Source organism: Melanotaenia boesemani, chromosome 6 (assembly GCF_017639745.1).
Source record: "Melanotaenia boesemani isolate fMelBoe1 chromosome 6, fMelBoe1.pri, whole genome shotgun sequence".
Taxonomy (NCBI): Eukaryota; Metazoa; Chordata; class Actinopteri; order Atheriniformes; family Melanotaeniidae; genus Melanotaenia; species Melanotaenia boesemani.
Genome location: NC_055687.1, coordinates 21,940,908 through 22,012,996, shown reverse-complemented (window position 1 = coordinate 22,012,996; position 72,089 = coordinate 21,940,908). Strand labels below are relative to the sequence as shown.

Below are 72,089 nucleotides of genomic sequence, written 5' to 3'. Positions count from 1 at the left end.
CCTTAAGGAGGGTGCTTATGTCCCCTGCAGTCGTCTGGCGGATTGGGACGAAGCTGGGGTGCGAGGACCGGTTGGATCCAGGTACCAGAGGAGGAGGGTGAAGAGGAGTGTGATGAGAAGGATGGTGCACTTCGTGTTGCCACGTGGAGGGTAGACTACCTCACACGGGGCTGACCTCAGGGATTATTCTGCCCTGTGGTTGAGAGGTCAGCTGGTGGAGCTGGGGTTGGTGTATCTTGGAACCTCCTACAGTGGGATGCATGGATCCACGTGGACCTTTCAGCGGCTTCACCACTGTGTGAGTGACCAACAGGACCTGGAAGGGACCCAGCCTCCTTATGGACCGCATGTGCTTCCTCCTTGCCTCTCTGACCAGGAACCAGGGAACGGAAAGGACCCGATGCTGGGCCGGCAGGCCTTCCATAACCACAGTCTACCTGTGAGAGCTTCTGAAGGGGTCAGTTATTTGGAGTGACTGCGTTAGTTTCTCCTTTTGCAGGTCTCCATTAGCATAGCAAACAAAGATAAACCAACAAGGTTATTTATGGGTCCTTATTTGCTGTAAAAAGGATCTCTTCTAAGTTGAAAATCTTCTTCTACTTTCCTCAGTCCTTCATCACTTCCTGTAGTCATGTTTGCTCTAAACCATGACAATATCATAATCCGTGTCCTAAATTTCCACAAGTGTAACACCTTTCTCCCTCTTTAGTCTTTCTCTTGCTATTTTGCCATCCACCCCGTCCTCTCTGTCCTCCTTTTGTGTGGTCTTAATTATCATAGTCCAGTCTATTGTACGAGTCCATTTAATTGTTATACTTTGTAGGTTTGTCACCCTAAGGTTAAGTGCATAATTTCCTGGGGTACAACAGCACTTTTGTTCATTTTTACTTACATGTATCATGCTGCACAAAAATTATTTGAATAATTTGTGAAACCATATGCAGTGAATTTATTTGATATTTTATCCATCATCCCCCTTGTTGACACATGGCAAGGCCCATGGCTCAGTACTGCTGACATTTGTGACCATTGTAAAAAGAAATTTAAGTAGTGCTATAGGATGTATTTGGCAACTAACTTCGTGAAAAGGAGGAGGTTCAGATGAAGAAGGCTGTAAACCTGGGCTGCCGTGGGAACCTGCTGGGGGAGGATAGAGCACTGCGTTCAGATCAAGGTCATCCTCCTGTTCCTTCATCATGAACTCCATTTCTCCCTTATTCTCTGTCTGTTGCCTTTACTTTAATGTCTAATACTTTAATCAACAGGTGCATAATGGAATACTTAATTTATCAACAAAAGGACATATTTTCCCTATGTATTGAAATATCTGACATTATCCCAGGAAAGAGTAAAATTATTCATAAAACATTAAAAATCTTGTACGCTTGAAGCCTGAAGTTGCCTGTTCTGGCATCCCCCTGTGAAAGCAATCCTCATCAACACAAGCACATGAGTACACGGTGATAATTTTCTCCACCTGTAAAAGTTTATCCCAAAATGTCATAAGGGTCAAAGTCATGTCACTCGTTCTGCGCAGAAAGGCCAAATCAGAGCACGTCAATTTTCCTGCATTCATGAGGATCCTTAAAGTTTATTCTAAAATTGTTTGGAAAACATTAATTGTTTTGGAGATTTTATTATCAAAGATCACACACTAAGTGAGAATCAAACAAAGTATTTTTATTAAGAGCTGATCAGCAATGGGAGTCACACAGTCAAACAGCTTTGGCTGAGCGAGTCCGCAGAGACACATACGGGTTTGGTTAATATAGACTCGCATGGCATGATATCATTCAAGGTCGTTGAAGCAGATTCTCACTACACTGTCTTCAAACCCTGCACAGCCTGGTACAAGGTTTTCTAAAGAATGTTATCAGTGGTGTGAGAGGAAAAGGAGAGCTCACTAAATGTTATCTGGGTACATGTCGTTCTCCTATTCAGTAAAACAAAAGTCAAGGTTTTAATAATACAAAGTGTAGACTACAGAATACAAGGGTTATGTGTATAAAATTTTCCATTACACTACATATGTTTTCCGTCTTATACTATTCTTTATGTAATTATATTCTGTGTGGTTTTCAGCAGTACAAAATTAAACATTTTTGACCATTTTTACCATCTTAAGCATATGTGCATTTCATTTCACTCATCCAACATGATTCAGCACAGCGCATTCACACGAGCTGTTATTGCACAAGAGCATTTTTCTAGTTTTTGTTTGTATGCTTTCTTTTGCCAATATTTTTGTGGCCTACCTGTTCTGATCAGGGAATCAACAGAAAATACTGGAATCAATTACTCCAAAAAATCAAAGAGCAATACTCCAGGTCATGTTTGCAAATGAGAACTGGTTCTCAAACATTTTTTACCTGCTTAAATAAAGGTTAAATAAAAAAATAAATAAAATAACTCCACCCTGAACATACACATGCCCAAAATATGATCAATGAATGAGGAACACATGCTCAACTTGGCCTGGTCTGCCAGTGAAATTTTGATGGGTTATGATTCATCTACGTGTTATGGGATGTGTCTAACTGTTGTGTGTGTGGTTCAGCCAGCTGAGTGTGCGTATGAGCGTGAGTGAACGTGCACACGGAGGGAAATGTCCTTCGGGAGTGAAGAGAGTGGAGAAATGGTGTAAAAAGTAGTGCTGGGCAACGATTAAAAATTTTAATCGTGATTAATGGCATTGTTACGCGAAAAATGTCTCTTTAATTTAAAAGAAGGCATAATGCTATATAAAAAGATGCAGGAAATTTTGGTTTACAAACACTACATCAGGGGTCTCCAACCTGCGACTCTGGAGCTTTCTGAACCTTCCACAATGCCTCTAAGTACGTGGCTAAAATATTTTTTTAAATCAATCTTTCTTGTCATTAGGTTGAAAACCAGGGACTTTTTTTTCTTTTACTTTACATCATTTTCCACAAATATCGACATCCCTTAGAAGAAAGTCTGTCTATCCTCTTTTTATCAAGGTTTTTTTTTTCATTTTAAAATCTAAAAATGGAAATAAAAATGTCGTTCTTCAAAAATAACAAATATCCTATGGTGGCTTCATTAAAAATATATATTAAGTTGCCTTTTTGAAAAGGTCTCGTAACATTTGCAGCTCTAAAGGAGTTTTATTTAGCTGGCTGAGGGAACAGGTTTAGCAGCAGTTTTCTCTTTAAACAGTAACAGTTAAAATATTTCTTCATATATATTTATAAAATCAAATATTTATGAGAAAGAAGGATGAAATGTTCAGAATTTACTAACTAAAAGGTAAAAAGTCAGCAGGATGAATTTAAAGCTGTGAAGCTGCTTCCTTCTAAACACAGAAGGAACAATATGTGATGAATATCAGCATCAGGTGAACAGACAGAAAGCAGGATTAGAATCTCACAGCTTCTAGATGGTGATGAGAAATGTTCACAATATGCACAATAACTTCCATCCATGCACCTTCAGTGCTTCATTATCCAGATTTCTGGCCTATAATTTCTCTAACCTTTCATCATTAGCTTGACTGTTTAGCTTCACCTCTGCACCTGCAGCTTCTGCTACCAGGAGTTAAGGGGTTAACATCTTGTTTTCGGATGTAGCGTCAGATCTGAACTGTAAACATGTGTGGTATCCACAGAAAGTCCCGAATCTCAGCTAACAGCTCAGCAAAATCATTTCTATCACCAGCAAACACAGTTAAGACAACAATAATTAAAAGACCAGGTACACAAAGTCTGAAAAATATGTAAACACAGATGATGTCTCCCCATGAACACGAACAAACGACTCCTCTACTGAAAGCTCACATCTCACAGATTCCACAGCTGGAAGTTTAATTTCGCTAAGACCAAGATTCACAGAACCAGAGGCAGAAGAAGATCCGATTTATGCTTTATGTTTGTAAAAGTCAGAAAGCATGTCTTAACGTCGGTTCTTCTTCTTCTTTCTTAAGTTCCAGACAGAAAAGTCTCTTCATTTTAATAAACCCGCTCTCTCCTGATTACATCAGACACACCGCTGCAGCAGGGGAGGAAGACATGGACGCCATGTTTCTGTGGTCCAAGCTAGTGGCAAAAAAAAAAAAAAAAAGAATAAAATAAAACCCTTAATGCGCGATTTTAAAAAATTAACGGTGTTAATTAATCGTTACGTTAACATGCGATTAACGCATTAACGTGCCCAGTCCTAGTTAAAAGTATGAACGAGGTCTTGTAATAAAGCCGTTTCTTAGCACAACCGCTGCCTTCCTTTCTTGTGTTTTACTCCGTTAACAAGTGTAGAGAGGAGCGTAGGGAGTTAACCCCAAAGCGAATGCCACTTCGGCCCTGGAGAAGACGGATCTCCCCTGTGTCTTCCAACCCCGGTCAGAAGAAGAAAACGGGAAAGGTTAACATATGAATAAATAAACTACTTGTCTGTGTGCACGCTGCACATCTGGTGGTGGGCGTGGCCAAGGTGCAGCAGCATTGTTGACTGACAGATTGCGCTTATAATAGGCAGAAATGTTGTGCATTTTTAATGTCGGACAATCAGCCCTTGAACATTTTCGTCTCATTTCGTCAACGAAATCTCACAAACGTCTCATCATGTTTTCGTCATCAGAGAGCCATCTTTAGCTTGTCACCATCTCGTTATCGTCTTAAAAAAAAGTTCACAATGAAATGAAATCGTCATCATTGACGAAAACATCACTGGTTGCAAAGAATGGTAATTCCTTCATTTTAGACTATTTATGATAAGAAAACCATACAACAGTGGTAGTTGGTCTGATGATGTCACAGTGTAAACAGAAAACTGCATCCCAAGCAAAACTAAATAATTATTATTCATATTTTAATATCTAAATGCCAAAACACACAGAAACAGTCCTCTGAGAGCTATAGCCATGAGGAAGTCAGCCATTTTGGTTCAAAAACAACATTTTTAGAATTTGCAAATGTTACATTTTAATGAAGTTCTCTCTGATTAACATGGATAAAATTTGACACACGTGTAACCTATTGAGCCCTACAAAACAACAACAAACAAAAAAAGCCTTTTGTAGGCATAGGCTAAATCAAACAGGAAGTTTGCAATTTTTAATTAAAGTAAGATTTTCAGTACAATTTTTGCCATTTCTTGCAAAAATACTCTCAGCCCATCATGTCGGTGCAAAGAATGTTATTTCTGAAATACGGCCTGTTTAGCCGTGAATGATTTACTAAAAGCTAAAAAAAAAAAAAAATAAATAAAAAAGACACCACAGAGCTCTTGTAGGAACAGCAGAGTCCAGTGTCTGCTTCACTGCTGCTGGGTGAAGCTGCCTCCTGACCTCAGTTGGGAGGCTGGAGCAGGAAAGAATCGGCCAATATAAAAAACAAAAATCTGATTATTTATTTTCCTATATCACCCAGCTCCAGGGTTAGGGGTAGTGGGTGGGGGATGAGAAGGGTTAATTGGTGGGCATTGTGGTCTCCAGGATGTTTAACCAGAAGGCATAGGGGCAGGCTTTTTTTTTTTTTTAAAAATTAATCATCTCATTAGAGAACTGTTGTAGAAAAATTACCAAGAGTCTGGAATGAGTATAAGTATATAAGGTTTATTTACAGGAGAAGTATTGAATAAAGAATTACTTGCAAGTAATGAGAGTGGTTGTCCCGACTCGCATGGAGTCGGGAGAGACTCTGAAGATTCATCAGAGAGAAACTGTTTTATTCAGCTGGTCCCCAGCTGAAGGTCAAACAGCAAAATAATAAATGAGGAAAAGAAAACTGAGTGGTGCCACTTTCTTCCAGTTTTCAGACAAAGCTCACCATATGCAGCAAAATTTCTTTCACAATTCCCCTCTTTTGATTAAAGGAAAACCTTGTTTTACTATTAATCACACAAAAAGCAAAGAAATTTACCATAACACCTTCACACAACAGAATGCCACTGTTATAATCACATCAAGGGTACTGTTATTTTTCTGTCTGGCCCAAACACTGACACAATCAATCACAAACTTAACACAGATATGCAGCATGTGCATGACTGGCTGCAAGATAATCATTTAACACTTAATGTTAAGAAAACAGAATGCATGTACTTTTACTCATCTAGGAGACAGTTATCCATATCCAATCCAATCACCTTCTGCAACCACAAGCTCTCAGTTGTTTCCACATACAAGTATTTGGGAGTCTCTCTTGACTCACATCTCACTTACTGTGAGCATGTTCAAACCCTAACCAGAAAGTTAAATCAAAAGTTATATGTTTATAGTAAAATTAGACCACATTTGACTCACTCTGTCTCTAAAACATATCTCCATGCAATCATTATGTCTACTCTGTCGTATTGTCTGCCTGTTTGGTCACTTACAACAAATGAAATCCTTGAACCAGTAGCACGACTCTATAACAGAGCTCACAAGATCCATAACAGGCTTCCAGGCTGGACTCACCATTGCTCTGCACTATCGTTGTCTAATGCTTTGACATTTCAGAAATATACAATTAGCCATGGGATTAAATTGTATTATCAAATCTTGAATGGACACATCTCAGCAGCACTTACTGTGTTGGTACCAAAACTCAGCTCAAGGTCCGACCGCTCGACTAGATCTGTTACAAATGGACTTTTGCCTTTACCGGCCTTTAGGAACTGCTATGGTCAGAGAGCTTTCTTTTATGTGCTCACTAAAGCCTGGAACGAGATCCCACTGCACATCAGGACGATAACATCACAAAGACTATTTAAAAGAATATTTGCTCGCCATCTAATGGACAGGTACCGCTGCGACCACTGAGGTGGCTCCATAGCCTCCCCTAAAGCTGCTTCTCTTGGTTTGTGTTTGTATGATTGTACTGTCTTGTCTTGGAATTTGTGATGTGTGTTTGGTTTGTATGTTCTGCAGAGCAGGAACCTGCTGAAAAACAGTTTTTAAACTGAGTCAGGCCCGATTGTTTTAATCTTTTCCTGTTTAATAAATAAAAATGAAAATGAAATGAAAATGAAGGGTCAAAATGCACCCAGATTAAAAAAACAAAACAAAACAAAACTCATAATCAACACAAGTGGGAAATGAAGGAAGGATAAGAGCTGCTGATCCTACATGAGCATAGACACCCTTAGGTTGTAGTAAAAGCAAAAGTTTAGAAAATATACACTGATACACCATAACATTACACTGAGGTTCAGAAATCATTATCATTACTGTTAAAACCAGTAAACCAATATCATCATAAGTACAAGTCACCACCTGTATGAGATCCCGTAAATAATAACAGCTGAAATGTAGTTAGAAGCATCAGGAATCCAAATACAACACTCAGCACCTATTACCTGACAGGCGCCGCCCAGGTCAGCCAGGAGGAATCCAGAGCCATCCCATTCTCCAGGGACGACACATAGAGCCTTAAGCTCAGGGGTCAGGGACTCAAAACCAGATGAAACTGGTACAAAGGGATTCTCAAGTTCAATAGCCAACTGATCTATGTGAAAAGCATTACGACCAGTACCATAACAGTGATTATACCACCTAGAAACTTAGACCATGGAGCAGAACTCTCCCTCTTATGGAGGCCAGAGTGACGCCTGCAGGAATAGAGCAATAGTTAAATTATAGGACACCTGCATAAGGAATAAGGAAGGCTAAGTAACAAATACCACACCAGTTACCTGAAGGGAAGAGACAGGCAAGAACGGTGACCACAAACCTACACAACACCTGTGGGACAGCCAGAACCCCGAGAAGGTGTGTGTGAAACAGCATATTCATACCATGCATCATACAAGCATAGCAGGACTACATCAGACATGTGACATGGAAATCTGTTGTCACAATAAAAACACAATTTGCAGGAAATAATATTACAGCATGAGGAAGTCCTAAGATAAAACGCTGATGCTCCATCCAGAAGATGGGAACATTCTGGAGGGAAGTCGGAAGGAAAACAAGCTGAAGTGAATGAGATATCAAGGAGTGTTGGAAAATGTCTCCTTATAATGCTCAGATCCAGGAAGTGTGTGCTGTTGTAAGCCACAACAGTGAATGCAGAAAGGACACTCAGCACAGCATCTGCTGGCCGAGGTCGCAGCAGGGGGGGAACTCAGGTGTAGCAAATGGGATCAGGGAACAGACAGAACAGCTGGAATTTGTGAATTTGAGAGCGGTTTGCTCAGCCAGCACACATGTTTGCTCATCATGATGATCAATCAGAACAAGAAAAGAAATGAAGCAGATGAGTATGGCTCCACAACATCTGCATTCAATCTCCTGTAGTCATCTGAAGGCCATGGTTGTTGCTAGTCACCACTCAGGGAAAAGGGGACAGGACAACCCATGTTGATTCATTCTGGTGGATCAGATGAGTCGAGATCTACCCCAGAGATGGAGATGGAGGGGGGCAGTGAAGATTGAAGATTTCCCACTGGTGCTGGGACATGGTTGCAGTGGCTGGCCAGGAAGACCACCCACAGGGGCACCTGGTAAGGACCTGTGAACCTCTGAACCGTTCAATGCTCCCTCTAGGGTCGTCACCTACACCTATGTGTGTGAAACCCATCCTCAGCTGGTTTTGGGATAGCTGCTGTCACCACCTGTAAAGCCTCAGAAAGCACAAGGAAATGGTTTCGGAATAAACCAACACTGAATCCTCACCAATGACGATTCCAGGTAGGGCCGGCTCAATTCCAAGACCAGGAGGCCTGCTAGAGAGAACCTGCAATGGACTGAGGTTCAACCTTGTCCAGTTACACATCCTCATGCAGGTCAGGAGGAGGTAGAGAGTCGTCTCTACCCGAGCAACCCGAGACATGCCCAAAACCAGCTTACCGTCTGGTTTTTAGAATGGTGTCTGTGTCGCCAGAGCAACCAGCTTTATGTGAGAAAGATGAGGACAAACAAACATTCTAAAATACATAATTGACGTTCACTCAAACCACAGGATAGTGTCATAGATGCACATACCAACATAAACATATCAGATATTTATTATAAAATCTGCTTGTTCCTGTAATCTAGAAAAACAAGTTATTATAAAATAACCAAATTGTACGACTGGATCCTGTAGTCCACTGCTCCAGTATCACCCCTGTGAAAGCAGCCATCATCAGCCGTATGATAAGATGAATTAAACAGCACAAGCACATGTGTACACAGTGATAATTTTCTCCACCTGCAAAAGTTTATCCCAAAATGTCACAAGGGTCAATATCATGTTTGATTTTCAAAATGTACATACACATATTCAAAAGAGATTTAGTATAGACATCTTTTCCTGTAGGCAGATCCACATCATCAGTCCTGCTTATCAGGAAAATAAAGGTGTTTCTGGTTAATGGCAACAGAGTTAGCAGCATTATAAAACACAGCAACCATCCCTGTGTGGAAGCAGAGTAGCGTCCTGGAGAAAATCCTGCTGGAAGGAAAAGGTCAAGTAAACGTCAGTCTGTTCGTTCAGGTCAGTCAGAGCTTTGTCAGTTACGTCACTCAGGCAGAAAAGTCAAATCAGAGCAGGTAGATTTTCCCTGCATGTAGGAGGATCCTTGACGGCCAATATGACATCGTTTTGGAAAGACATGAAGTCTGCTGGAGTTTTCTTAATCAATTTATTAAACTCCAAGATGATATGGATATTAGGCCCATTTGAATTTCTGTTAATTATGTGTCCATCATCACCAAATTTTGCTCGAGCAGCTTTTTCTCTTTTGTCCTTTTACAAATCTTTTATTTTTTATTTTACAAGAGAATCAGTTTAAAACATCCACAGATATCAGATTATTATGAAATAGTTTGTATTTTCTCCCGGTACCTCTCTGTATTAATTCTTACAGTGCACTTTTCTATGTTATTGCAAATAACAACAAGCAAAAAAAAAAAATATTTTATCTATATTAACGTAGGTTTGCTGAACTAGTTTTTCAAGTTTCCTTTCTTTTACTTTAACTAATTTCCATCTGGTTATTTGCTGACAGTTAAAAGAGGAGCTCCTTTAATTTGCTTTATTTATTTATTTATTTTTTCATTTATTAATCACCATTTTCTCTAAGTGCCAGGGATTTATTTTCCTCTAGGCAAACTGTTTATTAATTCATCCTCTTTTTTTTTCTTGTTCTTCTTTCTGACAAATTTCAGATCCTTAGTTTGCTTGATTGAAATATAGATCAGGCCGGCCTTCAGTGTTGATTCTTAAAAGTAAAATAGTATGTATTTTTCCTCTTTTATATATGTCTGAAACCTTGATCTCAAAGAGCCATGTTATCCATTTTAATTTACCAATGAGCCATGACAGATCAATACTAAATAAAATCATTCCAGTATATTTGGATGTGGCTGCAAATAATCCCTAAATGCAGCATGTCATGGTTCACACATGAGACCACGGGTCAAAGTTATTATGCAGCCATTTTAAGAGCAAGATGGAAGGTGTTTCAGGTTTATTATACATTCTAGATACCAAGATATTCAAAACCTTAACTTAAACCAATTGTGAGCAAAAATAAAATAATCAGGACCCAGAGACACACAAGCAGTTTTTGTGCAAATCACGCACACGCTTAAAGTTCTCAGGAAATCAGGGGACTTGCAGCTTGCATCACCACACAGAACCAAGCAGGGAAACTGCTGTTCGATTTTTACATAAATGAACATAAGGATCAGTATGTTGGCATTTACACCTCTGGCAGGAAGGTTTTACTCACTCTCACTGCTTCAGCTGTAAGAATGAGAGAGATACCACCTTATCAGATCCTGGGTCAGCGGTTAGACGGGTAATCTGGAGAAAATATAAATTCATGTGTCAGTAAGTAACAATTAGGATGCATCTGAAGGGATCAAATAAAGAAAATATTATTTTCATCTCGTTTTACTAATTTCTCTTTCTTTTACAAACAATGAGCCGATCAGTGTTGGATAACTGAGGAAAGGTTGTTGCCACCAGCTCGCTAAACATGTTCTCTGTTTTCAAAACAAGACAGGGTTAGTAGCTCATCATGTCATGTTGTCATGTCGTCAGTAGCAAGCAGATACTTCACTGCAGCGAATGTGTGTGTGTTTGTTCATGTAAATGTGTGTACATGTATTTGTCTCTTGTTCCAGCTGTGAACTCGTCTTATGTGCAGACCTACTCTAGAACTGAAGCTGTCTTTCGTTTACTTTTAGCGTCTTCTCTTTATAAAAGATAAGATCTGTTAAACTTCAGTGTATTAACAGAGTTTTGTATTAAGTCATGAACTATTTATGCTTTGAAATCAGAACGGTCTCACCATCAGTGTCACATGGTCACATGACTGCTTCCATCTCCCAGTCAGCTCTGCCGTGGATCAGTCAGATGGCAAACTGCCTTTTGATTTTATGCCCAATGACCCTTCTCACCACATGGATGTTCTCTCTCTGGTCAGCAGACCTAGATGGTTTTCCAACCTCTGGCCCCCACCACCCACCTCAGCCCAGTGGCCACGCCACCACGGAAACTGGGCCGGAAAAGGTCACACAGTTTTCTTGTGACCTTTGGTCTTGTCCGCTGAATAAAAACGCATGATCAGGAGAGTTGTGGAGGATGGTGTTCCACCATCCAAAAGCAGATGTTTACACGTCCATCAAACATATGGTTTCAGTCTCTTTGAAACTCGAAGCAGAGGAACTCTCTTGTGCTGGAGATCTTGAATCCTATAGAGCATCAGGTGGAGCATGTAGGGGTGGGCATCAGTCTCAGTTCGTAGGACATGGTGGTGATAGGATGTTTTTATATATATATATATATATATATATATATATATCAGTGGGTCTCTGCTGACTTTTATCCTGGCAGAAGAACTGAGTCTGGGCAGGTGTGCAGCCTGTGAGCTTCAGGAGAGGGTGTCTCCGACAGAGACAGAAGGAGGAGGAAAAGGAGAAAAAGGAAAATAGGGTTAATATTTATCCTACAGAGTGTGTGCATGTGTCTGAGGAAAGTTGCAAGTGTTTTCTCTTCAGTGTGTGTGTGTGTGTGTGTGTGTGTGTGTGTGTGTGTGTGTGTGTGTGTGTGTGCAAAAAGCATTCTTCATTGCAAGAAGGTCACTTAACTTCAGAAAATTGTGAAGCAGAGCAAAACATTTCCTCAGACTGATCAGATTATTTGACAGCTTGTATATTTTCTCATGAAGGACGAGAAATGGAAGAAAAAGAAAATGTTCTGAAAAACTGTTGTTCTCAAAGCCAGTTCTCTGTACACACCTCTTGCGTAGAGCAGACTTATCAGCGCCATGAATTTAAATAAATGACGGAAGTTGGATAATGTACTTAAAACAAAACCATCGGGCTATTTAGTAGGTTTTTTATTTATTTACAGTGCTTCTCTATGTTTTTCTCAGTTCAGCTTCCTCTTATTATTATTATATTTTTTTAAGCCGTCTTTTACCCTTTTTTTGTTTTTTTTCTTTTTTCTTCGGACTCAGAGTTCCTTCAGCATGAACATAACTACTGAGATCCATTCAGAACAAAATTCTATTGAATTCTTACCATATTTGCTACTCATAAAACTCATAAAATAAATGTACTCATTAAATCAAATAATTCTCCTGTGACAGAGGAGCTGTTGCTTAGAGTCTACGTTGCCCATTTTTACCACAAAATGGGGGGAGGATCCCCTTACAGTCTTCACGGACTCCGAGTAATAAGTTTACCCGGCCACTCTTACCCGGTGGCCTTTTCCACCGGGGGACCTCTGCGGACACACAGGGATTACCAGCTAAATGCCTGTCTCCCGCAGCTAACACCACGTACACCCACGCGGTCCAGACTCTCACAAGCCCAAACAGACCCCTCTGTCTCCAAACCAGCTTCACAACTCAAGTAAACAAAGTACTTTTAACTCACCAGACTTATCTTTCAGACTATATTTTGAGTTCGTTGATTTCAGCGATGACTTCCAGAGAACCAAACAAGGATCCCCCTTTCAAAAACAACGCCTTAAAATCAGGTTCAGGTTGGTCACACACTGTCGTTGGGTCCCCCTGGTCACTCGCGAAATCCTGCCAGACAATGCCAGTTGTTGTAGAATGGATTAACAATATTAAATTAATAAAGAAAACTAAATAAACATTTGATTATTATGAGTATATATGAGTGATTACCATATGCAGCAAAATTTCTTTCACAACATTACGTAGTAGAATAAATACTTAAACATTATAAAGTAGTACATGTGCTTTCAGAAGTTTAAACAAGATTGAATTAACTCACCTGTGAAGGTTCTGTTGTATTTTAGGTTTATTCTGACATCATACAAAAGCAGAATATGCCCAACTTTTTGTGAGTAGTTTATATATACAAAACAAAATAATGCAATATAGTCCTGATGTATTTTTTAATCTGTATATAATATTAATTTTGTATAAATTATGTGTTCCATATTTTTGTAAAGTGTCAGTTAAAAGCTAGCATAACTTACTGAGGGTGTACTCCACTTTGCTCTTCATTATCCTTTCTTTGACCTTTCTGTGGATGGCACTGCTGGTTGGAGGTGACCAGAGATCTTTTAAAATACAGGACAGCCATGTAGTCTAAAAAATAAACATGGACATTGCAGATGTTGAAAAAACATCCTGATCTGACCACAAAGTCACAGATTGGTTGATATGAGGTAGAAAATATTTAATCAGTGTTCAGATTACAGGAAAGCTCTAAAAAATAGTCCACTTTCAGTTGTATTTAATTTTACATAAGGCTTTTTTGATGTTTTTTAAACGAATAGCGTTAATTTTTCAGCGTTGTGTGTTTATACACACAGATATATATAATTTTCCACATGACAATGATCTGTTTATTCCTATATATATATATATATATGTATGTATAGAGAGAGAGAGAGAAAGAGAGAGATGCTACAACAGACCTGATACAAATTAAACAGCTCTCTGACAAGCTCTGCACAACTCTGCTAAGCTATTAATTTAAATCAGGTGTGTTGCAGCAGGGAGACATCTAAGACCTGCAGGATAGTGGGCCTTGAGGGCCCGAGTTGGGGACCTCTGATCTAGACAATGCTGTGGATGCAGGCGTGGCTCAGGACAGGGAGGTGAGGTAAGTCTAACAGTGTTTGGAATACGAAATATATAGGCTTCAGCAGGGGTTTCTGTAGGGACAATACACACATTAGGTAACACAAACAAGGCAAAATTCCCAAAATATACTAAACCAGATATACCACGTGTTGTAAGTTGAGCAACCTGGCATCGAATGAAGGAAGGGCTGCGGTAGATATACTGCTTGTGTGATGAGTTGCATGAGTTGCAACAGCTGTGCTTTAGGAACCTGTTTCGACAGCCACACACACACACACACACACAAAACATAGCACATGGAGGGAAAAAAGGGAAAAAACAGAAGGGCAGAGAATGGTGTCCAGAAACTCATGACAACGCCTGCTTAGTGTTGGCATGGTACTTTAAACTTGAGCAGCTTTGGTGAAAGTGAAACTCTTTGCCAATCATGTTAATCACTTTTTATTTATTAGTTGTTCCATCAATGTTCTTTTTATACATAGATCCATCCATAGAGCCAGCCAGCTCACCTTGTTTTGTCTTGCCTCTAGACACCTCTATGTCCCATTGTCGTGAAAGAGAAATAACAGACATGCGTGCTGGGCATGCACGAAATGCATTAAACACTTTAAAGCAATTAATTAGAATTAGTTACCACTGTTAACACATTATTTTTGACAGCCTTAATTCATAGCTGTTTACTAGACAGAAATCTTATTTAAATGCACAGAGTGGTCAAAAACCTGGGGCAGGATGGATCTTAGTAATACTTTGTTATCTGAATAACAATAGTCGAACCAGGCTGCTATTAAATCTTTTAATTCCAATGAAAGCTTTAGCTTGTTATACTTTTATTTAGTTTTGTTGACATAGCTGTTGTTTATTGGAGACTTTTTTTATTTTATTGCATGGCAAAGGGTTTGGCCAGAACATTGTGATTTAGGCTTACGTTTTTTTCTGAATAGGCTACTTTAGGTATGTTTTAATGTACTGTGTTAGCCATTTTTCCTCTCAGGTTTAAGATAAGCCCAACTTCATTCATTATTAGACATATTATTCAGACACAGGTCACCAGTCTGTCGCAGGGCCAACACAGATATGGACAAACAACCATTCACACGCACACTCACTCCTAGGGAGAACTTAGAATAACCAATTAACCTAACATGCATGTCTTTGGACGGTGGGAGGAAGCCGTAGAACCCGGAGAGAACCCACGCATACACGGGGAGAACATGCAAACTCCACACAGAAAGGCCACCGCCCCCAGGTTTAAACCTCCCCCCAGCCGAGGCTTGAACCGGAAACATTTGGGGTGCATGGAATAGCATCATGTTAAATGGTAAATGGTCTGTATTTATAGCGTTTTTATGTACCTTGAATGATAACCAAAGCACTTTACATTATACATCACATTCACCCATTCACATAAACATTCACACACTGATGTGATGAAGCTGCCATGCAAGGCACTAACCATGACCCATCAGGAGCAATTTGGGGTTCAGTGTCCTGTTCAGGGACACCTCGACATGAGCTCAACAGGCCAATGATCAAACTGGCAACCCTCAGGCTACAAGAGGCTACATTTGGAGGAAAACTGGTGGCCTCTGCTTTTCAGGTGATGAAAGTGAGACACAGCTTCAAAGAAATTTGGGAGTTGGATGAAGAAAAACATTCTCTTAATTATTCAGGCAAAAAAGAAGCACATCAGGCAGAGTAAAACTATAGTATTCTAACATTTAATCAGTGGTTTTCCACTGTCAACTCACTGATTGAGAGATGAGTTAAAATGAAATGGAAATATGACGATTGGTGTTTGACACAATTATGCTTGGTGATTAGACTCTTGGTGCATGATTTTCATGAATCTGTGACATGCCTGAAGGAAGGGAATGGGATATCCTTACTTTGTCCTATACTAAACATAACCACTATTGTCTGAACTGGACGGTTACAGGCAGTCATAGTTAGCATTTTTGTTAGAAGTCACTGGAAAATCACACAGTTTGTGTGTTCAAACATTAACACACCAGTGGGTCTACATTCTCTCACATTTTCACACATTCTGCAGCTAACCTTTAGACATGTCTTCTTAACAGCATATAATGAAGTTCTTTTTAAAAAATCTAAAAATGTTCTACTTCCTGTTCTGTTCTTTTTCTTCTCCTACTTTATCTAGGGCACAGTTGCATGAACAACAGACTTTTGCTGCTTTCTTATACTGCCCACAGTGATAGAGCTGATGATTATAGAGTCAAACTAGCATGTTTAAATAAATCAGTCTTCTTCAACTTGATCGAAAAGTTTACTTAGCCAAGTGGACTGATCTGCAGATTCTACAAAAAAGTGAGGCAAGGTGTGTAAATAAACATCTGTCACATGGAAGCGTTTATTAAATTCTTCTCATTAGTAATGATAGTAATAGATGCACAAGCAGAAAGATGAGAGCCTGTTAATCACCATGGAGGAAATCAAGCCAAAATCAAGGCAACTCGGAGGGAAATTAGACAACTGTCAGAACTCCAGAAGGGTACAACAACAAAAGGGGTACCAAAGAGGTACAGCCATGCCTGAGGCTTTGGAAACTGCCAAACAAAAGACTCCAAGCACAAACAGAATGGCAAACAGATGCCAGGAAAAGGCTGGAGAATGAACAATACTGGGAAAAAACGTATGGGTGAAGGAGGCTGTTATGTCCAGAAAACACGGACCACAGCGTTGTAGTCAACTAACTTTTATTTAGCCTCGTGGCCACACACACAACAACACCTTCTGACCGGACGTTCCCTCACACATGTGTCACACCATTCCTGTGCTGTGCAGAACCGCACACCACATCTACCCCCGCCCTTTCACAAATCAAACCCCATACAGTCTCACAACACATCAGAACCTGAAAGAACGTAAACTGACTGGGTAAACCAGGTAGACTACTAGATTACCCACATAGCCTTGTGGATTATTCTGCCACCTGAAGGGCTATGCGCTGACTGTCCAACTGTCCAACGATCATGCCCGGGCGTTGGTAGCTGCGATGATAGCAGAGCCGCAGACTCCAATTGGAAAGCCATATCAACTGCTTTTGAGAGAAATAGGTCATCTGGTGACATAAACAGTTTTTCCCGCCGCTTTGGGTTGGTCGTGTGCTTCACCAACTGATCCCGAATCATCTCGTTCTCCATGGTTCCAAACTTGCAGGGGCCGGCTAAGCATCGGAGGTCTGCCACGTAATGAAAGACTGACTCACTGGGTTGTTGGTGGCACTGGCAGAAGAGGATGCTTCGGACCACCATGCTCTGTGGGGTGGCGAAATGGCCGGCCAGTAACGTGACACAGTCCGCGTAGGTCCATGCAGGGCCGAGTGTGTGGAAGATACGTTGTCCCTCGACGCCCAGGCTTGGATAAGCCTCGCCGTTAGCCACTCGTCCTGAGCATCAGCTAGGCTGATGGCCGCCACAAATGTCTGGAAGGACTCATACCAGCGAGGCCATGGAATCGGAGGTTTGCCAGGCAGGGCGAGAAATGGGGTTAAAGGTGAGAACAGATACTCCATCCTCGTCGCCAATGTTATGTCCAGAAAACAGGGACCACAGCGTTGTAGTCAACTAACTTTTATTTAGCCTCGTGGCCACATACACAACAACAACTTCCGACTGGAAGTCCCCTCACACATGTGTCACACCATTCCAGTGCCGTGCAGAACCATACACCACATAGGCATCACATAACAGTGAAGCACAGTGGTTAAGAGAACTAAGAGTGGACCACAGCTCCCATTCTGAACAAAGTCCAGTAACCATCACGGTGGCAGACATCCAACAAAGACTCTCTGGTGTAAAGAATTGGAAAGCACCTGACCCGAACATGATTCACACCTGTAATGTGTGATTTTAGAGGTTCGTGGTGGTCGGCAGATGAAACACACAAAGTCAGAGTGCTAGAATAAATGTGTCAGGTTTATTCCCCGCACCTCATGACACTCATCATTACATCTCAATGGGTTCAGCCTTATAAGCATAGCATAGCTTGCCCTACCTTTGACACGGACTGGAGAGCCAACAATCCCGGTAGAGTGGCTTAGAAAACCCCGGCTGGGCGTTCGTATACGTAACCCGCAGCAGACTCTACCGAGATGTGGGATTTCCCCGTCTTTATACTTATTTAGAAAAAACACAACATCGCATGAGAGAGAGGATGGCCGGTCCTTTCCCACAGGCGAGGATGAGTCCTGAGATCCTGTCTTGTAAACATATTTACAAGACACCCTTTTCTCACCCTTCCAAAGATAGGCAGTTACACAGTTCCCAAAACAAGCAGAATAATATAACAAAAACAGTATACAGGTGGTCACTTGGGACAAAACAAGCAGTTATATAACACCAATAGTATACAGATGGTCATTTTAGGACACAAATTAGATATTCCCATATCATTCCACCTCTGGCCTAAAATGGCCTTAATTCATAAAACCTTCCAAAACAAGCAGTTATATAACCCCAATAGCATACAGGTGGGCATTTTAGGACACAAATTAGATATTCTCATATCATACCACCTCTGGCCTAAAATGCCATTAATCCATAAAACCTCCACCTTCCCACATGACATCCAATAATTCCATCAAAAACCTGCACATGCCCCCAGTGATTTTGATTATCTACGGTCAGATTATAACACACAATGCGGCGTATATAAAGGCATGTTAATACATTGCATAGCGTCAATACACATAAAATAGCCACAAGAATCAATAATGGTGGAGCTACATATGTTCTAGCGGTGACAGACATTCCTGAAAAAATGTCCCACCAGTGATGAGCACTGTCCATCTCCACCATCCTTGCTGCATGCAAAACCTGTTCCCGGTTAACTAGAGTTGTTGCTAAGGCACGGGTAACATTGTTACATTGTGCCAATTCCATAGGTGTAAACCTTTTAAACAACCTGAGAACGGTACAGTAGGCAACTGAGTATGGTTGTGAGTAGTAGCTACGCAAAGGGTGTTGGGGCCCACTTGCCATAGCATGTCGCTAGCTGGTTCTATAAACCATTCACACAGTGCCGTGTCTCCTGTAAAGCATGGATTTCTATACCCTTTAGATAAGAGGCAGGCTTGGCCTCGATCAGTAGTTTCACAGTCTGTCAGGTCATACGTGTGATTGGTTTGGGGACTAAACCATTCACCGTGAGTTCTCAAAAACATATACTTATTATGTACGATCAATGGTAATACCTGAAACTTACAGATGGTGATTACTTGAGTAACATTCCACTGTATCCAACTTACTGTACACATGGTCATATTACATCGAGTCTGTTCAGGTTTTATTTGTAACCATAAAGCATCAGATATATCAAACAATCGTCTCCATTCATTTGGGTTAGGTGTAGTTATTACCCGTACAAACCTCTCCTCCTGTAGTCGGGAATATATCACCTGTAAACCACACACAGTTGCATCAATAGCTTTGGTTACATTTATTAAAACATCGGCAGTGTCATTAAACAATCTAGTTTGCCATTTCAACTGTTGTTGTAAAATGATTGCAGTCTCTTTTTGTGGTCCTATAGGGACCGGCATCCAGTTCCCCAGGCGATGAACGGCCTGGCTAGCTTTATTTCCAGTGTTGGACAACATTGTCCAAGTGATTTCTCCTGTTCGAACCACAGCGTGTGCTTTTTCCTGGCAGGTCGTCACCAGTGGAGCTGTATGATTTTTAATTACTAGTTCCTTTGGCAATGCGTCCACTGGGTAAATAAAAAGGGTTAGTCCGATTATCTATGGTTGTAGCATTTCTTAACTGATAAATTGGCAATGTAACAGGCCTCATTGTTGTTGCGTTCCTCCAGCCCATTCGAAACTGAACCACTTCCTCCATCGACTGGTGGGGGGTCATCGCAGTGACAGTGAGGGCAGCTAGCAGCATGCCCCAGCAGGCAGCACCACCAGGTCTCAGGCTGGCCCTAGCTAGGATCCTTCTGCGTCCCCTCCTTATTGGATCTTCCGATCAACCTCCTCCACTCCCACTCAGACATCCACCAGGCACACCAGGCTGAAAGAGACACATGACTTCAGAAGAATATAGCACACAGCATTAGTCTTTTAAATCCAAATCCCCCTTGACCTCTAGTAGTAAACACCTGTGGTGTTGTTATTTCTTGCACCATTGTCATATTACATGGTTTTATTACCAGCTGAGCTATTTTGTCACCTTTAGTGACCACAAACGGTTCAGCAGCTATATTTACTTGTCAGGTCCAAAACCTGCTGAGCCGTGGCTCGCAGTGGAATTTAGCATCATTTTGTTTTTTCCACATTTTAACACTTTCGCACCATGACCATTTGAGTGAGTGGTGTCACTCCTTCTGCAAGGGGTCTGTTATTATTTTGTTTAACCACCTCTGGTAAATTGCGCTTCCAATTATCTAAACTATTATCACCTGAGGCTTTCCTCAGTGAGGATTTTAATAATCCATTTAGTCTTTCAATTAACTCATAACTCATCTACCTCTGCCAGAGCCACGATCACACAACTGGACTAAGTCAACCACTTACTGCAACCTATAACTGTCGCTCTGATACTATATATCATATAATTATACAATATTTGTATCCTTTGCACATCATTCAACATTCTGTATCATCTTTGCACATCCTTTATTTACATAGTCATCATCTTGCCACTGCACTTTATCTGCCAATCCACTCTGGATTTCTATCTTTATTTTATTTCTATTTTTATTCCACTTTACTTATATTGTATATTTTACTTCTATTTTTTATTCCTAGTTTATGCCACTTATGACACTGGACTACTGTAACAACGCAATTTCCCTTCGGGGATAAATAAAGTTGTCTGTCTGTCTGTCTGTCTGTCTAACCCTGCTGCTTGTGGGTGATATGGAATGTGATAAATCCATTCTACATGGTTTTCCCATCTCCTTACTGTAGCGGATTCCCTCGTCTTCAAAATAAAGATTGGAACCTTTGTTTAATTGTGACTGAATTAAACAATCTCTGAGGATTTTCTCTCCTTACAGACTAACAGTCTCACTCCCAAAGTGGGGGTCTGACTCAAATTTATGACTTGGGTTCCAGCTCCACAGGTCAACAAAGGTCAACTCTCCCCAACCTGGACTGGGAGGACTTCATTAGGTTATTTACGAGACCTGGGAAATTTCTGAACTTTAATCCTCTGCAACATAAATTTGCTTTTTAGTTAACAACCGAAGGATCCCAGATGCAACTCTTCATCCCAATGTCCACTTTGAAACTGTTTCTTACTAAACTTGTGTTTTCCTTCAACTGATAAGCGGAAACCCCCTTTAACAGGACACCTGGACACACCAAGAAACGTTTATCTTAACATTCCAGAGGGTAATAAAGTGTCTTAATGTTTCTTTATGTCCCAGCAAGAGGAGACAAAGACTTTGTGTGAAGAGTAAAAGATCATACTTTTACTAATCAACAATGTTCATTTAAATAGATACATATATATATATGTGTTTTATCTTGATACCATGCGCATGCATATGATCATTATCATTTTGTACAAGGTTTGATCAACAAGCTTGATTAATTGGTGACCTGAAACTTTATTACTGTGTTTGTGTGAGATATAACCTTTTTACTATTTTTCTTGTCTTTTCGATGATTCACTGATGGATGTTAATGATGTCTCATTTAAGGCTTTAATAACTTGGATATATAGATATATTCACAAAATGTTTAATTTGATAAGTCTTTACAACATGATCAGACCAGCCCCTCTGTATCTGCTATCTGACCCAAAACCAGCCCACAAGACTGTTATTGGTCAAGATAATGGTCCCATCCTTTCCATGGGGTGGGTCTCCAAACTAACATTTTTAAACTCAGAACAAAGAGTTTAGTTAGCTTCTTCCTCTCCTCTTCCCCTTCCGTTAGTTGGCTTTCCTTCCTCCGTTGCTCTCTTCCTGAAGTGGACTTCCAGTTCCCTTCAACCCATCCTCTCCAGACATGGCCTTCTTCCAGAGTTAGGACACTTGGTCTGAACGCCAGAGAGAAAGAGAGAGATGCTGCCAGAGGATTAAGTTTGCAGTGATGTGAAGAACATCACCCGATACTAAAGTTGGTGCCTGCATACAAGATGCATGATTGATCAATTTTTGGCTCTTTTTGGACTCCGTAGTTCATTCCCTTTTTCCAGCTAATACTTCGCTTTTCTTGAGTTATGTTTTTATCTTTTGGACTTTTAATATAGATCCTAAATAGATCCTACAGAGTTTCTTTTTTTGGACTGACCTAAAGCTGGACATTTTCATCTTTGCCATATCACCGCAAGTCATCCACTGTCCATCATCGATACCACCAGCCGAGCCGCGGGAGACCGCATCCGCAGAGCTGCCTGATCCAAACCTTCGGACCACCACGTGACACATCTTCTGGCCTTCTGGAAGTCGCTCGGGATCCAAACCACCTGCGCCAACTTCCTCACTTGCCATCAGAGTCACCACAACGGTCGTAAGTCGGCTCGATCCAAACAGAACCGGACGAGTCCTGCTCGGATCAATTCTCTGCTTATCTGCTCAAGAATGGTTGGGTGTCTGACAGTGATCTAGTAGTTCTACATCTTAGTTAAACCTCCAGTTTAACAGATGAGAGTCAAGTTTCCCTTTTTCCTTTTAGGATTTAGCGATCTTTTTCAGTCCTGAACCTTAGTTTAATTAACACCGCAGGTTAATTAACTTTTGTTCATTTCTGGCATACATTTCATTCATTCTGACACATTGAAATAAGATTTTGGTTTGAACTCCATATTCTGCATTTACCAATGTTTGATTCATTTTTCCATGCGAAGTCCTTTGTAAATATTTCCTTTTCATTTATGCATTATTAGTTTAGTAATAAATACTTCATATTTATCCTAAACTGGTCTGGTTATTGTGAACTTCTCCTTTGAACCATGTTATGGGTCCCTTCGACGTAAGAATTCACGTTAGTAGCGTCCTGAGACTGATTGACTGATAACTGATTGATTTCTAGCTTGAATTAATTAATTTATTAAATTAATTAATTTAGTTCTCTAATGGTGTCCACACAGCCATTAGATTAGGAAAGCTATCTGTGTGGTGGTGCCCCACGAGTAAATTCATAAATAATTCCAAGAAATTATTAAAATTAATAATTTTATTAAACATCTTCAATGTTTAATGACGCTTAACGCTACATATTATTTTTATGGCGCTGCCCGTGTGAGGCCTCGCAAAACCTTTTCATGATCCAAAGGAGATTCACTCTTGCATAATTCTTCATAAATGAACACGGAGTTTTTGCATTTTCCAAGGCGGAAGGAAAACTGTGGACGCACGGTTACCTCCGGCCTAGTGGGGGCGGCCTCTCGCTCTAAGCGGACGCTCACTCTTCTCTCATAGACAATAGAATGAAACTAAGTTTCTTCTGCTGCTTAATGTTGTTTGATTATTGCATGCAAATATAGAGTTTACTTTTATGTTAAGGCCTTCGTGGACAGCGCTGTTGCGTACTCCAACACCGTTAATCCGCGCCGTGTTTTAAGGAACTTTACCTGCGTACTCCAGGGAGTTACTTTTAAAACCGGACCCTCGTTGTGAGCAGGTAGCGTAGCTAACTAACCTGGCCACAGACTCGCCGACACTCAGGACCGGACGAGTTAGAGGTAATTATAATCTCTGCAGCGTATCCCTGCAGCGGATTCTTTCAAAGTTAAACGAACTGCTACTTTGTTTAATTCCTGAGATATTGAAGCATTTAGGAGGATTAATTTAAATCTGAGATTGTTGACTGTAAGAACTGTTGAAGCTAACTCAGATTTCTGCACTTCAGAAGTGCCGAGCTGATCAAACTATTACAACTGCTTTGATCTCTGCCGCGTTTCACGTAGCCAGAAAGAAACGCCTGCTTGTTTGTTGTTTGCAATTTATTCTCACTGCAAGAACGTGAGTTTGATCCGGGAGGATCATTGTGTTGTGTCTCTGTCCTCCACAACGGAGAGGAGATTTTGGCTTAAACTTCTAGAGAAGTTTTCATGTTGCTCTGTTGTCGTCTGTGAGCATCAGACGGATTGTGTGCTTTGTTAACATTTCCGGAGAAAGCCGCCGCGCTTCTCCCGATGTCCTGTGATTTCAGTTACTTTTGCTTGTACAGAAGTTAATCTCTGGTACAACCGCAGCAAAGAGCGCGATTCTCCGCGTGCTGCGGGCTCACCTCAGTGGGGGTCCTTCACCTTCCCCCCCCTTAACAAAAAGACGCAACCACCTTTGGGATTGTGTGCCTGCTTTTCTCCCGCTGTGTTATTGCTATCTGCTTGCTGTTTGGTTTATTGCATTGAGAAGTGAAATGTTATTTTGGAAGTCTGTATGCCAGTAAAGGTTTACTAGTAATGACACTGATCATTATGACATTGTTCTTCCCTGAATAATTGTTTTGAAGCAGATTTGATTTGAGATTGACCAATTTTCATTAAGTTGTACTGGTAAGACTGTAGTCTAACATCTGAGAAACGTTGTTTAGATTTAATTTGAAATTCTGGAACTACCAGTCAGTCATCCTTAACAGGAACTGATCATCAGGTATGATATACATGAATAAATTAAACTAAACCAAGTTAAGACTTAATCAGACAAACAAAATTCTTTTGCTCATTTTCCCAAATTTTATCCATCTTTTGGAAGTGGTTTGCAGCAAGCCGCGCATTACCACCTCTCCTCAGAGATAAATTTGTGAATTTTTGTAGCTTTCTTGTATTATCTATTTAGGAAAAATAGATACAGACCATCAGTCACTCTCAAGCTAATTAACCAAACTACTTTTAAAACCACTGTTGTGTAGAACAACATGGCTTCCCCTACGAAATCTGAAACATCCAGCGGTGGAGATTGTTTTGAATCAGTAGAGAACACTCTTACTGATTTAACAGGAAAGATATTACCTGGTTATGTTGATAAAATCCTAGCGACTAAACCCAGCAACCTGGAGCCTGTCATGTCTGACCTGATCACTGAGGCTGATCAGAAAAGACCCAAAGACACTGCTCTGACCAAAACTTTAGGACGCTTATCTGTTGTGTTCTTCTCGCGTTTCAAACACGCACACCAAACACTGGAGAAAAAAGCTCTTAGTCTCAAAGCTAAGGTGCAGAAAATCGCACAGCTCCAGGGAGATAACGAGTCTCTCCAGCACAAATTTGAGGTCCTGAGCAAAGCTGTCAGTCAGAACGATGCCCGCATCACTGGACTGACAGATCAGCTTAATGACACCAAGAAAGAAAATCTTGAACTCACACAGAAGAACCAGAACCTTGAACAGTCACTTCAGGACTGCAGCCTGGAACTTTCAACCACACAAGCTAAACTGAAAAAGGAAGAACAGATTCGTAGCGAATCAGTTCACTCTCTTTCAGAAGCTCGGTGTAAACTGCAGGACCTGAAATGTGATATTTCTGCTTGTGAAAGACATCTGAATTCAAAGCAGGAACAAATCAATTTGTTGCAGAAACAACTGACTGAGACCACAGGTAAACTAGATTTAGTTTCCAGAGAAAAGGAAGACTTATCAGAGATGCTGATGAGCGTCAGAACGGAGCTGCTCCAGCTCCTTCAGACTGGACAGAAAACAGAGATCCATGACATTGTCAGGGGATGTAAAAAGGATCTTTTCAGTGACAGGAAATCTCATGAGAATTATCCATGTTCACCTTTGTCTTCTGTCCCCCAAAGTCTTTCCTCAGGTCCCCAGAGGTGTCCCCATACTCCTGATCTTGGTGGGACAGACCATACTGGCGACCCTTCAGGCACCCACTCTCAGCAAGTGCCCACTGATAACGACCTGTTCAAACTTGCTCGCAACATAGCAAGATTTGATCCTACACCTGGCGGCTCACATGACATCCGAGCCTACCTGAATGACATCAACTTCTACCTGGAAAGGTACCCACATGCTTCTGTTGATGACAAAATCTGTCTGATTAGACTAACAGCAAGCCGTGATGTCATTAAGTTTATTGAACGTCAAACAGATGATGTCCAAAATAATTACTTTCTCCTCTGTCAAACTTTGGAGAAGGAATTCTTACAGGACTCATCTCAGTCTGGCTTAACCATTGCTTTGACAACCAAGCAAGGACGCAAGGAGTCATCTCAGGTTTACTACCATCGACTCTTTACAGCCTACTTTGGTCAAAACAACTACCCCGACATGGAAGAAGATGTGAATTTCAAAACGCTCTTTGTCCAGAACTTACACCCTGTTGTCAGTCGACATTTAGGTATCCTGGCAAATCCACACACATGCACCATCCAGCAACTGCGTGAATGGGCTAACTTAGGTTTTCAGAAACATCTGCAGACTAAACACCGTGGACCGGACACTGTGTTTGCCCTGGCTGATGAACCATCATCTAACAAGCTGAACCATCAAAACTCTTATGCTGTCTCTTACAGATCTGACTCACCTCCCTCACCAGAAACATGGTGATTTAAAGTTTCATCGGTTTGGTAAGAAACAACCTTATCCACCAGATGAACACACAGCCTGAGACAGCTACAGACCTTCTTAAAGCTAACAATCTCAGCTAATCAGAGTGAACTCGGCCTCAAAGAAAATTAAGCAACAATTTTCTCCCTAGTTAAAATTCAACCTCAACTCTGTTTATTTGCTCACATTCAGTAGGTAATCAAGCTCCACACACACACATGCTGATTTATGACCTGGCCTGCCAGAGGGCCACCACATTCTTTTACCACCTCTTTAGAAGTTAAGAGCTCACACTTTCTGCCTCTTTAACACTTCTAGTTTAGTGTCCTAAACTTTACTTAAAGCTAAGTAAGTCAACACTAACTTTGAGATTTCTTTATTTGTTGTTGTGAGACTAGCACATATTTTTTTTATTCCTTTTTCTTCTTTTACTGTTTACCAACTCAGCTCTTAGGCCTAGAGTAAACAGCCACATATTAATCTACTATTACTAATGTACTTGATACATTTAACCCAGAGTTATAGACACTGTTTTATCTAAGTAGTAGATAGCTTTTTTGTTTATTTGTTTATTTGACACCAACCATTCCCTCCAAAGCAGAATGGACTGAAAGGAACAACTTTCCTCTGCCGTGGAATCCTTCATCGAGTAATTCAGATCATAATCTACAATTAAAATCTGAATTAGTGGGGGATTTGTAGCGGATTCCCTCGTCTTCAAAATAAAGATTGGAACCTTTGTTTAATTGTGACTGAATTAAACAATCTCTGAGGATTTTCTCTCCTTACAGACTAACAGTCTCACTCCCAAAGTGGGGGTCTGACTCAAATTTATGACTTGAGTTCCAGCTCCACAGGTCAACAAAGGTCAACTCTCCCCAACCTGGACTGGGAGGACTTCATTAGGTTATTTACGAGACCTGGGAAATTTCTGAACTTTAATCCTCTGCAACATAAATTTGCTTTTTAGTTAACAACCGAAGGATCCCAGATGCAACTCTTCATCCCAATGTCCACTTTGAAACTGTTTCTTACTAAACTTGTGTTTTCCTTCAACTGATAAGCGGAAACCCCCTTTAACAGGACACCTGGACACACCAAGAAACGTTTATCTTAACATTCCAGAGGGTAATAAAGTGTCTTAATGTTTCTCTATGTCCCAGCAAGAGGAGACAAAGACTTTGTGTGAAGAGTAAAAGATCATACTTTTACTAATCAACAATGTTCATTTAAATAGATACATATATATATGTGTGTTTTATCTTGATACCATGCGCATGCATATGATCATTATCATTTTGTACAAGGTTTGATCAACAAGCTTGATTAATTGGTGACCTGAAACTTTATTACTGTGTTTGTGTGAGATATAACCTTTTTACTATTTTTCTTGTCTTTTCGATGATTCACTGATGGATGTTAATGATGTCTCATTTAAGGCTTTAATAACTTGGATATATAGATATATTCACAAAATGTTTAATTTGATAAGTCTTTACAACATGATCAGACCAGCCCCTCTGTATCTGCTATCTGACCCAAAACCAGCCCACAAGACTGTTATTGGTCAAGATAATGGTCCCATCCTTTCCATGGGGTGGGTCTCCAAACTAACACTTTTAAACTCAGAACAAAGAGTTTAGTTAGCTTCTTCCTCTCCTCTTCCCCTTCCGTTAGTTGGCTTTCCTTCCTCCGTTGCTCTCTTCCTGAAGTGGACTTCCAGTTCCCTTCAACCCATCCTCTCCAGACATGGCCTTCTTCCAGAGTTAGGACACTTGGTCTGAACGCCAGAGAGAAAGAGAGAGATGCTGCCAGAGGATTAAGTTTGCAGTGATGTGAAGAACATCACCCGATACTAAAGTTGGTGCCTGCATACAAGATGCATGATTGATCAATTTTTGGCTCTTTTTGGACTCCGTAGTTCATTCCCTTTTTCCAGCTAATACTTCGCTTTTCTTGAGTTATGTTTTTATCTTTTGGACTTTTAATATAGATCCTAAATAGATCCTACAGAGTTTCTTTTTTTGGACTGACCTAAAGCTGGACATTTTCATCTTTGCCATATCACCGCAAGTCATCCACTGTCCATCATCGATACCACCAGCCGAGCCGCGGGAGACCGCATCCGCAGAGCTGCCTGATCCAAACCTTCGGACCACCACGTGACGCATCTTCTGGCCTTCTGGAAGTCGCTCGGGATCCAAACCACCTGCGCCAACTTCCTCACTTGCCATCAGAGTCACCACAACGGTCGTAAGTCGGCTCGATCCAAACAGAACCGGACGAGTCCTGCTCGGATCAATTCTCTGCTTATCTGCTCAAGAATGGTTGGGTGTCTGACAGTGATCTAGTAGTTCTACATCTTAGTTAAACCTCCAGTTTAACAGATGAGAGTCAAGTTTCCCTTTTTCCTTTTAGGATTTAGCGATCTTTTTCAGTCCTGAACCTTAGTTTAATTAACACCGCAGGTTAATTAACTTTTGTTCATTTCTGGCATACATTTCATTCATTCTGACACATTGAAATAAGATTTTGGTTTGAACTCCATATTCTGCATTTACCAATGTTTGATTCATTTCTCCATGCGAAGTCCTTTGTAAATATTTCCTTTTCATTTATGCATTATTAGTTTAGTAATAAATACTTCATATTTATCCTAAACTGGTCTGGTTATTGTGAACTTCTCCTTTGAACCATGTTATGGGTCCCTTCGACGTAAGAATTCACGTTAGTAGCGTCCTGAGACTGATTGACTGATAACTGATTGATTTCTAGCTTGAATTAATTAATTTATTAAATTAATTAATTTAGTTCTCTAATGGTGTCCACACAGCCATTAGATTAGGATAAAGCTATCTGTGTGGTGGTGCCCCACGAGTAAATTCATAAATAATTCCAAGAAATTATTAAAATTAATAATTTTATTAAACATCTTCAATGTTTAATGACGCTTAACGCTACATTACCATGTGACCTGTGAAATGTGATCCATTATCAGTTTGAATTTGCACAGGCATGCCATAATATTGTTCAATCATGTCTAAACACCTTAACGTTGCCTTTTGATTACTAAATTTACAGGGGTGAACTATCAATACTCCAGAATAAGTATCTACAGCAGTACATGCATATTTACAGTTCTGTGAGACTGGCAATGGTCCAGTAAAATCCATCTGCCAGATTTTCTAATTCTCTCATCATCCCTTGTACAGCAGAAGCAGGTCTGTCTACAGCATTTAACATTAATGTCAACACCAGGGGTCTGTAATGTGGAGGACTGGTTTTTATCAGCTGATCCCGTACTGATTTGGGCACATTCATATCAGCCCATGCATCAGCCGTTCCCAGAAACACTCCTTCCCTCATCATTAACTGAGCCATATCCTCAGTCTGGCGACGACGGGTCACTGGTTTTGCCTGATACCAGTCTAACCCTTCAGCCTCATCCCAGACATCCTCATCCCATTTCATGGGATCCCAACTAGCATCCTCCCGTACCCGTGCAGCCACGGTACGGACTTTGGCAGGGTCAGGACGGCGTGGCGGTCTCCTCCGCATTTGCCGCTGAGTCTGAGCCAAACCCACCAAAGCTTTGTTCAAACACTGATTCAGTGCTTCTTTCTCTGCCTGTATTTTCATTACTTCTTGCCTGGCTAAAGACAGCTGTGTTTCCAACTGTTCTTTTTCATCAGTTAACTTTTTACACTTCTCCTGCGATACACGCCATGCTGATGCACAAAACCACGCACGCCTCTGAACCCCCCCCCCAACGGGGATTTCAGAGGAACAACAATTTCTTTTAGCGCAGGCAATGCAGCCGCTAGAGAGCCGTCATTTACAGCCTCCCCCCACGGCTCGGGACGACCACCGCCGTCCCGAAGACAGAGAGCAACTTCACTCCATTCGCCAGCCGCTAGAGAGCCGTCATTTACAGCCTCCCCCCACGGCTCGGGACGGCGGACAGAGCGCAACTTCGCTCCATTCGCCAGTCCAACCTGGCACATCAGATTGCTCCACGGCGGGAGACTTCTTATTCTGTTTCTTAAACATTTCTGCAGCCACCAAATAATATCAATTACAATTTATTAATTTATTAATCCTGTTCGTGACGCCAATAATGTAATGTGTGATTTTAGAGGTTCGTGGTGGTCGGCAGATGAAACACACAAAGTCAGAGTGCTAGAATAAATGTGTCAGGTTTATTCCCCGCAGCTCATGACACTCATCATTACATCTCAATGGGTTCAGCCTTATAAGCATAGCATAGCTTGCCCTACCTTTGACACGGACTGGAGAGCCAACAATCCCGGTAGAGTGGCTTAGAAAACCCCGGCTGGGCGTTCGTATACGTAACCCGCAGCAGACTCTACCGAGATGTGGGATTTCCCCGTCTTTATACTTATTTAGAAAAAACACAACATCGCATGAGAGAGAGGATGGCCGGTCCTTCCCACAGGCGAGGATGAGTCCTGAGATCCTGTCTTGTAAACATATTTACAAGACACCCTTTTCTCACCCTTCCAAAGATAGGCAGTTACACAGTTCCCAAAACAAGCAGAATAATATAACAAAAACAGTATACAGGTGGTCACTTGGGACAAAACAAGCAGTTATATAACACCAATAGTATACAGATGGTCATTTTAGGACACAAATTAGATATTCCCATATCAACACCTACTGGTTAAAGACGTTAACTTCACTCCATGAGCTGCTCAGGGATTGGACCCACCCTGAATGGCTGGCCAAGAGACGGACAATCCTAATAGTGAAGGATCCCCAAAAGAGAACAGTCTCATCCAACAATAGGCTGATAACCTGTCTCTCCACAACATGGAAGCTCCTGTCAGACATCATCAGCTAAGATAAGTGGGCACACGGATCGATACATGACAAAACACTAGTTGTTGGTTGAGAGAACTGTCGCTCGGGACTGCAAAACCAGACAAACAAACCTGCGCACTGCCTGGATTGATTACCAGAAAGCTTATGACTCAATGCCACGTACAGTATATGGATCCTGGAATGCCTGATGCTGTACATGATGCTCTGTCCCCGCTGCTGTTCCACATAGGCATCACCAATCTCTGGGGGGAGTTGATGTTAACTCCCCTCTCTGACCTTTTGTCCTGGCTCCCCCTTACCTGGTAACAAATGAATAAAGATATTCATGACCATTGACAGAGATGTAAAGTAACTGCAGTTTTTGCAAAATGTTTATACTCTAAGATGTCTCTCATTGACATTTTTGTATTGCAATCAGCAATGTTGGTGACATAAACTTTGGTATGAGAAATCAAATCAACAGAACAGAAAAAAACTGACCTCTTAAACTGCCTTCTATTGAATTCTTTCATCAAGGTTTCAAATCCCTTTAGGGTAATGACAAACTTTATGCAGCAACTTCCATGTGGCTGAATAATACAGATAAATGTCAGTTTGATCCTTTAATCAACCCTGATTAACTCCTATTGTTACCGCTTTGTTTAATCTTTAGATTTGATTACTTGTCCCTTTGATGTGAGAAGAGGTCAGGGCTTCGGTCGGCCTGCAGGACTGTCTTTAAAATGCTAGCATTAAACCTTAAATCAGCAGTGAAACTTTAGTAGACAAATCAGCAGCGAGAGGACATCAGTGTGACTTGTTGTAGTTACCAGGTAAAAATTACTTATGTGGATTCCTCAGTTAAACCTATATATGTTTGCACATTATCCATAATTACTAAAGATTTTGGTTTATTTCACTTTCATTTACAGATTTGCTCTTTGCATTTTGGAGTTTACATTTAATGGGTAACTCAGCATCCACTGGTTTCATTTCTTCCACTCCCAAGAAAATGTCATGGGGGCATCAGAGAGAGGACACAATCAAGCTGAAGGACTTCTTGACACAATGTGAGGAGGATCTCTGGTGTGTTAAAAGAAAGCAAAGTTTATCTGTTAAAAAGATTCACCTTACTCAAAAGATCCGTTATGTTGACCTGGCTGGCCAAGAGAGTGGCAATTTCACAACCAGAGGAGAAATTCTTAACCCTGCCTTTGTTGAAGACCAGGGTCCATGAAAGACTGAACTCACTGTGGACATTTTGATCTTCAGAACAATGCAGCAAGACGATCTTCTCATTTGTGCTGTTCGAATGAGAAACTTCATACAGTTGCTCTGTGCTATTGTAACACTTTAGATTATATAAGATTAGTTAGCCACCAAGCGTGTAGGTGTGAAGAGTGCAAATTCATAAACAAGAAGTCAGATGACACTGGGTGAGAAGTACACTATTCACAGCATAAGCAGAACTCATGCACGTTGACTGAGTGTCATGTTAGCATCAAGTGAGTGAAGAAAATCTATTGTGTACATCTCTGCTTTGTGAAACATTCACTTTAAGGTATGGTTGTTGTAACTTTCCTTTGAATGCATTTTTAAAAATACTTCACATTAAATAAAAATATATAGGCTGAATGTTTTGTGATAACTTTGTATAACTTTTTAGTGACTTCACAGCAGCAGAAAAACTAAAAGCTGCGCAAGTTGACAAAACTGAAAACAGAAGTAGTTAGAGTACAGCTGTGCTTTTTATATTGCACTAAAGGAGAAGTTTTATTTAATTAAAGATTTTGTAGTCTAGTCCTTGTCAGCTGGAAATGTGACCAAGATTGTGTATATGAGCAGCTGTCTTGGTTCTACAAAATATAATCTGTGTATGATTAAAAAATCAGTAAGATCCAGATGTTAAAGAATTAATTTGTCTTGGATTATTTATTATGTATTTTCCTTTTCCAAGGTTTTGTCAAATTTGTTTTTCTGGTTATTTTGATTTTTCAGTTTTTTTGCACTGTCACTGGGTGAAAAAAATCCTTTTTGTTTCTTTTGTGTTTTTCTTATGCGCCACTAACTTTAAGCTATATAAAATATAAAGGGCTATTTTCATATAACCACAAAGACTATTTTGCTCTTCAGAAATTAGTAGAATTGACAGCACTGATTTCAAGTTTTTTATTATTAAAATGCTATTTTAATTGTGCTTTGTTGTATGAACTGTTGAAATGTTTAAGGTAGATTGATTTAGCATAATTAAGTGGAGCTTCCCATTTTGTCATAAGCCTGCTTGTCTTAAAATTGGGCTCGTTATGTTTTCCAGTACATCGTTATATAACATAACACAACATAATATAAAAAGGTATTGATAGTAAATGGTATTATTTTTGTGTTCAAGTAGTCCATCTATTTATATATGTGTGTGTGTGTGTGTGTGTGTGTGTGTGTGTGTGTGTGTGTGTGTGTGTGTGTGTGTGTGTGTGTGTGTGTGTGTGTGTGTGTGTGTGTGTGTGCAAAAAGCATTCTTCATTGTAAGCAGTGTCACTTAACTTCAGAAAATTGTGAAGCAGAGCAAAACATTTCCTCAGACTGATCAGATTATTTGACAGCTTGTATATTTTCTCATGAAGGACGAGAAATGGAAGAAAAAGAAAATGTTCTGAAAAACTGTTGTTCTCAAAGCCAGTTCTCTGTACACACCTCTTGCGTAGAGCAGACTTATCAGCGCCATGAATTTAAATAAATGACGGAAGTTGGATAATGTACTTAAAACAAAACCATCGGGCTATTTAGTAGGTTTTTTATTTATTTTTTTTTTTCTGCCTGCGGTCGCTGTCTGCTACAGGCTCAGTGCTTCTCTATGTTTTTCTCAGTTCAGCTTCCTCTTATTATTATTATATTTTTTTAAGCCGTCTTTTACCCTTTTTTTGTTTTTTTCCTTTTTTCTTCGGACTCAGAGTTCCTTCAGCATGAACATAACTACTGAGATCCATTCAGAACAAAATTCTATTGAATTCTTACCATATTTGCTACTCATAAAACTCATAAAATAAATGTACTCATTAAATCAAATAATTCTCCTGTGACAGAGAAGCTGTTGCTTGGAGTCTACGTTGCCCATTTTTACCACAAAATGGGGGGAGGATCCCCTTACAGTCTTCACGGACTCCGAGTAATAAGTTTACCCGGCCACTCTTACCCGGTGGCCTTTTCCACCGGGGGACCTCTGCGGACACAGAGGGATTACCAGCTGCATGCCTGTCTCCCACAGCTAAAACCACGTACGCCCACGCGGTCCAGACTCTCACAAGCCCAAACAGACCCCTCTGTCTCCAAACCAGCTTCACAACTCAAGTAAACAAAGTACTTTTAACTCACCAGACTTATCTTTCAGACTATATTTTGAGTTCGTTGATTTCAGCGATGACTTCCAGAGAACCAAACAAGGATCCCCCTTTCAAAAACAACGCCTTAAAATCAGGTTCAGGTTGGTCCCACACTGTCGTTGGGTCCCCCTGGTCACTCGCGAAATCCTGCCCGACAATGCCAGTTGTTGTAGAATGGATTAACAATATTAATCTAATAAAGAAAACTGAATAAACATTTGATTATTATGAGTATATATGAGTGATTACCATATGCAGCAAAATTTCTTTCACAACATTACGTAGTAGAATAAATACTTAAACATTATAAAGTAGTACATGTGCTTTCAGAAGTTTAAACAAGATTGAATTAACTCACCTGTGAAGGTTCTGTTGTATTTTAGGTTTATTCTGACATCATACAAAAGCAGAATATGCCCAACTTTTTGTGAGTAGTTTATATATACAAAATAAAACAATGCAATATAGTCCTGATGTATTTTTTAATCTGTATATAATATTAATTTTGTATAAATTATGTGTTCCATATTTTTGTAAAGTGTCAGTTAAAAGCTAGCATAACTTACTGAGGTTGTACTCCACTTTCCTCTTCATTATCCTTTCTTTGACCTTTCTGTGGATGGCACTGCTGGTTGGAGGTGACCAGAGATCTTTTAGAATACACGACAGCCATGTAGTCTAAAAAATAAACATGGACATTGCAGATGTTGAAAAAACATCCTGATCTGACCACAAAGTCACAGATTGGTTGATATGAGGTAGAAAATATTTAATCAATGTTCAGATTACAGGAAAGCTCTAAAAAATAGTCCACTTTCATTTGTATTTAATTTTACATAAGGCTTTTTTGATGTTTTTTTAAAAGAATAGCATTAATTTTTCAGCGTTGTGTATTTTGTAGTGTTGTGGTTTATTGTGTTGTGTTGCGGTTTATTTTGTAGTGTTGTGGTTTATTGTGTTGTGTTGTGGTTTATTTTGTAGTGTTGTGACTTATTTTGTTGTGTTGCGGCTTTTATTTGCTGTGACACCTCTGGGCCACCGTAGTTTAGACACCCTCACCCAGACACACACTGAATAGAAAGCCAGATTTGTGCATGTATCAGAGTGGCTGCAGAATATATTAAAAGTAGTAACGAAAACTTCCCAAATCCTGTCACGAGATATATGACAGCATGCTCCTTTTTTGTCACTCTGCAGCCTGGACTCTAAGAAGAGAAGATGCGTGCTTTTGAATGGCCTTTGTTTTTCACCTGCATTTGCTTCAAAGGTATGGTGCAGTCAGTGTAAAGTAAATTAAATTGTAATCTTTACAAGATATGACGGTAGACATTTTCCTTTTTCTGAGGTTTATTATCTGTTCATTTTTTGTCACTTCGCAAGCAGGTCTCTTCCTGTGTCCTTGTCTTAATGTTTCTCAATTTCATTACAGTTATTGAAACTAAAGCCTCATCTTGGACAGCTCAGTTGCCATCTTCAGTCAAAGGTCTTCCAGGGTCATGCGTGGTGATCCCCTGCTCATATAATTACCCAGATACAAAAAATACAATCAGTGAATATATAGAAATTTGGTGGGATCAGAAAGGAAACATCATTTTTCACTCAAAAGAGGCTAAGATCCATCAGCGCTATCAGAGCCGGGTGAAACTGGTGGGAGATCCTCGTCAGAAGAACTGTTCTTTGAAGATTGAGCCTCTTAAAGCTGATGACACTGGGCCTTTTTATTTCAGGATTGAAATTAAAGGCTATGACAGCTATTCTTTCAAGGATAAAGTGTTCATTTCAATGATCCGTGAGTAGAACATCTCCCACTAACAAGAATTAAAAGAACACATAAAAGCACTGTAAGTCACTGGTAAGAACACCTTAGTAGCTCTGATGTTCATCTGTGTTTATTTCTGTTTTTTCGTAAAGATCTCTTGTGAAAATTTAGGTTATGAGTATAAAATATCACAAGTGAAATTTTTAACTGGTTATGGTTACTTTCTACTGTAGTAATACTTTGTTCCTCATTTATGCTTTTTTGTTAACTGAGTTGACTGAATATTGTCTTTGCATATTTAAATGATGTTAACAGGAAATGCCTCTCAGTTTGAATATTCTTAAAAATGGCTATGTAGATTCTCTATCATTCATGTAATGGTAAACCTAAATAAAAGGCAACTGGATGCCTTCTGTGGTTCTTGAAGATGTTTCAAACCTCAAAAAGGCTGATTCAGTTCTGTCTGACTGGTGGGAGTTTCAGGCACATAAGCTGTTGCTGGGACATTTACACTTTGAGAGTAGTTAAAGTATCACTGACCCAATCACCCAGTTGTGGGCCACTTAGGTCATTGTCGCCTGTCATCTATCCAACAAAAACATTTTTATTACAACACTCAACATGTCAATGACGACTGATTCAAGGGTGATTCAACTGTGATGACTTAAATGTCCCAGTTTTTTTTTAGCCTGAAACTTATAAACCTGAAAGGTGAAACATCTTGAAAAACTAAGTAAAGACATCCAGCTACCATCAAGCACACAGGATTAATAGAAGTTGAATGACTAAAATTTTACAAAAACAAAATTAGGAATCTTAAAACTACGGTACTAGCTTTGCATTTAGTTTAGTTAGTGATCTAAAACAATGGCACAAATGAGCATGGGATATCAAATGTGTTCTTATCAGTAACTAATAGTTCTTTAAATGTATTTCTCATATTCTTTTTTTTACAAATGTGAATCCATGGTTGCGTACAATATCATCTTCTGGTGCAAAGTGCTCTCCCTCATATGTGTTGCAAGTAGACTCTTTCTCATTCTGACTGCTTATTGTGATCTTTCTTGTGGACACAGATAAGCCAAATCCCATCAGTTTTTCTGTGAAAGAGGAGCTAAAGGTGGGTCAAAGTGTGTCTGCTGCCTGCTCTGTCCTTCACTCCTGCCCTGCCTCTCCTCCTCTTTTCAACTGGAGTCACACCGGAGAGCTGCATTTCCAGTCACAGCAGGTTGGTGATGGCCAGTGGAACAACACATCGACTCTGACATTTCGCCCGACCCACACTGACAACAACAAGCCTTTACAATGTAACGTGACATACAACGGAGGATATAAGGAGCGTGAGTCCAAGACCCTTAAAGTAAAGTGTAAGTGTTTGTCAATGATGTTAAAAATTTGTGCTTCACAGAGTCTCAGTATTGAGATTAATCAATTGTCATAAATTCATCTATCAAAATCAGAGCTACAATACAACACGTTAAACCAAGGAAGCATAAACAAGGACAAAGAAAGCAAAATGTAAGCCTGAACCACATTGAGGCAAAAAACAAACAAACAAACAAACGCAAAAAAAAAAAAAACGAGGCAACATATAGAGTATATGCTGATTTTAGTTCTTTTAATTTACCCACAAACCAATATTTAAATACAGCAAAACCATGGCAGCTTCTTGAGCTAGGCTCATTCACAGTCACAGGATTAAATGTCATCATGTTTCCATCTGCATCACTCTGGGAAACAGCTTTATGTTATTTGTATGTTGTCTGTCAACTCAGTCTGGGATGAAGGCAGCCACTCCCTGACAATTACTTAAATATACAGAAACAACTGACAAAGCCCGTTCCCTGAACTAATGTGAAGAGAAGCCACCCTCTCTTTAAGCAGGGAAAACAAAAGTTTGTTGTTGAGCCTACCCTGCCTGCTACCTGTTACCCAGGGCAACTATGGAGCAGAATAAAGTCCATTCCCCTTTCAAGAGATTAGTTCCAGACCCTTTGCAATGTGTGGAGGTGAGCACAACTATATCTAACTGGAATCTCTCCCCCTACTGCACAAGTCTTGAATCTTTCTTCTCCAAGTAATTGTCCCCCTGCCCTAGGGGACAGACATTTGTGTGTGTGTGTTTGTGTGTGTGTGTGTGTGTGTGTGTGTGTGGTTGTTGACAGTATAGACTACTTGCACATGAATTAGTACATTAGACTCTAAAGAGTTGTTCCATACACTGCTACTAGCTGGCCAGCCAATGTAAGCGCAAGACAATGTGGCTACCAGACAGACAACCATGCTGAGTACTTTGAGAATATCTTACATCAATTAACGTCTAAGGATTCATATCATTGTTTAAAAGAAGTTAAAAGAAAAAAAAGTACAGCATTGATTTTATATTGGAAGGAAATTGTAATGAATTATCTGTCCACTGAAACAGGCATCATACATTGCTGGCTATAGATCAACTAAAATTCACACTGTTAGTCAGATTTTTATTATTCGTTGTATTTGTTGCTTTTGTTCTTGAAAATGCATCAACAGCAGTAGTTATTTCAGCATTAACTGATTAAGATTATCAGACTTTAATTTTTTTGTTATAAAAATATTTTGTGTAGATTAAATCTATCTATCCTTGTGTACATCAAACTTTCCACTACAAAAAGTGTCAATTCATGGAAGTAGGGATACATATTAAGTATGATATTTTATTTTAATTAAAGACTGAAAAATACCCTGCAATCTTGTTTAAGTGAACCATATTGATCTTTTTTTCTCTTTGAAAGAGGATCAAATGTTAGCATGTCAAAATATGTTTAAAAAAACTGATAGTCTCCTTGTCAATCAATCAGTCTTTATTTATAGAGCACTTTTCATACATAAATGCAGCCCAAAGTACTTTCCATGGTTGTGTACCTCCTACAGAAACCATAACATTAATAATAAATGTTTTTTTATGCAGATGCCCCTGTCAATTTGAAGGTTGAGTATAAGTCAGATATAAAGGAAGGAGAAACTGTAAATCTGACCTGCACTGGTGATGCTAACCCTCCTGTCAACAGCTATGAGTGGCATAATGAAAACAATGGGAAGCACTGTCAGGGAAATCTCTGCATACTGCCAAATGTCTCCCGACACACAGGACCCATGTATTGTATTGCCATCAATGAAGAGGGACAAACCAAATCAAGCCCTGTGCAGCTTAATGTGTTATGTAAGTAAACAGACATAATGGAAAAAATAGCTTGTGAACATCTGTAGTGAAACTACATCACTTTCAACGACTAGATGAATGATTACTTGCAGTTTCTATTTACTATTTCTTGAAGTTTAACTCCCCTATTGCAGCCCCCTCAGTGGGAATCATTAATTTTGACAAAAAAAAAAAAAAGTCTGAAGGTCAAGCTGTAGTTTTGCACACAGCCACTGTGAGTGCACACTTCATTTTCAGTTCAACTCCATCCAAGCTTTTTAAAACCTTTAAACAATTAAGCAGTTTGGTTACAGAATTACCTTTTCATTAAAGGTGTGTTGCAGTTTGTAAAGCACTTAGGGCAGCATGACCTGTTGGAAATGAGCTATATAAATAAACCTGACCTGACCTAAAGGGGCATAAATCTGTATGTCATCTGCAAACATTATCAAGAAACATTTAGACCCCGGAAGCATAATGTAGAGGGTTAACAGTGGCGGACCTAAATGTATCCTTGAAGGACCCAAGACTTTGGAGCCATGCCAGTATCTACAGCTCCACTTCACACTCTTGATTTACTCCACTGCAATCATATTTTATTTCAATTGCTACAAGATGATATTGATCCCTAACAGGTCTTGCTAAATGCAAAAGATACATGTCTGAAAACCTTCCTCTCTTGGGTATTTTGGATTTTTGACCATTTTGCTTAGAAGGAGTTCTTTAAATTCCTTGACACTAGGTATAGAAAAACTGTTGTTCTTCTTTGGAAAATAATCTGAAAGGTATTTTATACTTACTTATTTGTTTATTTATTTATTTTAAAGAAAATTGCACTAAATATATGCAGTGTTTTAGTTAATAGGCAGGTATTGGTGCAACAAAAATTAAGCATTTTTAATTTTGAAAATGATGAAATTCATTATGGATAAAGATTTTTTAGAAATGTTTTTAATGATTACTGTATCCTTAGGGAACAAATTCTTTGTGTATTTTGAGTAAATTTGAGCCAGTATCAGATATCAGAAATTATCAATTGATAAGGCTTTTAATAAATATTAGTAATTCTTAAAATTAACTTTAAAATTCTAAACTGAGTGGTAGCATTTTGTTATGAGAATGAAAGTAAAGGTAATATCAAAGTTTAATTAAACAGTGAAATTTTAGGGTGAGAAAAACATTTCACATGAACTGACCTTTAACTTTAAGTCCATTCCCCTTTCAAGAGATTAGTTCCAGACCCTTTGCAATGTGTGGAGGTGAGCACAACTATATCTAACTGGAATCTCTCCCCCTACTGCACAAGTCTTGAATCTTTCTTCTCTAAGTAATTGTCCCCCTGCCCTAGGGGACAGCTACTTAAAAGTATTTCTTTCTATTTTCTTTTTATTAATATTATTATTATTATCATTATTATTATTATTATTATTTGTGGTTGTTGACAGTATAGACTACTTGCACATGAATTAGTACATTAGACTCTAAAGAGTTGTTCCATACACTGCTACTAGCTGGCCAGCCAGTGTAAGCGCAAGACAATGTGGCTACCAGACAGACAACCATGCTGAGTACTTTGAGAATATCTTACATCAATTAATATCTAAGGATTCATATCATTGTTTAAAAAAAAAGTTAAAAGAAAAAAAAGTACAGCATTGATTTTACATTGGAAGGAAATTGTGATGAATTATCTGTCCACTGAAACAGGCATCATACATTGCTGGCTATAGATCAACTAAAATTCACACTGTTAGTCAGATTTTTATTATTCGTTGTATTTGTTGCTTTTGTTCTTGAAAATGCATCAACAGCAGTAGTTATTTCAGCATTAACTGATTAAGGTTATCAGACTGTCATTTTTTTGTTGAAAAAATATTTTGTGTAGATTAAATCTATCTATCCTTGTGTACATCAAACTTTCCACCACAAAAAGTGACAATTCATGGAAGTAGGGAGTCATAATAAGAATGATATTTTATTTTGATTAAAGACTGAAAAATACCCTGCAGTCTTGTTTAAGTAAACCATATTCATCTTTTTTCTTTCTTTTAAAGATGATCAAATGTTAGCATGTCAAAATATGTTAAAAAAAAACTGATAGTCTCCTTGCGAAAAAACCATAACATTAATAAATGTTTTTTTTTTGTGCAGATGCCCCTGTCAATGTGAAGATTGAGTACAAGTCAGATATAAAGGAAGGAGAAACTGTAAATCTGACCTGCACTGGTGATGCTAACCCTCCTGTCAACAGCTATGAGTGGCATAATGAAAACAATGGGAAGCACTGTCAGGGAAATCTCTGCATACTGCCAAATGTCTCCCGACACACAGGACCCATGTATTGTATTGCCATCAATGAAGAGGGACAAGCCAAATCAAGCCCTGTGCAGCTTAATGTGTTATGTAAGTAAACAGACATAATGACAAAGAAATTGGCATTAATAATAATTATAAATAAATAAATGGCTAGCTCAATGCAGCCTTCTGGAATAACTGTCCTTGTCCTTGCAGATGTCCCTGAGATTAAAACTGAGTCTTTGTGCTCCTTAGAGCACAAAGACTCTACACTCATAAAATGTGAGTGTATTGTGGACTCCAAGCCTTCAAGTGAGGTCCGTTTTTTACTTGCTGACAAAGTTCTGCTGGGTGCCAAAGAAGAGAAAAATGGTTATTTTACCATCAGTGTCCCGGTGGCAGAATTGCAGTCCTCTACGTTTGTGCAGTGTGTGGCCAACAACACTCAAGGCAGAGCCAATCTCACCCTACGTTTACCTACTGACGGTATGAACAAAAATTAAAGAACGCAAAACAGAGGCACCTCTAAAATCTACATAGAGACACAATGAAAGCATCGTGTGATTTCTGTTTGAACAGGAATGATGCTGATTATTTTCATCTCCACTGGAGCAGGCATGATTGTAGTGATACTTTTGGTAGCAGTGGGGATTGTTATAAAATGGTAAGTGAAAAATACATCTGTCAACTGGGGGTAAGGAAAAAGTAATTGTCTCTTTTTAGTGACATTAAAGAACAGTCAAACCTTAATACAAAAGAATGATTTAAAAAAAAAACAAATTGCTTGTAAATGCAAAATATCATAATAAGCATATATGTGCATTTAAGTCATGAATACAGAGACGAACAGTATGGGGGTGTCGAGATGGGGACTCGAGTCTAGGACTTGAACTCGAGTTGTATTTATCACATTTCCAGTGACTTGAAACTCAACTTGGACTCGCACTCAAAAGACTTTAGTGTTAACTGGGATTCTTGATTTAAGACTCATGAACAATCTTATATTATTAATTTTCTTCCCTCATGATTTCCTCCCTGTATGATCTTCTGTCTGCTGTCACTTCCCCAGACTTAACACTGACGTAACGTTACACAGATGCATAATCAATCAATCAATCAATCAATCAATCAATCAATCAATCAATCAATCAATATTTGTATTGCACGTTCATGCAGGACTGCAGCAAAATGTTCTTCACATAATAAAAAAACTACTTTTCTTTGCATCTTAAAAACACCAGTGGTCACAACCGAAGTTTATCACAGAAACAAATCAAATCACAAACAAACCTAAACTTTTTCTCTTGCACACACACACACACACACACACACAGATTAAATGGACAGACTGGTTCCACAACAACGACCTTAAAACACACTTGGAGAGGTTAGTGTATGTAAAGTGCAAGCTTCATTTTAGTGTGAAGTGACACCTGCAATGGCAAGATATCACAGTTAGCATCTTTTTTAGCAACAAGCTTAGTGCCACAGCTGTGTAAATGTTATCTTGTTACTGCCTTTGTACTACAATAATCTTCAGAATAATGTGTTCAGAAGAAGAATGAGACATTTACTGAACGCATTTTTGAATTCATGAAGTCACATGAACTGACCTTTAACTTTGATATATTGTAGGTATATCATATATTTTGTACAACTGTACAAATGTTGTTGTATGACATAAAGCTGAAGGTATTCTTTTATGAATTTCTAAACTTTAAAGATAATGTTAGATCATCTACAGGGCCCACATCATACTAAGAGAATAGTGGAGCTCAATGCTAGCTTCTATGCTTAACCATGATGAACAGTTTGCATCACCAGGGTTTTTGTGAAAAGTTCAGTCTTGATCGGTATTCACATTTATCCTGCCAGCAGGAGGAAGTCAGCAGATACGCAAGAACTAAATAGCACCAAGATGACAGAAAGAGCTCTGGAGCTTCCTCGCTATGAAACAACAACTAGGTTTGAGAGAATCACCTCACTTTGGAATAAACAAAACTTTCTTCATGGCTGAAAATGATTGGAGATAAATTATGTTTTCTGTCTGCCTTTTGTTCTCAGGAAAGAGATGTCTGATGATGATCCTTGTTCTGGAATTTACGCCAATGTCGATCCCTATGACAACGTAAGGATAATTTTTTTTCCTCTGGCTTTGGATGCAAACATTAAAGAAGACAGTTAGTTCATCTTGTTTTCTCTGCAGGGTGATTGGGATGATGCTATATACGGCAATGTGTAGGACGTGGAAGACCATCTGCAGTCCCTCTGTGGGTTTTCTGTGTTTGTAAGGGCAGTTTTAATGAATCCTTGTATTTTCAAATATATCAGTAAAACATTTTTTCTTATCCTGTAAATGACATTTGCTTCATCTTATAAAATGTTGTTCATGCCCAATTCTATCTTTATTGTACACATTTGTTTGTAGCTGTTATTCTTTTGAACAGTATTCAATGGAAAAATGACCATTATACTATTACAATCTTTAATCTGGATATATGTTTGTCATTGTTTGTTATATAGTATCGCCAAGTTACAACAAATAATACAAAACTTGCACTGCCTTTTGAATTTTCTTTTTTTAAGATTGTGTTATCATCAAGACAATTTTTTTAATACTTCAAAACTTTTAGAGTAAAACTTTAAAACTATATCTAAATATTAATATATATGTATTTATGAATAAAGTCTTAGATTTCCTGTAGGAGCCATATGTTGGGTTATTTATTTCCCACTTGAAGTATGTGTGCACTTAAGCAGTGACACCACCGGTGGTTGTGAGTGGCACTGTGGGTGTGTTGAGGTTATTAATGAGTGTGCTCACCTGTGTTAGTTTGGTGCCTGGAGCATGGAGACAGGGTGAGCTTGAGCTGAAACTTTCTATTAACCATCATTGTATAATATTAACATCACTTAAATGCATTATTTTCATACAACCTTATGCATCCTGAAGCTCATTAAACAAAGTAGTGTATGCTTCTTGAGATTGAGATATGGATGTAAAACAATAAAGCATTATGACATGTGCACTTTTAGCCTGACGCGTTTTTGATAAAACCTCAAGTATCAGCCTGTCGCAGCGTTTTAAGGTTAAGATTAAAGTTGGTGACCCGCAATATTTCCCATCGGTGGTCTTATTTTCTTAGCAGTTAGTGATAGAAGTGTAACTGAAACTGTGTGGGTGTTTAAGTCAGAAGTGAAAAACCCCACGGACATGTGTGCTTTAAAGTGTGTTCACCGAAAACTGACAGGAAGACAAAGAGAAGCAGAAAACCACATTTGGCTAAATTTAGCTAAACTTTGGGTAAATATCAGACCTCAACGATTCAGCATGTCACCGAACTATAAAGCCCCCTACTTGTATAAGTTTCATGTTTATTGTGCACTCCCTATTTATATAAATTATTTTAAAATCTACAAACTCCCATAACCATTCCACACAGAGTATCACAAACTGTATCCTCAAACAGAACTAAAGGATAGGAAATGTTTAGAAAAAGAATAGACAATGCCAACACTTTAGCAGCAATTTGTGTAAAGCTCTGTGACAACATCTTTCCACTTTCCTGTTAAGCAAATGTGAGGATACTGAACTTTGTGTGAACCATTTGTTTATAGTTAGACGTGGAAAAAGTACTGCATGCATCAGAAGTTACCAGAAGTCACTAGAATTGTGAAAAATGTTCAAAACAGGATGTTAAAGGTGGATCAATGTCCAACACAGGGTGCTTAGGGGAGTTTTGTGTAATTAAAAAATAGGGCGGGCGGGCGGACGGACGGACGGACGGACGGGCGGGCGGACGGATAGATCCACCCTAATTTTTGGCAGAAAAAAAGAAAAACAAATTCCCCAAGTGTTTATGTTGTGACATGCAATTTGTAAGAAGAGAAGGGACTATGGTAGTAATTCGCCAGGTTAAATTTGCCTTGATATTCTATTTTTTAATAAAACAAGCTGTAAATAGCAAGGAGACAGTAGTCCTATACCCATGCACCCAGAAATAGAAGGGGGTGCACAGTCTGTCAGACAATAAATCAGACCCTGTTGGTCCCAGCATTATTTACTTTTAGGAGTACAGTCAGACCATGTAATACCATCTAAATATTACTGTTAGACAATTTTATTTTCATTTTTTAAAAATCTATATCAACAAGCTTGTAGATGCTGCTGATCAGTTTTCATGGTAAGAAACGGTGTGAATCTACAGTGAACCTACGCCATCTACAGGTGACTGGCTGTCACTACGCTCCTTGAGGGGAGGTGCGTTTCTTGGCAGGGGTGCACACCGAAAAAAGCAAGCCCCCCTCTACTAGGTTTTTGTTATACTTTTAGTTAGCGGTGCTGTTTCCGGTTGCTTTTTGTTTGTTTTGCAGTCAGTACAGTCAGCTAGGTTTTCATTTGTGTTGGTTTGAATGTTAATTAGACTAGCTGTTGTCCATTCTGTTTTATTAGTTTTTTTGTTAGTAGCGCGCTGGCGGCCATCTTGCCTCAGTCAGCTCACTCATAACATTGTTTTAATGGTGCATGTACTTTATAAATAACCATAACTTGCTTTTAAAGTGATTTTTGGGGGGTTAAGTTTGTTATAAACACCAGAGATGTAGCTCTGATTTGCATACTTATTTATGAATAATGACGATGAATAATTATAGCCACAGATTCTAGAGCTTTAACCATGGACTTTCATTAAAAGAAAACAGATAGGTTTAATGAAAATACACACGCTCAAGGTACTTATGTTCAATCAATATTTAGACAACTAAAACTCAACATACAGAATGACTTGGTAATGTGTGTGTGTGTCATCTCTCGACCCAGAAATTCCCTTCTTTCTCCTCATCTTCCTGTGTAATTATACTGTCAAACACACACACCCATAAACAACACACGTCCCACTGATCAGCAGTATGCAGATGACAGCTACTCAGCACCTCCTCCGTTCCCCTCTCCTACTCAGACTCTCAGGTATTTTTTAACTCACTTTTATTGGAATTATCTTGGTTTGTTCCTGCAGCAGCAAAAGAAAGACTAAAACAATAAACATGATCTGCAAAGGTTTATGAAATTTGTCACAGTAGACACAAACAACAGTAGATTTAAGTGTACCACACCCAGCTACTTCTTTATATATTCTGTAACTTTTCCCAAAAATGGGTTTTCTAGTTTTCATTCCTAAAGTAAATGCAGAAATATTACTGTTTAGCCTTTGTTCTCCATCTTTCATGCAGCTTATAAGGCCACTTCATAATGATCTGCCGCATGTGAGATGAAACATTCAGCACCTCCAAGTACTGCAGCTCAGTCACTGCATTACAGCATCCACGTAAGAACAAGGCTAAGTCCTGCAGTGCTTGTCATCCTCTGATTTTATAACTGGCCAGGCAAAAACCTTGTCCATGTATGCAGTGGCAATGTTATGTTCATTTCCAAAATGCTCAAATAAAAGTCCTTTAGCTCTCTGGTAACCCTGCTGTGGTGGCATGTGCATACAGCTCCTCACCAGTTCCCTTGGCTGCCCTCTGGTGTATTGTTCCAAAAAATATAAACAATCCAGATAGCTGTTAGTTTTTTCCTCCACACAGTGCTGAAATGCTGTCGTTAAAGAAATGCACTGCAACGGATCACCAGCAAACACTGGGATATCACGCTGAGGCAAAGTGGATGCTAACTGCTTGTAACGGGAAGAGCGTGTTGTGGTACGGGAATTAGCTCAGTTAGCCGGATAAAGCTGCCACAAAGTTGACAAACTCACAGCGACACTGGTACTGAAGATTCCACAGTGCGTGCTCTTTAATAAAAGGACATTCGTCAACCATATAAAGCCCGGTTGGACGGCTACTGTCTCATTATACATAAATGAAACAGCGCCACACAACACGTCCGTCACAACAAATGGGAAAAAGAAAGGAAAAGAGCCGAGCTCCCTAAAATGTCCGTCTGCAGTCCAAGCGTTCGCAAGACGATCTCCTGTCTTCTCGAAGAATCTTGATGACGTCATCATTAGAAGACGACCAAGAGAAGTCTTAAAGGGCCATTCCACAATTACAACTGTTACATGCTGCTGCACAAGCATTGATGTCACTTCGTTCTGCTTTTGCATGATGGTGCAGAATATGGGGCGCCAAGTGTAAAAATTCAGTATAAAAGTTGTAGCTGACACATTTTCACTATTTATCTCACTTTTCTCACATTTAGCACATTTTTCTTACATTTTCCTACATTTAACATAACTTTTAACCACATGTATAATGGTCAAATAGAACATCTAAATCTAAATTTTAAATCTAAATCTAAATGCTATATGTTAAATCTAAATGTTATATGTTATATCTAAATGTTAAATCTAAATCTAAATGTTTAAATCTAAATCTAAATGTTATATGTTAAATCTAAATGTTTAAATCTAAATCTAAATGTTATATGTTATATCTAAATGTTAAATCTAAATCTAAATGTTTAAATCTAAATCTAAATGTTATATGTTAAATCTAAATGTTTAAATCTAAATCTAAATGTTATATGTTATATCTAAATGTTAAATCTTATATCTAAATGTTAAATCTTATATCTAAATGTTAAATGTTAAATCTAAATCTAAATGTTTAATCTAAATGTTTCGAATATATCCTAATTAACCCCGCCCCTTTTAACCTCAACCAATACGCTAGTAGGGAAACTCTCGCTTGCACGCACACACACACAAACACAGGTCTTTACTGTGAATGTCTTTCTGCATTTACGAGCTGCACTTCAAAATACACTTCCAACCAACCTCTCACACCATTAATGGTAAGATGCATATATTTATTTTTAACTTTCTAAACAACATTTTGCGGACTTTTACTGTTAGCTAGCTACTTAGCTGTAGCTAACGTCCAGGGCAAATTTATCGCTATCACTGCCATCACTGCCATCACGTCACAAAGAAAAGTGAAGTGAACCAAGAATGCATTTCCTAATCCTTAACTGAGTAAATGTTGTAATGTCCAAAGTTTGTGTGTGTATTATTTAAAAGTACTCAGTCCATTAAGAGAAATCTTTTTTTTTCTCTTTTTCAGTAGGCTCCTCTGCCATCTATCCCTTCACGAAATGGGGCTTCATCAGGCTACTTGAGCCAAAGTCAAAGTCAAAACATATAAAAACAAGATGCTTGCCTTTTTCTCCAGAAGCATCAGTCTTTGTCATACCCAGACCAGAGGGGTATTGCACGAAACCAAGATAAGGGATTACGCCGGGATATGTTGGTTATCCTGGCTGAATTTAGCCCTAAGTCGGTTGCATGAAAGCAGCTCAAACTAATCCCGGCCAAGTTACTGTGGTGATTTATCCGCTGCAGCTAGCCTGCTCCAGACCAGGCTAACTGCTCAGGCTAAGATTAACCCTAGCGAGTCACCTGCATGTCCAACGTCAATTCTATGAGGAATTAATGTGTTTTACAGCATGTCCATGGTCTTCCTAAGTATGGCGCGTCATTTTAATTATCCAGTATTAAAATATTACATATACAGTCACTGTACATTTAATCGAAATCTGTTCGTAATCGCAACAGCCTTTTTATATGGATTCGAGTTGTAGTATTATTATTCTATTCTATTCTACAGTCCTTTAGCAGACGCTTTTATCCAAAGCGACTTACATTTGAGAGTAAGAACAACACAAGCATGGATTCAAACAAGATGGGACGTCATAATTAAGTGTTAGTCAGACCGCTTTTGAGTCCAGTTAGACCCAGGTGCTGTCGTGTAGTGCTAGTGCAGTGCATATAATTTTTTTTTTTTTTTTAGTCATTTTATTTAAATACAGGATCACGATTTCATCACACAATATCAACTTGGTCATAAGTGCATGATTTCATCAGGCCAAGTGTTATATTGCTATGCTAATGAAGACTGCTCGTCAAATTGCTGTCAGAGGTTTTATAAATATGTGTTTTATTGCATTAATTGAGATTACAAAACACAGCGGATGAGGTTACAAAGGTGTATTCAAAGAAATCCGTGACGAGGGCAACGTAGAATATTCAGGTCCAACTCCTCTTCACCTGTTCCCTCTTCATAATGGCTTGCCCTTTTTCGGAGGATGTGCTGGACGAGGAAGCCCGCATCCTCAGAAGAGCATTCAGACGTGAACGAGTCTTCAGGGACAGCTCACATCCCCTGGCCTTTGGAGATGACTATGTCATTGAGAGATACAGATTTTCGGTTACTGGATTTCCAGGTCCAGTTTTCTGAGTGTCCGGCGTTTAATCTCAAGATCCAGCTTCATTCCTTGGCGCTTGCTCTTTTTGAGTCAGCTTTTAACATCTGCCAGCTCCATCTCTCTCTCCAGGTGCCCTGAATAAAGCGTTCTGACAGTTTGTGAAGTCTGTAAAGGAAATGTCAATTAGCACAGCAGGATTTGTGCATAACGTAGATGTACTTTAGCCAATACTCACAATGTTACCAGGCCGCTTAGGAGACTGTGCAGCATCCGGGTCCTGCTACACATTTTCTATTAGCACCACATCACTGACTTCATATCCTTCATGGAATAAATGAGCAGGCCAATCCCATAAAATTGACATGCCTCAAGCCTTTTGGACTCCACTGACACAGTCTCCTCATCTGCAGACGTGCATTCTGCAGCTGCAGATGTGCCTTCCCCCTGCCGTATACATGCAGCGAGAGGACTCGGATTAAGATTTCACAGAACATACCAAGCCTGTGATTTCGAGACACTGTACTAACCGGATCATCTTCTGGTGGCTCCAAAAGTGTAATTGTGTTCCCAGACACTGCAAGGTTATCCAAAGTCAGACACTATATTATATTTGATTGTGTTCCATGTGCAGTAGAATTGCAGTACGTGATGTACCTTGTATGAAGCGGACAGTTTCTGTGGCTGGGACAGAGTCAGTTATTGTCCCTCCCTGGATCCCCTCCATCACTGGCCTCCCTTTATTTAAATGGAGTGCCAGTTCCTCTGCTGGAGTCACATCCTGGCTTGGTGGGCCGCCCCCTGTGCCAGTTCTATAGGCCTTTTTTTTAACTGCTACAATCATACAGACATTGAACATGTCAGCAGACACCTCATCTATTCACCTCATTTGTTCACGGTTATCTACTTTGGAGTCACTTACCAGCCTGCAAAATGTTCTTATATTTAATTTTTTCTTGTTGCCAGGTCCTTTTATGGCCAGACAGCTTTGTCCTTTATGAAGGACAGAAAGATAAAATAGATAAAAACGTTACATGAGGAAAATAGATTAAATGACACATTGTGGATAATTGTTTGCACCTAATCATACTCTACATTTCCTGACATGCACCTGCTTGTCACTCTTAAAGTATACAACAGTTAGTGGATTTGAAAAGTAACTCCTTTAATTGTAGCCTAATTATGACAGTTCCAGTGGAGCACTGTTTATTAATTGTACAGTTTTTGACTACTTACGCATTGAGCCGGTCGGCTATTGTCTGCCAGGCTCTCTCGCGTTCTTTACTTATGGCATTGGTATTGCCTTTTTTCCTTATAATATCCTTAACTTCGTCAGAGAACTCCGTCAGGAGCTGTTGTTCAGCGGCCGTGACGTAGGACGCGCGACTTTTATCCATTTCCCCATCTGTGATTCTGTGAGCGATCGCGAGGTCTGCTTCAGTATGCCGTCCACACGCACTTATCCCAACTATCTTCACCTGGCTTAACATAGCCGCACCTTCTCATCCTGGCTCAGCAAACGTGCAACCAATTAAGCCAGGATAGGCCGGGCAAGCTAGGTCAAGCTGGGCTTGCTTAATTATCCTGGATTTCTTTATTCTGGTTTCGTGCAATACCCCTCTGGACCCAACAATAAAGAGAAATAATGGCTCCTACAGTCTTCATCATTATCGCCACCATCACCACGATCACTGTCAATGTTATGCAATAGCCTAATATTAAAAAAGATAAAGAGAAAACTTCCTATCATAATTAAAAGCTATGGCAAATAATATAAAAAAATTGGACTTAATTCCAAACAAATGAAAGTTTGGAGCAGACTTCAGGTTTTCTAGAAGTATTTTGAGATATTGGGAGCATAAAACCTAAACGCAGATTCAACTTGTTTATTTTGTATCTTTCATTTAGGAAAGACCTCTATTTCTCATATAAATACCTCCCTATCCTACTTTATGATCAGAAAATCTCCCAGCTAGTTATTAAAGAACAATCTATGTCACAAAGATTCCATTAAGTTTAATTAATAACAACAACAATGACAAAAACCCATTTACTGCTGACCATTAAACCTTGCTACATTAGAAAAAAGAAACCAAGTTTAAAGTCTAGTAGTATAAAAAATTATCTAAAAAATTCTATGCTGTGGACGAAATTGTGAATTTCCAAGTTTTTCAGTGAGTGTCCTCTAAAGTGTTAACTCTAGACGCAGATGATCTTAAACATATTGATTACTCAGATGGCGTCAGCAGATCTGATATATATTTTGGACAAAAGACATTTTGTGCCTTGTAAACAAGAACGCCTTTCAGTTGTTTCCAGTTTGTATCTTTACCACTAGATGTCCTTTGTCCAACATGCTGCTCCATCAAAACTTTAAAATATTAGTTTTCCTGGTTGAAGTGGAGTTTAGATAAAGTTCTAAGAGATCATTTGAAAGAAATGTATTATAAAATGCATTGTCACATTGGAATATGCACACACCACCAGGGAAAAAGGCAACTCAAGATAATTTGCATTTATAGTGACGTTGACATATTAATCACTTTTACTGTTTACAGATGTATCACATGACTTAGTCAAGTCATAAATATAAGTCGCTTTGGATAAAAGCATCTGCTAAATGACTATAGAATAGAATAGAATAAATTCACTTGACTCTTAGAAGGTAGTTTATTAGTCATACAACGCTGCAAATTTGCAAGACAACTGGAGCAGAGTTCCTAAACTGGTACATCATTGTTCTTGATGGTGCAGAAGGTTTTGTAAACAGTGAGAAAACTCCCCAATTCATTATGTAAAATACTTGCATGACAAACAGGGCAGATGAACTGAACACTCAAAATTAGTGTGGATGTGCTGCTTGTTGCTTCTCACACCAGAAGATGGCAGTAGAGGTGAGGCTCTGGGCTCTGTCTCCTCCAGCAACGATGACAGTGATGGTGGACGTTCTCTGCCAGATCCCTTGTGACAGCAAAGTGTCTGCTGCCTCTGTCCTTAAAATGATCTATCACACACAGTGTTGTGTTTTGTCTGTGGACTGAATGTGTGTGTGTGTGTGTGTGTGTGTGTGTGTGTGTGTGTGTGTGTGTGTGTGTGTGTGTGTGTGTGTGTGTGTGTGTGTGTGTGTGTGGGAGAGAGAGAGAAACAGAGAGAGAGAAGCTTTAATAAGATGTCAGTAGTCAAATCTCAAATTCATTTATCATGAAAGAAAACTAAGTTTTAAGATCAATGAAAAATACAACTACTTTCATCTTAAGGTGGCTCTACCTCAACTGATTTCGCATACTCTGAAAAAAAGACATCAATGATGTCATTAATAAATCTCTTCACTTTTTTTCTCTTTTAGATATTTTGTGTTGTGAGTAACCAACCAACACCACATGGGAAGCTGGTCTATGCAGACAAGCACACATACTGACTAGATTTAAATCATGTTAAAAATGTAAGTTTCTCCCTCTAATGCAGTGTTTCTCCAGAATAAGGCCAGGAAGGAAGATTTCTGTCCAAGAAATCTGATGAACATGCACATGGTGGTGGATAAACTAATGGCCCATTCTCACCTCAAATACAAAGGTACAAAACCTACAAAAGTCTTCAAATTTCCGTGTTGTTAAGGGTAAATTATGTGTAATGTAAAACTGAGTTTAAGTAATGAGAGTTTTATGATTCAGAATCAGTTGTGCATAGATTTTATCTTAAAATGTGATCATATTTTAAAAAACACTGAAATTCTACTTAAATGCAATTTATTTTGATAAATAATAGAAAAATGACTCCTGTCTTCTGGTTGCGTTTGCAGCACAAGTCAGCAAACCCAGTCTCTTAATTGAGATTGAGTGGATAAAAGTGATCTTTGGCCTTTAACAAGTAACTTGCAAGTAACAAGTTTAATTTTTTTCCATTCACATAAAAATATGACGCTTGCTTCACCAAAAGAGAGAGCAGAGAAGTTCTGAAATGATTTATTTGCTGGAATTGAGTGTTGCAAGACCAAAGAGTTTGGTTGAGCAACTCTATTAACAATGTACTTAACCCAACACAATGACGAAGGCTACGGCAGTCAGGTCATGTGGTATAATCCCATAATGTATTGTTGACATGGCCATGAGGATGGCCTGAACAAAGCAGGTTGTTGAGAAACTGCTGATGAAACACAACCCTTTCTCTATTGTATAAGGTTGAAATTAATATTTTTGCTATGTTTAGGGTCAGGAACATACCCACTCTTCTCTCTGCTTCCGGGGTACAGGGGACACCCCTCCTTCTCCACTATGGTCTCAAAACTGCGCAGCCAGATACTTGCCATGCCCCACTGTCAGCTGTCACACACCATCCTCACTGAGAAAAACTGGTAAACTTCTCATTCTCATTTGATTTGTGCATTTTCCACTTAGGAGAAAAAAAAAAAAAAACAAATAAAAATTCTGCTGCAAGCTTAGTTTTCACAGAGTTTGTAAGTAATGATTGATCCATGTCTGTATGAATGATCATTGAATGATCATTTATTTAATATACAGTAGTGTTAGCCATTATAAATATGATATATATGTTCATTTAAAAAAAAAAAAAAGCCAGACTAATGGATTAACAGTTAATAAATAAAGGTTGTTCAGGGAAAATGTTTATTTTTAATATATAGCTTAACTTTAACTTTAAAAGTTACATTAAGTTCTTAATGTATTTAGTTTATATTTTCATGGAAAAATTCAAGGTTGCTCCACACAAACAGATCTGCTTTAGTTACCGATGCTACTGTCGCGTTGTAGATTATACAGTATCTCTTTAACTAAGTTAAGTGTAATAACTAAGTTGTGTGCATATGGTATTTTGCTATATATTTTCCTCCTGTATGTTAAATAGGAATGCATGTTATTACAGCTTTATGGAGCCTAATTAACAGCAGTTTATATGCAATAATGTTGTACAATAATCAATGTGTTCATTGGTAATAAAGCATTTCAAGCTTTAATTATAACTAATTGCTTTTTTGATCACTCCTTTACTAAAAACACTGGCACAAAATAAAAAAAACACCACTGCTGCGGGTTCCCCGCCCCACGGGAGTCAGGCCGTGGTGGTCGTGGCCCTCAGGCGCTGTGGTTGGCGTCGCTTATTTTCACTTCTGAAAGTTATCAACCCTAGCCAGCAGAAACCTAGACTTATCCCAAACACACATGTGAACGTTACACTTCTTTACTGCAATAATTTATCAATCATTGTTACATACCAGTACAATATATCATGACTTAGGGTATCACATCTACGCAAAAACTTTGTTCATGGCATGAAGGGGTAAGACCCCCAAAACTTTTTTTGCTTAGGGCCCACTGAAGTCTAGAGCTGGCTCTGGAAAGAGGAGAGGAGGAGGAGGTGCTGCTAGGGAGGAGACAGACGTTACACCTTACACGTTAGTCCTTTGGTGCTGCAGGGAGGTACTATCAGGTACTATCAGGTACTATCAGAGGGATAAAATGTAGAGTTGGTGGATCCTCTGTGTAGCAGTATCACTGGTTTTTGGGGCAGTGATTCTGCCTGTTGCTACATTTAAGTTTGTGTTGATGTTTAAACTGTTTAAATATTATTTAAAACTGCCTTGTCCCCTTTTGCTTTCCATGTTCCATGCACCAGTAACTGACTAATAATCACCTAAATTTGATACCTAATTAACTTATATTTCGCTGATTCCCTGTGCATCTCTATTCACTATCACAGTTTTAGCTTCTCTCTTTACTCTTGCATTACTTTTTCACACATACTTGTTCACTTATTTGGTAACACTCATTGATATTTATTCATGTTACAGATGCTCTACATTTATGTTCTGTAGCTAATTTAGCCATTACTCTAATTTTTTTTATTATTGTTATTTGTTTAGGAGCAGCAGGCAGGAACATGGACATCCGTCAGTTTGTCATTTTTCCTTCCCCAAGGTTAGTTTCATTATGCACACTGAAACTGATTTATTTACTTTATTGCCTTGCCCTATTGTTTTATGTCATCAAAAAGTTTGTTTTTTTAAAGGTTTCACTTGTTTTCTTGTGCTGTCAGTGCCAGTCTCACCAATAGGTCAAGAGAGTTTTTAGTTAAACCAAGTTGTTACTCAGTGAGACATTTCCTTATACATTCAAAGCAAAGCAAGTTTATTATGAATCTATTGAAATAGTCACTGAGTTTAAATATCTTGGTGTCACTTCTGATTCAAATCTTAACCGCAGTGAACATTTCTTATTGGTCAAATACTCCCCTCATTTAATTTCAGCTTTTCTGTCAAAGTCTTCTTAGGATCATTCTTCTTCATGGGTTATTGTGCAGAACTTCATAGGTTGTTGGATTCATTTAATTTGAATCAGATGTGTTGGAGTAGGGACACATTGAAAACCTGCAGGATAGTGGGACTCGAGGACTGAATTTGGACACCCACTGGGGGAGCTTTCAGTGAGCTGTTTAGATCTGCTGAGGAACAGAACAGACAAACTCCCAGTTAAGCCACTAAAATGTTAAAGAGGAATTTATATTTAGCCCATTTACTCAAGCACCTGACACACACACACACACACGCAAAAGTCTTATTACTTTCAAATAAGTATTTAATTTTATGCAAATAACAGCAGACAGAATTTTTATATATATAAAAAAAATCAGAACACAAAATATGAATTTTGGGATTTAATAATGGCTTAACATAGGAGGTTACTTCTGTGAAAAGATATAACAAGGGATTGTCACATATTAATCATTTTAAGTATAACTGTAGGCTAACCCTTGGTAGTATAGCACAGGTATTATTTTTTGCCTTGTTATTATCTTTGAATGAAGGTAGCTGATCACAAGTGATTGCGAGCATGATAAGAGTAGACTTGTTGTTTGTGTTGATCATAAACTTTCTCTGAAACTTTCTGATATGTTTTATAGACATTTAAATCTGCAGTATTCATATCGTCACCGTCATCAAGGTCCTGCAAGAAATAAAGATAATTATCAAAAATGGTTATTGGACCGGTATGAGATTCCATAGAATAAATCACTGACAAATTATTATACCCCTCTGTAATTGCAGGACTTCAGCTGTCTAAGGTCCATTAACACCAACAGCAAAAAAGAAAAGAAACAGTGACATGAGTTACTATGTACCATTTTGGAGATGGAATACAGTTTGGAAACAGCTGTGATCTCTTTAAATTGTTGAAATTTAATAAACTTACCTGTTACCAAATTCCACTATGTCCCCTTTTGGTCTCCTGTAACAACAAAAAAATAAATAATAACAAAAAAAAATAATATATATATATATATATATATATATATATATATATATATATATATATATATATATATATTTGATACAAATCAATGGATCCAACAGCTTTTCAAGTTCTGCTCGGTGACTCGTTCATTTGAATCAGACGTACTGAAGCAGGGAAACATCTAAATCTTTTAGGACTGTGGCCCTTGACGACCAGGGTTCCTCACCACTGATATAAACAAGGGATCCTACTTGCACACATAAATGCAAAATAGATTCAGCTCCATTAAATTCAATTAAAAAAACTTGATTTGTCCCCGGTTTGCAATTCAAAAACAGCCGTAGCAGTAGTAATAATAATAATAATAATAAATTTTATTTCAAGGCGCCTTTCAAGACCCAAGGTCACCTCACAAAAGACAATTAAAATCAGTTAAAACATAAGACAAAACATCAAAACAAACATCATGCAGCAGACAGTTAAAAACATTAAGGTGAGAAGGCCAGTTTAAACAGATGAGTTTTAAGTTGTGATTTGAATGATGGAAGTGAGTCGATGTTACGGAGTTCAGGTGGGAGTGTGTTCCAGAGCTGGGGAGCAGAGCGACTGAAGGCTCTGCTCCCCATGGTGGTGAGACGGGCACGGGGCACAGAAAGGTGAATGGAGGAAGATGATCTGAGAGTGCGGGAGGGAGTAGCTATATGGAGTAGGTCAGACAGTTACCAGTCTGGAGGGGCCAGATTATGGAGACATTTGAAGGTGAAAAGCAGGATCTTGTAGTTGATTCTGAATTTTATTGGGAGCCAGTGAAGTTGTTTGAGAACCGGTGTGATGTAGTACACAACTACCGCTACAGAAACGGCAAGTGCCATTGCAGAAATGGTAACTGCCGTTGTAGCGAGAGTGGCTGGCCTGGATCTAAGCGTCTCTCCATTTCTCTCTCTCTTTCTCTCCCCGCCGCCACCCCTCTGCTTGTAGCCATTGAGAACAACTGCACAAAACTGACGTTACTCTATCTGCGATCGACTAGTTTTGCCTCACATCAGGTCCCGGTTGTGTGGCACAAAAGTTTGAATTTCAGATCTGAATTTGAATTTCAGATCTGAATTTGAATGGAGAGAACTGAAACTGAACTATGAAAATGAATTAGGGAAAGAATTTTTTCAAATACAAAAGTTTCAACTTTACCAATATACACATTCAAAAAACAAAGATTCAGTATCAAATATGGTCATTTGGATTCAGTTTTTTTTAAGCAATTAATATATAGAAATTACATGTGTTTAAAGCTGTCGGAGGAGTAGTGACAAAATGTGTTTTATAAAAATTATCCTTAAAATGTCTCTTGCCTTTGATCAGACTGGGCCATTAGGACGAAAGCTGAACATTTATAGATTAATTTATGAATTAGATCAATGTTACTATGACAAGTTTTTTTTGTTCAGCCATCTAAGATTAATAATATAAAATACATTTTTCTTCACTGCGGGACAATCTGGACATCCGATTCCACATGCTGAATTTCACAGAACATTTGATTATGTTTCTTTTTTTCAAAAAATAGACTCATATGACATTATACAAGATGAATTTAGTATGTTTCACACATTTTTTTTACCTGCCATCTCGACTCTGCAGCTCTGCAATGCGCTCCCTTTAGCAGGAAAAAAAAAAAATACTGTTATAAATTGTATAACTGTTATAACTGTATTATTACAGTCAGGATGTGAACAAAAACATATTTTCTTTTAATAGTTGTTAAATATTTGATTTACTCAGTCAATTACTATTTACTCACTTGTATTTTTTCACCATAAAAATGCAGAGAAGTCCAAAGATCATAGCAGTACCAACTGCCACTGTTACAGGAATGATTATGTGATTATAGTTTTCTGTGCCTGCAAACAGAGCCAGTTTTCATTTACACAGCATTACACAATGAATCAAACTGGACTACAAAGAGAAAAACAGAGAAAAAAGTCTCACGTTTTACATAGAGAGTGATGGTTGTGGAGGATTTCAATCCTCCATTAAACACAACTGTGCAGGTGAGATTAGTGTGGTCATCCTTCTCCTCAGGAATGAATGTCAGGATGGACTCTGTCTTCCAGTTGCCAAAATTCATGTTTGTTTGAATCTCACTGATCTCGTCTGCTTTTCCCCGATTCCATGAGAGTTCAGGTTTGTGTGAGGGACAGGTATGATGGACTGAACAGGTGATAGTAAAAGGTTTTCCTTGAACAGGTGTCTTCAGTTGATGCAGTTCAGGTTTTATGTCATCATCTTTAAATGAAAAAGATAAGTTAGGAGGCAAATTATGAAAACATGCTGTGATTTTTATGGTGAGTTGGCCACATACGGTGCATTTTTAACTCAACACAATCTTCAACAAAGGAGACCTTCTCTTTAGTGGGTGGGTCATCAGGTGTCTTCACTAGTTCAATCCGGAAACAAAAAGGGCCGTTGTCATGATCTTTAATTTCAATTATTTCTAGGGTGCAGTTGCCCTGACCCAGCTTTCCTAAGAGCTGGGTTCTGCCCTTAAAGCTGTCCAAGATCTTTTTAGAATCTTCATGGTATATATTTTGGGTCTTTACGTCCAAACGATGCCAAATGGCTCTGAGTTTGGAAGCAGGCAGCTCTCCTCCAGGATGGGTGAACGAACAGGGAACCACAACACAGGAAGAAACCAGGGCCTTAAGCTGTTTTACAACAGTGGCCTTCCACTCTGCACTAAACACAGGGCAGCATGTAGCTGAAAAGGACAGAAGTGAGAATAGGTAAGTCATGAGTATGTTCAAGAAGACTGGAAGTAAAATGAAAAAACTTATTTACCTGCCATAAGCAGACAGAATATCATTATATTTCTTTTTTTGTCCATTCCTCTGAAGTGGTGTTGGTGTAATACTCTGTGAAATGTTCATATAAAATTTTATAATATAAAGAAATACACAGTAATGTTTGGTATTCATCCATCCATTGTATATACCTACTTATTTCAATCACAGGGTGGGGTTGGAGCTAATCCCAGTTGTTGCTAGGCAAGGGGTAGGGTACGACCTGGACAGGTGACCAGTAGTTTGGTGAAACTAATAATAAAATAAAAAGAAAAAACAGTGATTATTATAACGTTTAATCAAAAGTAAATTGCACTGCTTTCAACTATAAAATGTGAAATTATTCAAAACATTGTAAGTATTTAATCTATGACCATTTTTTATTGAAAAATATATGTATGTTCTATTATCCAATTAATTTTATTTAATTTATTTTTTGATGAATTTAACTTAATGTGAAAAATATTTTATTTTGGTTGCTTAAGTGTGTGTTTTGAATCATTATCAACTGAAAATTCTTCACCTTCCCACTATTTTTGTAAACTGTGTATCAAACCTATAATGAATCTATTGAAATAGTCACTGAGTTTAAATATCTTGGTGTCACTTCTGATTCAAATCTTAACCGCACCGAACATTTCTTATTGGTCAAATACTCCCCTCATTTAATTTCAGCTTTTCTGTCAAAGTCTTCTTAGGATCACTCTTCTTCATGGGTTGTAAAATCAGTAACTTTAGTTAAAACCACTACTCTTTGGATACTTCCTGACTTGGCTGTTCATGTCTCGTTCAATTTGGGAAGGGAGAGACAGCATGTAGTGCAAGCTGTGGTGGTTGGACAAGCTTGAGCGAGTCAGGAGAGAACGGCAAACGTGAGAACAAATCAGCGAATCTTTGACAGTAGTTACATCCTAAAGCACACCCATTCTCAGCACAACAGTGAGATTATACAGCAGTGAAGGGCACTTCCTTCTATCACAGCTCAGTATTTAGCACCACAGATAAAGGCACTGTCTTTGTGGAAAATCACTTTGGAAGAACTGTTTACTTCCTTAAATAAAAGTCCCTTGTTGTTAAATCAGTTAAAAAACCAAGAAAATTGTGGCGTTCACAAGTTCTTTTAAAACCTAGTTCATGCAAATAGAAATAAACTATCATCACATGCATAAATATTTTTGCTGCAGTAATCGTACATTTCATACTTTGGGGAATTATCATTTTTATTGTCTATTTAACCTGGTTGTTTTTTTTCACATTTTACATTTTCTTATTATTTAACATTTTAACAGTCTTACACAGGTGTGTACAGAGATTTCTTTTTAACTGTTCAGGAATGATTTATTTTAACTTTCTTTGCCATTTACTCTTAGAGACATTTTAAATTTCATCCACTGAAAAAAAAAAAAAATGGCGCCTCTATTGTCAGCAGCTGTTGTACCTGCTCCTACACTTTTTTTGTACATAGTATTCTTTTTCCTTATTTTTAACTTTCTAAGCTCTCCTGCACTCTGTCATATCACTTATGACAGGCAGAGACTGCTTAACCTTGGAATACAGTACTCAAACTGTATTCTAAGAACCTTTTATGTTGACCCGGCTTTGCCTCAAGACATCTTGCGCCAGAGGGCCGACACTAACAAAGGAGGACGTGGGGGGCCAAGGTCACAGAGTAGGCCTCGGGGGAAAAGAGCCAGCGTAAGAGAAAGGTTGAGGCGTAGAGCACACCACACGCCACTGCCTAGCATCTTACTGGCAAATGTCCAGTCACTAGAGAACAAGCTGGATGAGCTCAGAGCCCGGCTAAAGTACCAGAGGGACATACGGGACAGCAACATTGTTTGTCTCATCGAGATATGGCTGACTCCTCTCATACCTGACCACGCCGTACAACCAGCGGAGTTCCTATCCGTTCATCGCATGGACAGAACTAGTGAGTCGGGGAAAAAGAGAGGCGGAGGGGTGTGCTTGATGATCAATAATAAATGGTGTGATAATAAGAACGTCGTCACACTGAAGCAGTCCTGTTCGCCTAACCTGGAGCTCCTGACGCTTAAGTGTCGTCCCCATTACCTGCCCCGTAAGTTTACTTCGGTTATCATCAATGCCGTCTATATTCCACCCCAGGAGGACACGAATGCTGCACTATCTGAGCTACATGAGGCTATCGCCACCCTTCAGGCTAGTCAGCGTGAAGCGGCCCGCATCGTAGGTGGAGACTTTAATAGTGCCAACATGACAAAGGTGATGCCGGAGTTTACCCAACACAATTTTATAAATATTTACCTTATTCTTCTTTATTCTTAAAGGATGCAGGTACAGAAAACACATTTCACTGTACAATTGTACTATGTATAACTGTGCATGTGAAAAATAGACCTCTTTGAATCTTGAATCTTTGAATAAATCTAATCACTCATTCAACAGTCAGATCAAATCTAAATATCAGAAAAGCATAAACACATGTAAGAAATAGGTAAAAATGTAATCAATCATACTTTATCACAAATTTTAATTTGTTCATATGTAATTAACATTTCCACAATCCTACCTTCTGAGGCTTTTGTCTTGCTGGTCTGAGAGATTTGAGTCATCTGCTTCTGAAATCTGAAAGCAGATGTAGGGGCTGCAGTAGTAGAATTGATGATGCAAAAAGCAGGGGGTGGTCTATATTAAAACTCATCCCTACTTATGCAAATTGTGTACTATTAAGGCCTGAACAATAAAGGTGGTGAGTATGGAAAGCCATTTTATTCTAAATTAAATAAATAGAAAAATAACTAAATTATTGAATAAATGTATATATATATATATATATATATATATATATATATATATATATAAATGAATATATATATATATAAATAAATAAATAAATATATATACATATATAAATATATTTCGTACTTCTGTTTTATTTCGGATCCTTATATTCAAATTAAGGGGAGGGGCACATGGGCAGAGTTTGTTGAGTGATGCTGGTGTGGTCAGAGTAGAGTGCCTCTAGAGAGAGAGTGGCGCCATCTCCGTTCACTGCAATGGTTCAGTTTTTTCACAGCAATGGCGGCGTATGGAGCCCCTCAAAAGTTCCCGGAAGTTAGCAAAAGCTAAGCGACGGTCAATGTATTTCAATGGAGCAGATTGTCGGAGTTACACTTCTTCAAGGTAAGATGTTTTAATAGTCATATTTCCATATCAGTTGTGCATCGAAATCAACTTGACAGGAGTAATTAAATATGTTGACGGATTGTCCCCGTCTAGATTAATATATTTAGAGATTATAAACCGATAAAAGTTTATGCTAGCACACTGATAGCAACAGATGCCACAGGCTGATGAATGTAAATTCTGTTCGTCAATATAAATTGATCCAACACCGTTGATAGCGAGGTTAATGTGTAGGGAGAGCAATTGTAGTTACATTTTTATTTAATTTTAATGTATTTATAAGGCTGTGGAATTGTGGACAAAGATATGAAGATGAATACACAGTATTAGATAGCACAATACTCTTAGTATATATGTTTGCAATCTTTGCAACTATAAAGCCTAACCTGTTAAATGTAACAAACATGTTAACCTTAAGAACTTAACAAAATATACATATACAAAATAAGTGGCTGATTGTACTTGAATGCATTTGCTGCACTAGACAGCACTCAGCACTCAGTGTGCAGGATGAGAGCAGAGAAGCAGAGAGATGCTTAAGGGAAGTATATCACTCTGCCCTCATGCAGCATTGTCCTGAAGAACTTTCAGCAGTTCTGGGGTTGCCTGACGTTAACTGGGATACTGTTCTTCTTCACCTTCCTGGTTTGGCCACTTTTAAGTGTTGTTTCCTGGCTTTTTTTTCTACATTCTGCAACCTCAACCATATAAATATCCCTGTGATGTGTTCTCTGTGTTTAATTTAAAAATATTAAACATCCCAATGATATGGTCTTTGAAAATGTGTAAATGCATTGTTTTAATATGATTACCTCACATATTTTTTTGTTTTCACAGTCCCTGATGGTGGTCAAATGTATCCTGCTGACTTTGGCCATCCATATTTTCCTTCTGTCCCTGTCTTTGGGGAAGCCATACATACGCACGCCTTTCTCTGAGCGATTGGAGCATCCCCATGCAGCACAGCATACCATGGTTAAGACTGTATTCAAGGATAGCAGAGAAAAGAAATGGCTAGATATGCTGATCTAGTCGAGTTTTATGCTATTGTAAAGGAATTCTTTTAGGTATTAAATGCATTTGGAAAACAAAGGGTGTTTGTCTGATTTATTGTGTATATGTAGGGAGTAAGTCTTGGGATAGTTAACAAATAGTGATAGAAAGCCATGTATTTTCCATGAATTGAAATCAAAATTTTATTTATTTGCCATGGATTTTCTGTAAGAACACATTATATTGTGAGTCCAGACTTGTGTAGTTATCAGTCTGCCTCAGTCAAAATAAGTCTTAAGACTTAAAAGCAATTCACACAAGTAGATACTAATAAGTAAGAATAGAGAACCCATTTATTTGAAATGAATTGGGATCTAAATTTTATTTATTGGATATAGATTTCCTGTAAGAACAGCTATCATTATGCTGTGAGCCTAGATTTATTGTGTAGTCACTTGGTAAATCATTGTCGTCACCTGTTGGTATGCCTCAGTCAAGTCTGAAAGATAAAGTTAAAAAAACAGAAAATATTACGATTTACATTGCTGTTGATGTCATACAGGTTTAGTTAACATGATTCATATCAATGAACACAACTATAAAAATATTGCAAAGCAAAGTCTTCATTGATCATTATTTACCGATTATCGTAGTTTCGTTATTATTTGGTATTGGCCGCAAAGCACTTCCTGGAACTTTTGAAGGCTACATGGACCACGTGATCGGCAAGCGTTTTGAGCTTCCGGTGGCGCCACTCTCTCTCTAGAGGCACTCTACTCTGCCCCTACTACATTCAGCCCACGTCTAGAAGCCCCGCCCCTTAATTTGAATATAAGGATCTGAAATAAAACAGAAGTACGAAATAGGCGCAGCACAATGTGGTGCTGCACTATATGTTGCTCCCAAAAATTACTCCAAAATAAAAGTGTCCTCATGATCCCAATTAAATAAATTAATGCATATATATATATATATGTATATATATTTATTTATATATATATATATATATATTTATTTATTTATATATATATATATATATATTTATTTATTTATTTATATATATATATTCAATAATTTAGTTATTTTTCTATTTATTTAATTTTGAATAAAACGGCTTTCCATAGGTGAGTAGACCTGAAGTGTCTTATTCTCAACATTTGATAAATAATTAGAATTACTTGAAAAGACATAGATTAGGACTATACTTCATTGCAGCTGTAAGCAGAGTGTTATTTGCCTTAGAATCCACGCATGGACAGGCTTATAGGCTTCTAGGAGTATCTAAACATAGCATTGTGTAAGACACACTTACAGTAGATTGTTTCCTGATAAGGGTCTGTCTTAAAGGATTGTACTCTGCCTATAGAAAAGTTCCCAGCACAGGATATAAACATGAAATTTGGAGAAGCACACGTTTCATAAGACACACTCAGGTTCTTACCGTATAAGGTTCTCTGTCCTTGAGACTGGACTCACAGAGGAACATCTGGTATTCATTAATAAGAAATGTATTTGTCTAAAGAGTATAAGACCACACCCACATCTGGTCAGGGGGTTTTTCTACAATTGGCTTCAGAGACCTCACAGAGATGCATATCTGTTTACGATGTCACATTTTGTAATAAACCATCATTATTTTTACATAAAGCTGATGTCCGGAGCTCTTCTTTTACCTGAAAGTATTTTTGTCACATCATAAGCTTAAAGTAATTTACTACAAAATAGTAGGATCCAGAGAAGAAGATCTTCATATGATGAAGTCACCATATCACAGAAACGGCTATGAAGACACCAAGGACACCAAAGGGGAAACAACAGTACAGCACCGAGAAGAGAGGAGAAGTTATCAACCAGACGATGGCTTCACAAAACTATGGAACGTTATCAAGGACAGTAAACTACAAAATGCCATCACAGACTATTTCTCCACCACATCTGCTTCCACAAAATAAATCACACAATGGCATCAAGAGCCAGGAAATACTCCACAACATAATGCGTCACCAAACAAGGCAGATCCAGTGTCCCGCTTCTCTTCAGTTCTCAGCGCGCAGCAGCAGGTCCAGAGAGGGCGAGTATGACTGTGTGGATCCGTCTGGAGAGGCTGTGAGATGGCTGTGCACTTCTGTAAAGATTCCTGTGTGTGTGGGATGTGTGGAGCAGTGTATGTGAAGCAATGTGTAAAATAATACTGAGAGGTAATAGCTCTGCTAAATTCAGCAGTTTATGTGTTGGAGACACATAAACTAGGGGGGAATGAGAGAATTAGAGAAATTTTAGGGAATTTTGTGAAAATAAAGGTAGAAAGAAGAAGAAAACAGAAAAAGAGCTTATAACTTGAAGTAGAGAAAACTTTAAGGTAGAAAAAGAAGGAAGCTTAACTGGTAACAGATAGTGGACTAAGTTAACTAAGCAGATTTTGGTAGAGGACAGACTCTCAAATCGTAAGACATGAGTTGTTAGGGACGTACTAGTGAATATGAGTTTCTCTGTGTAATACGGGTGGAAAACTGGGAAAGAACTTCAATAAATCAGTTCAAAACCAAGAAAGTTGTGGCGTTCACAAGTTCTTTTAAAACCTAGTTCATGCAAATAGAAATAAACTAACTATCATAACATGCATAAATATTTTTGCTGCAGTAATCGTACATTTCATACTTTGGGGAATTATCATTTTTATTGTCTATTTAACCTGGTTGTTATTTTCCACATTTTACATTTTCTTATTATTTAACATTTTAACAATCTTACACAGGTGTGTACAGAGATTCCTTTTTAACTGTTCAGGAATGATTTATTTTAACTTTCTTTGCCATTTATTCTAAGAAACATTTAAAATTTCATCCACTGAATAAATCTAATCACTCATTCAACAGTCAGATCAAATCTAAATATCAGAAAAGCATAAACACATGTAAGAAATAGGTAAAAATGTAATCAATCATACTTCATCACAAATGTTCATTTGTTCATATGTAATTAACATTTCCACAATCCTACCTTCTGAGGCTTTTCTCTTGCTGGTCTGAGAGATTTGAGTCGTCTGCTTCTGAAATCTGAAAGCAGATGTAGGGGCTGCAATAGTTGAGTTGATGATGCAAAAAGCAGGGCGTGGTCTATCTTAAAACCCATCCCTACTTATGCAAATTGTGTACTATTTAGGCCTGAACAATAAAGGTGGTGAGTAGGCCTGAAGTGTCTTATTCTCAACATTTGATAAATAATTAGAATTACTTAAAAAGACATAGATTAGGACAATACTATATTGCAGCTGTAAGCAGACTGTTATTTGCCTTAGAATCCACACATGGACAGACTTATAGGCTTCTAGGAGTATCTAAACATAGCATTGTGTAAGACACACTTACAGTAGATTGTTTCCTGATAAGGGTCTGTCTTAAAGGATTGTACTCTGCCTATAGAAAAGTTCCCAGCACAGGATATAAACATGAAATTCGTTTTATAAGAAACACTCAGGTTCTTACTGTATAAGAAAGTATAAGAAATTCACAAACAACAAAACAACAAAAACATAAAAATAAATAAATAAATCGATAAATAAAAAGCATTATATTGTAGCCACATAAACATAAACAGTATCATGACATTCCATAATTACGTTCTTTACAACAGAAACCCCAAAGTCCACTACAAGGGACAGGCCATAAAATCATGGAAAAACAATGTATCTTACAAACAAATGATGCAGCGTTTCCAACTACAACACTTAACACATTACAAAAGCAAAAGTGTTTTCCATAGGACTTAAGAGGTTAAGGAAAAGAAAAAACAAAGAAATATCAACTCATTCTACTAATCACAAAAATAATTCAAACATAATTTATGTCCTTAAAGTTTCCACTGATTTTCTAAGTCATTCAATTCAGAGAGGAACGTCAACAGTCTTGCTGGAACATGCTGCCCTTTTTCTCCCCTTTTTCACTGCGTTTGTTCCTCTTTCAGGATTGATCCCCAGAAAGATTCTATAAAGAAAAACAATGCATTATCTATTTTAGTAACAGAACAAGGACACTTCATGACAACTGCTAACTCGAATCACATTTTGTTACATCTTGATGGTATTTAAACACATGTAGAGTTGGAGCTCTTGACAGCCAAAAATAATGAGAATTTTGGAGTCAGATTACATTTGGAGACTGTTGTGATTTGACAATGCTGTAGATGTGTCAATATAGCAACTGAAAAATAGGTTAACAGAGTTAACTAAAAGTGTGGTAAAAAGCTGAGTCATTGTCTAAACTACACCTGTTTTGTAACTGTTTTGACAGACTTGTACACCTCCTCCAAAGGAACTTCCACATAAACAATGTGAGTGACGTACGATGGGAAACACTTTCATTTAGTGATGCAGAATGTGCTCGGTTTCAATCACAGGGTTTCAATATTTCTAAAAGCTATTGATATATTTTGCTACTTCCATTGTAGAATATGCTAGAAATATAGCAAGCTCCAGGTAGCAGCAACATAGTAAATCAGATCATTCTGAAATCTGTTCATTGTTATATATACAATAGTTGACATTATTTATTAAAGACAACCCACAAACCTTTTAAAAGGAAAAAGTATATATTAAATCAATCAGTCATTCAGTATTTATATAACACTTTTCATACAATGTGTAGGTCAAAGTGCTTCAAAACATCCTCTCAGAGCATCTTCACCTTCATTTGACCAGGTTTAATAGTCTCTGTGATGATTGGTTGCTGCTGAACAATGGGGTTGTAGGTGGAGGTGAGAAGAACCAGATTTATTGTTATTATTTGGATAAAATATGTCAAGCCACCTATTTTCTCTGGTGAAGCAGCTGACAAACTGTTGGAACGCAGGTAATGTTGCAGAGAGGGAGCCATTGTTGAAGTCTCCAGTTATTGCAATGAATTGGTTAGGATGTTGTGTTTGATAATAGCGCTGATGATGTCACAAGTTGTGTCTGCAGAGGTACCAGGTATGATTGAAACCACTACCAGAATAACACAGGTAAAAAATCTCCCTTGATGCTAATACAATCTGAAGCAGTGTATCGACAAGCACACCAGTATTTGTAAGACTGAAAGGTTGTGTGTCTGAGATGGTGGTCAGCAGCACTGAAGCACCACAAGGGACCTTACTCTCACCATTTCTCTCCACCCTGTACACCTCAGACTTCCAATACAATTCTGAGACCTGTGTAATGGAAAATTTACACAGAACCCTTATATTCTGTAGACTACACTTTGCATTGTTAAAGCTTGGCTTATGTTTTACTTAGGGAGGAGAATGACTGTGTACCCAGATAAGGATTTAGTGAGCTCCCCTTCCCCCTTTTCTTTTCTTCCTTGTACCAGGCCATGAGGGGTTTACTACAATGACCTTCGACCTCGATGTTATCAGCTCAGGCTCTGGCTCTATATTAACCAGAGCACACATGTATCTCTTCAGACTCACTTAGCAGATCTTTCTGACTGTGTGACTCTCATTGCTGATCAGCTCTTAATTAAATACTTTGTTTGATTCTCACTTAGTGTGCGATCTTTGATAAATAAAAATTCCACAACACCTGTCATCTGCAGAAATACTCTGATGACTGCTGAGTGAAGAGATGCTGAGTACAGATAACTGATCAGTCAGTTTGTGAGATGTTGTGAACACTCGCCTCATTTTGAAGACAAACAAAAGAGATAATTGTTAACTTCAGGAGAAACATGAATCAAGAACATACTGTTTACATCCTGGTAGAAGAGATGGTGGAGGACTACAAGTATCTTAGAGTTCAGCTGAACAACAGACTGGACTGGAAATGTAACAAAGAAGCATCTAGAAGGAAAGACAGGAGACTCTACTTCTGATGGAAGCTGAATCATTTAATGCCTGCACTGACACGTTTTACATCTTCCATCAGTCTTTGGTGGAGAGCTCAATCTGCTTTGCAGCAAATGCTGGGGCATCAACATTGGAACCAGAGACTTAAACCTGACCAAAATATTTCACAGCATAAATAAAGCTCTTCTCACATTTGAATGAATTCCAGCATGAGAGACATCTCCTTTAGATATTTAATGTTGAAAACATAAAACAAACAAAAGGCATAGCTCACAATGCCACCACAATGGGGGAGTTGATGTGGTCATTCACAATCTCTCCATCCATGGCAACTTTGAAACGTGGTTCCCCTTCAGACACAGGAATCACCAGTATCAGCACAAGAGAACAAGTCCACTTACAAAACATACAAAATAAAACGGTTAAAAAGCCAGCAAAACAATAAGCACAACCAACACATATTTAACGTTAGCTATGACCTCTTTACCTCTCTGGTGGCAGGTAAGTGACGCTAATGCTGTAGGTGACATAGTTCCGGGGAGACGGCAGATTCAAACTAGGCGCGCCCAAACATTTATACTTTCATTCAATTGTATTTTGTGCCAGCCTAATCAAAATATTCTTTAAAGTAGGAAAATAGTGTCTTTAAAAGGTTAACTCTGGAGCACAGCGAGGAGGATTTGGCCAGCCTGACAGATTTTATAGATCGTTGTTACGACAGAATCGTCATGGGGAAACCAAACAACACCTCCACCCCCTCCACCTCGTCCAAGTCCAAGAGACAGCGAAATGAGGATTCACCTGGAGCTATTTCACCACCGGGGAACGACTCAACGGATGTTCTGATCTCTATAGATAAGAAACTCAGTAGTTTTGATGCGCGTTTGAGCCTGGTAGAAATTCTCCACAAAGAGTTCCAGGCGCTACGTGAATCACTAGAATTCAGCCAGAAGCAGGTGGAAACTCTGGCTGTAGAAAATGCTGGTCTCAGAGAGTCGGTAAAATCCCTCACCGAGGGCTTGACCCGTCTCTCGGAGGAAAATAAGAAGATGAAGGAAACGGTGATCGATCTGCAGGCGCGGAGCATGAGAGAGAACCTGGTATTTGCAGGGATTCCAGAGCAGACGGAGGAGGACCCTGAGACCACGGTGAAAAACTTCATCAAAACCCATCTGAAGCTCCCGGAGGAAACGGTGAAAAACATCTCCTTTCACAGAGTCCATCGGCTCGGCGGGAGGAAACCCGGGTCCAGCAGACCAAGACCTATTGTAGCGAAGTTCGTCAGCTTCAAACAGAAGGAGCAGGTGAAGAACCAGGGCCGCGAACTGAAGGGAACGAACTTTGGAGTAAACGACCAATATCCGAGAGAGATTCTGGACCGACGGAGAGTCCTGTTTCCCATCAGGAGGAAATCCATCACACAAGGTGCTCGCGCTGTCATCGCGGTGGATAAATTATTTATTAATGGACAGCTGTACCGCGACCCGGACATCACTCCGTGGCTCTACTGACTTGGTATGTGCTTTAATTTTCCTGTTTTCTCACTAGATCATGTTATATCCATAAAACTGCCATAAAAGATAATTTAGTTAACAGTAAATCCACTGCCCGTCTCCACTACACTGTTCTCAGCACAGATGCGTTTTTTAAATTACTTTTTTTCTTTGGCACTGTCGCTCTTTTCACTCTTTACACTTCTTCTCTCCGACCCTTTAACGGTTGACGGTAACACTTGTCATTATATTATATACACATCAGCACTTTTCATGATTCACAGGAACACACACAGAACAGCACAAGTGCACATACATCCCTGTCACAACCAGCTGGCAGATACACATGCACGCAGAGAAGCAGTGGGATGCACGCACACACGCTTCAGTAATATGCATATAGCCCTCATTTCTGTGGTTGGTTCATGAACGAA

General features: G+C 38.8%; 2 protein-coding genes and 1 long non-coding RNA gene across 10 annotated transcripts; 1 reads left to right on the top strand and 2 right to left on the bottom strand.

Moving 5' to 3' along the window:
• Nucleotides 1-15,514: 15,514 nt before the first annotated feature.
• Nucleotides 15,515-44,463, top strand: LOC121642275 (B-cell receptor CD22-like). 4 transcript variants are annotated; one of them, XM_041988902.1, is made up of 11 exons: nucleotides 15,515-15,598; nucleotides 35,872-35,941; nucleotides 36,104-36,463; nucleotides 37,510-37,800; nucleotides 39,381-39,632; nucleotides 41,763-42,014; nucleotides 42,123-42,392; nucleotides 42,486-42,570; nucleotides 43,782-43,871; nucleotides 43,971-44,034; nucleotides 44,113-44,463. In XM_041988902.1, exons 2-11 carry the CDS (start codon nucleotides 35,893-35,895, stop codon nucleotides 44,146-44,148), a joined length of 1,749 nt encoding a protein of 582 aa, XP_041844836.1. In that variant the 5' UTR covers nucleotides 15,515-15,598; nucleotides 35,872-35,892; the 3' UTR covers nucleotides 44,149-44,463. The 4 variants fall into 4 exon arrangements, with proteins under 4 accessions (XP_041844836.1, XP_041844837.1, XP_041844835.1 ...); XM_041988903.1 differs by lacking the exon at nucleotides 15,515-15,598 and adding an exon at nucleotides 32,772-32,858 and having other exon boundaries at nucleotides 43,785-43,871; XM_041988901.1 differs by lacking the exon at nucleotides 15,515-15,598 and adding an exon at nucleotides 32,772-32,858.
• Nucleotides 35,626-48,938, bottom strand: LOC121642276. The gene is made up of 4 exons (XR_006010864.1): nucleotides 48,926-48,938; nucleotides 44,268-44,272; nucleotides 35,815-35,824; nucleotides 35,626-35,728 (listed from the first exon to the last, which is right to left on the bottom strand). It is a non-coding gene; the product is annotated as an uncharacterized LOC121642276 (long non-coding RNA).
• Nucleotides 48,939-56,650: 7,712 nt separating this feature from the next.
• Nucleotides 56,651-67,811, bottom strand: LOC121642483 (myeloid cell surface antigen CD33-like). 5 transcript variants are annotated; one of them, XM_041989250.1, is made up of 11 exons: nucleotides 67,343-67,415; nucleotides 62,733-62,788; nucleotides 60,341-60,436; nucleotides 60,183-60,256; nucleotides 59,707-60,102; nucleotides 59,334-59,630; nucleotides 59,146-59,245; nucleotides 58,966-59,001; nucleotides 57,306-57,341; nucleotides 57,145-57,172; nucleotides 56,651-57,059 (listed from the first exon to the last, which is right to left on the bottom strand). In XM_041989250.1, the coding sequence occupies exons 4-11, from the start codon at nucleotides 60,226-60,228 to the stop codon at nucleotides 56,928-56,930; spliced, it is 1,071 nt and encodes a 356-aa protein (XP_041845184.1). In that variant the 5' UTR covers nucleotides 60,229-60,256; nucleotides 60,341-60,436; nucleotides 62,733-62,788; nucleotides 67,343-67,415; the 3' UTR covers nucleotides 56,651-56,927. The 5 variants fall into 5 exon arrangements, with proteins under 5 accessions (XP_041845184.1, XP_041845185.1, XP_041845186.1 ...); XM_041989251.1 differs by lacking the exon at nucleotides 67,343-67,415 and adding an exon at nucleotides 65,784-67,321; XM_041989252.1 differs by lacking the exon at nucleotides 67,343-67,415 and adding an exon at nucleotides 65,784-67,321 and having other exon boundaries at nucleotides 60,341-60,407.
• Between the last annotated feature and the right edge of the window lie 4,278 nt (nucleotides 67,812-72,089).

Coding starts and splice junctions, on each gene's coding strand:
- LOC121642483 (XM_041989250.1), bottom strand. CDS start 60,228: ATGGACAAAAAAAGAAATATAATGATATTCTGTCTGCTTATGGCAG. Junction 60,103..60,182: donor ATTCTGTCTGCTTATGGCAG/GTAAATAAGTTT, acceptor TGTCCTTTTCAG/CTACATGCTGCCCTGTGTTT. Junction 59,002..59,145: donor TTTATGGTGAAAAAATACAA/GTGAGTAAATAG, acceptor TTCCTGCTAAAG/GGAGCGCATTGCAGAGCTGC.
- LOC121642275 (XM_041988902.1), top strand. CDS start 35,893: ATGCGTGCTTTTGAATGGCCTTTGTTTTTCACCTGCATTTGCTTCAAA. Junction 36,464..37,509: donor AGTGTTCATTTCAATGATCC/GTGAGTAGAACA, acceptor TTGTGGACACAG/ATAAGCCAAATCCCATCAGT. Junction 42,571..43,781: donor GTGGGGATTGTTATAAAATG/GTAAGTGAAAAA, acceptor TTATCCTGCCAG/CAGGAGGAAGTCAGCAGATA.